A 72,089-nucleotide genomic window follows, 5' to 3' on the forward strand; every position below is an offset into this window, starting at 1 on the left:
TTGATATTTTTAACCATTTTAATGCAGGACGTTTTGCCATTTTAGCGTGATTTGTGTTGTTTACAGTAAACTGAAAAAATCCTCTCGGGCAAAAATTGGAATTGACTTGTGAATATTTTCGTGCGATTGCCGCGGGTGTCCTGGAGCTGATTCGTTATAAATCATAAATATAATTATGATTTATAACGAATCAGCCGTGGGTGTTCGCTCCAGGACGAATTCCGTGAAGGTCGTCCAAAATCGGTTTTTGTGCCAGCAAATAGCAATGCTGTGCATGAACTGATGAAGCAAGATTGTCATGTGACATACCGTGAGATGGAGGTATCTTTAGGCATTAGTATGACAAGGATCAATAAGATATTATATGAATATCTGGCCGTAAAAAAAAAAAAAAAAAAAAAAAAAAAAAGATTTGTTCGCGTTAGATCCTGCATAATCTGGCAAACTCTGAAAAGAAGGCTCGTGTCGATTGGCGCAAAGAAATGTTGGAAAAATACGTTCAAGGTGCATTGAAGGCGGCGAATAATCGTGGATCTATGCATACGAGACCAAAATAAAACAGCACTCGACTGTATGCAGAGCCAAATACAACAAAAGTTGTTCGGGGAAGAAGCACATCGAAGCAAATGGTTGCCTGTTTCTTCCGCATTACCGGCCACTTGACGACAGTGGCGTTAGAGAAACGCAGGACGGTCAATTCCAAATGGTACATGACCATTTGTTTGTTAGAAGGCATTGGAGAAATTCGAAAAAAAGCAGAAGAAGCGAATCATTCTTAATCATGACAATGCAAGCTCTCACATATCGGCTCAAATAACCGAATTTTTGACAGGCCAAAACATCGAACTGATGAGTCATCCGCCGTACAGCCCTGATTTTCACAGGACATTCTCTTCTATCTACAATGTATGAAATGTTCAGCGGTTTGTAAAGCCTTTTTACCGCATCCCAGGACATCCCAAAATATCCCCATTAACCCCCTAAGGACTTTCTTCCCAGTGCTTTATGTCATATCATAGTATATTTATATATCCTCGATATGTTTGTTTGCGGGGGTTCATAGTCACTTGATTGGGGATGATTTCTTCAATACGTAATATATTTCCTCTGACATTACCTCGTTATACGGCCGCTTTCAAATACGTCTATCTTGGCACACGCCATGTCTGATCACACGGAATATTTTTGTTATTGGATATTCGTTTGGAATGCGACTCAAGTTCGATGAGTCCCGACAGCGCGCGCGACAGCATATTACACTTGTTTACCAATTTCGAGACAACGCCGACTGTCCACGAGCTTCAATGCTCCTGTTGCTGCTATTTAGTAAGCAACCCATGCTATAACTATGAATTTTCAATTAGTTGTGTGTGTGTTTTTGAGTCACTGTTTTGTATGTAAATTTCATGGAGGTAGGAAGTGAAATGGAGTGGCCCTAAACCGGTTTCCCCATAGCCTGCTTTGAAGCACTTTCGATCCCTCCGTTGGTGACGAAAACATTGGGTCATTTACCATTAATTTTAATGGGTTTTGACACGATCGGGTGTAAATATTTTGTAATTACGTCGTAAATATGCATATAAATGTAGATATTTTCTTTTTCTACAATACTTCAGAGTCCTAAGTATATGAAAAGAATACATTTTTAAACAACATTTCATTCTGAACAGAATTAAATGCTATATTTTTCACAGTACAGTTTGCTCAGAATGGTTTAATTTGAATGAAATATTTTCACAAGTTTTCGTTAATTACATTAGAAAGAAATTTTAAGGTAATTCGATTTTATTCGGTTAAGGATTACAAAAATTAAGATCAAAGTTTATTGTATTACTAGCAGCTTTGCTGCCAGCCTTCGTCTGGCTTTTAAATGTACCGGAAAAATGGCTGAAGGGAACACCAAACGTTAAATTTAAAAATTGAGTAGAATTTTACTCTGCAGAAAAATTTCATAAAAAAAGTTATTACGTATAACAAAATTACAATGAAATAAGCAATATCCCTTAATACAAATATTAATTATCCTAATAAATAAATTAATTAACTTCCCTTTGCAAAATCTTAAGAACTCAAATGGTATAAAGGAGGTTAAGAACTTTGTTTCTTAAAAAAATCACTCAAAACTTTTCAATATCTTAAAACAGTGAAATGAGCAATAAATAACATAAAAGAATACAAAAAACAAAAAATTCTGAAAAGCAAAGTATAATTAATGATATTTTATCTTATATTTTGAAGAGAAAAAAAATTACAATGAAATAAGCTATATCCCTTAATACAGATATTAATTATCCTAATAAAAAAATTAACCAACTTCCCGTTGAAGAAAAAAAAACATGCAAAACTTTTCAATATCTTACAAACAGTGAAATAAGCAAAAAATTACATGAAAGCAACTCAAAAAACATAAAATTCCGCGCAGAATTTTACTCTACAGAACAACTTTATCAAAAAAAAATCAGTAAAAATATATTTATTATATATATATATAAATGACAATGAAATATGCCAATCTCTTAAAAACAGTGACATAAAAAGTACGATGAAAAATTGTTGGCAAACCCATATTTCTAAAAGAATGAAAATATTCAAAATGATGCGATTTCATCAAAAATCTATCAACAACATTAAGACAGGAAAATTGTTGCCAAAATCACATTTTTAAAGATGTGAGAAGTGTACTCGGAAGCTTCATTTAAAACATTTTTTTAAAATACAAAATATCATCATTTTTCCAAAATTCTTTTTGTAAAAGCAGTCTCAAGGATGAAAGTTTAACGTGTCCAAAAATCAAAGAAAAATAAACTGTGCATTTTTAAAAATGAAATTTTTAGAAAAAATCCCATTGAAAAGGTGTTAAGCTCACTTTGTTAAATAAATTCGTATTTAATCGATTTATTGAACACGAAATTTATTTTAACTTTTGTAAAATAGCTAAGTGCCTACGTTTCCTGACGATGTGAAAATGGAGTGTGTAGAGTAAAATCTCGCTTTCCCATAGCCCATTATGTCTCAAAATGATGCGATTTCGTCACAAAACATAAAATAAAAAAATTCGAATTCGAATTTCGAAAAAATCGCTTCGAGGTACACTGGCTCTTGTCTGGATGCACCTATGTACCAAATTTTGTAGCCGTGGGTCTATTTCGTAGCCGTGGGTCTTACGCGCAGCGCGAACGAAAGACTCTCTCTCTCACACACACACAGAGACAGACTCTTTCTTTTATTATATGTAGAGATTAATATTAAAATTATGCATTATTTCTTTTCTATTTTTAGAGCTTCTTCCTAAGATATTTTCTTAAATATGACATGATTTTTTAGCTTCTGAGGCATCTTTTAAATCGAAAAATATAAGGCAATTTATAATTAATGCTGTGTTCGGTCCATTTCAAATTAGAGCACCTTTTATTTTAATAGCGAAATAGTTTACTGAATAGTACTTAACTTTCTCTGAATATTTCTGAAAGGGAATAAAATAGGAATTATTTTTTAAATATTTTTTAAAACTTGTAACTGAGTTATTATAAAATGTAAGGAGAATAATTCTTTTAATTATACTTATCAGATTCTTTTACCCTTAATTTCAACAATACATATTCCAAAACTCCTCTTTATTACTTTCTGAAGTACGCATCTCATACCAATTGCTTTACATTAGCCATTAACAGATTGCTTTCCAGTACGAACAATTCCTACTTAAATAATTTTATAACGTATTTGTCAACAGGATGACAATTTATGTTTACAATTCAATGTTAAGGTTATTATATATTAGATAATATTTCTAATTATTATAAATTTAGATACATTAAATAATTATATTTTTTCACAGTAACTTTCACAGTTGTTTATGAATGAATAATTCCTTTATTTCAAATACATTTGTAAATAATTTAATAAATATTTACGTATTTTGTTAAAGGCAGATACATGTTTTTTGCAAGCACATGCATAAATACCCATACATACAGAGGCTGCTCGCACATTTTTTAGACGATTTTGGTAAGCGGTAATAAAAAATCGTTTGCTGCAAAAGAAGTAATTGCAGTTGTACTATGTTTTTAAAAGTCAAAATTATTGTCTGTGGTTTGAAAGTTTTGTTTTTATTCAAAATGGCGAATTTAACAAAGCGGTGGTTCGAAGGCTATATTTACGCTCTTTCCGAAGCGAAATATGCATACTCCATTATCCAAAAACGATGTGAGAGTCATGGTTTTGTAATATCTAAAGCGTCGATAGGTAATATCATCAACAAGAAAGGAAAAAACGTCAAATTGGAGCCTCAAGTGGTACAAAAATTCCAAACAAGTATCCAAGGAAAAAACGGACATCTTCGACTATTGCAAAGGTACGTTGTTTAATGTTAAAAGAAACTCCCTCTAGTCAAAGAACAGTTGCAAAATCATTAAAATGCTCGGTGTCCACTGTAAACAAAATGATAAACATTTATTTAAATCTTAAGAAAGCGAAAAAACGCAATGTGCATCGTTTTCCAAAGCATATCGCTCAACGCAGGACACGCTGCAGAATTCTATATGAGAAACACTTATCCAAAGAAAAATGGAAAACATTTGTCACAATAGATGAAGCATGGGTGTATTTAAATGATTGTAAAAAAAAAGAGCCATTTATTATCATAAAAGGGAAGAAAAAAATTTAAGTACATGGTTCAAAGAATTTAAAGAAAGTTTTTCTAAGGGATTCATGATTATTACTGGTTTTTCTTATAATGGCAAGTTAAAAATAAAGAGAGTGCAGAAAATGTCAAGATTAACTCCAAATACTATCAGGAACATATTTTATCGCCAATTTTTCTGAATGAAATACCATCGCTTTACCCACAGTGCCATCAATCTGTGAGACTCCATCAGGACAAAGCTAGCAGTCACAAATCAAAATCCACTGTAAATTTCCTAAAAGAAATGGAACAAAAAACTGGTATCAAAGCCATACCCTTCACTGATATCCCTACTAAATCTCCCAATGTGTCACCTATGGATTTTTGTGCTTTCGGACTTTTAAAAACTGCATTATCCACACGTTGTCCCCAAACCCTAACAGGACTCTGGAAAGCTGTTTGGGAGGAATGGTATAAAATGCTTCTTCTGCCATTTCAAAAGGCATTATTATCCTGTAAATTGCGGTGTCGGAAGATAGTTGAGAATAAGGGATGTCAAATAGAACATTTAAAACACAAGAATTTTATGTAATTTAGTTTTGTGAATACAATATACATCGTCTAAAAAATGTGTGAACAGCCTCTGTATTTCATATTTTTCATTTCCGGCATGTGGAAAACTTTAATTTCTGTGCATTCACTATATTTCTGAGTAAAGTAATTTACACTAATTTTAAAAAATATATCAGGATCAATGTTCCTTCTAACCTTCTTCGGGAACATGCAAGGACCTGACTCGGAACAGAGAGCTTAATAAAGCTATGTTCAAAACTGTGGGAAGTAAACAGGATACACACGAATGGTATACAAAACCCTTTATTTTTCTCTATTTACAATGACTTCCGTACTTCGGAATACACCGACCCGCTACTTGGGGTCAAAACGTAAAAGTATAAAAATAAAACTAAACTCTAATTTAACTTTAGAATAATAAACGTGGAAGATTGGCCTTATATTAACAGGAAGCGTATGTAGTACAGAGAACTGTGAACACTACAATACGTTTAAAATTTATCAAGAGGATTAAAGCCTCTGGCCTGGAAGGCAACAAGCAACTGCGTAACTTCTAAGGTAAGCGGCCTGCTTCGACTCACTGCTTCCTCTCTCTCGCTTGGCAAAAAGCCACAACTTAAATACTTGGCGTTCGCCAGACAAACTTTGCATAAAAACCTTAACGCTTATAATTCTGGCCGGAAGTAGAAAATAAGAAGTGATAGTAAAGATTTAAAATAAAATAAACGTTAGTAAAACTTAAGATCCTTACGTACTTCCCGCCAGAGTTAATTAGTTTGAAACTGAGGTCTAAAACGACCTTGTTGAAAACTTTTAGCTCTAGAATCTAACGCGAGGCCAATCTTTTACAAATATTTTTCGCTAGAAACTAGAAATTTAAAAGAAAGAAATTTGTTTTTACAATAGCAGCTCCCAGGATACACAATTTTTTTTCATCTGTACTGCATCCAAACAGGAGCTCTTATTCAAATCTGGTTCCTTCCAGAGATCTGGAAGGAAAACTAGTTTAATGAAATGTAACACAATGAAATGGTAAGTAACATGTATAATTATACTTCTCTTAACATTCTTATTTCATTCATGACTATTTTAATTATCTCTCCCCGTGCTCTCTGACATGTGTTGTAAAAGAACACCAAACACGAATGTGTTTCTGTCTACGTGTTCCACACTTCCTCCTACAATCAAAACACTAACGTGTTAAAATTCAACATGACAAGACCTCGTAACGCACCCTAATTTCAACTCTAAACCCTGAGGTACTATTCTAAAAGTAGCTAACTCTAAAGTGTAGCGTCAGAGAGCCTAACTACATCATTCAACCTTTAACACATATTCACCATGATCTAGTCTTTTTACAGTCACACGAATAAAAGTAAATTTTAACATTCACTTTTACCATATCACGGTATTTCTTAACATTTAAAATAACAGTTCACATTGTATATAAGAACATATCAACATGCCGTTAATTTTACACATTTGAAAACATACATTAGTAGTAAATTGTTAACTTCTATTCTTTTCAAAGCAAGTGCCAATTCTTTCTACATTGAAATAGGCCCACCAGCGGCCGAGCGGTAAAGTCGCTGAACACTGGTAGTTCGGTCCGAGGTTCGAATCCCGCGAACGGGCTGGCTGCATGGGTGTTTTCGTGGTTTTCCCCATGTGTAACGTGTATACGAGCCAGTTTCCCTTAGAAAGTCCTCCACGAAAGGCATCCCTCCTCTTAGGCAGATAGCCCTAGTGTGCTTTGCCATAATTAAATACACCACACCACCTACATTGAAATACTACATTTCAAAAAGTCTTTCAGACTAAAACTTCTTTCTTGCTAGAATGTTTAAAATAAAATTTATACAATAACGTTTTACAATATTTAAGTCTTTACACAACGCTATTATACATCAACTTTAGTTTCACGCGCGAGTAATTGATAAAACATAATACCAAAATCGGTAACAACTCATTTCTCGCCCTTTTGGCGATAAAGGTAGACCTCGCATGAGGTAAAACTTCTTGAAATCTGCCACTTGCAGTAAGAATGAAAGATTAACTTAAGTTTGTAAAGTAACATAAAATTTTACTTATCTTTCTGATATTCGGACATCCTTTTCTGGGCCCAGTCCTTAAAGGTATTGCAGATAGTTGTTTGATTTATCCTCCTTCTTGTACGGGCTCGCCCTTCAGTGCCTTCCTCTGGAAGCTTCTTTTTTTCACCAGTTCGGTCACCCTTGAATACCTTCTTTTTCTCCTCTGCTTGTGGTCTTGGCCGTTTGATGGCAGCTGGTCTTGGCGGAACCGGGAAACTTCTTTCGTGTTCCTGCTTGGACCTCGTTGCTGGCCGTTCAAATTTTCTTTGTAACTTTTCCTCCGCCGCTGATGGCCCTTCCGCAGTTCGGCGACATTTGCTGCGGTGAGTCCTGTCGGATGAGTAGATCTTCCGTTTTAGAGCCGGGTTATAGTTGCCGTCATTTCTCCTGGTTCTCTTAACATCCGTCGTCCTTCTCCCTTCTTCATTCTGTGGGTGTTCGTGAACTCTCTTTTCTGGACGGTGGAACGGCTTCTTTTTTTTGCTACCTTCAATTTTTCCGCGGGAAAATTTTCTTTTCACTTGCTCCTGCCTCTTAATGGGTTGCCCTTGTACTTGTCGTTTTTCCACCTCTGGAGCTTGTGCCTGCTGTGTCTGCCGTGCCGGATCCTGCAAAAGATCTGAAAATATTTGCATTTTATTACGATCAAAGTAGGGTTTGATTTGATCAATGTTTGCGGAGCAGGTTTCACCATTTCTGGTTTTTAACACTAATACAGCGTGAGTTATTTTTTCTATAACATATGGTCCTTCAAATCGTGGAAAAAATTTGGCGGTTTTATCTTCTGGTACTGAAGAAAGTGAATGCTTAATTTTTAAAACTTCATCCCCTACTTTATAAGTTACTCCCCGTCGTTTCAAATCATAATAGAGCTTCTGTTTTCTTTGTGCTACTTCCGTATTCTTTTTTGCTTCTTTTATTAGTTTTTCTATATCACCCATTTTAAATTCTAGGCCTCTTTGTAGCACATAAAATAATTTATCTAACGGCGTTATAATCTTTCTGCCTAAAAATAACTCAGCAGGAGTTTTGCCCGTTGTATCATGTTTTGCGGTCCTAAGGGCGAAAGCAAATTCATTGACATAGTTATCCCAGCTTTTATGAAAATTTTTAACATAACTACGGATAATTTTCACTATATTTCTATTGACCCGTTCCGCTATATTTGATTGCGGCCGATACGGGACCATTTTTAAATGACGTATGCCCAGTTTTTGGCACATGTCTTCAAATATATTACTTACAAATTGAGGACCATTATCCGATATAACTTTTAGGGGCGCCCCGTATTTTAAAATATATTTATTTAAAATAGAATCAGTAACTAATTTCGCGGAGGCTCGTTTTAAGGGAACAATTTCGGTCCATTTACTAAAATGATCAACCATAACAAGGAGATAGCGACTTTTATTTAACTGACTTTTTGGGAAAGGGCCCAATAAATCGATGCCAATTATTTCATTTGGAAATTCGGATTTAATACTATTTAGAAACCCGGCCGGGCGGAAATTAATATAATTAACTGCTTGACATGTTGGGCAGGACTGGACATACGCCCTTGTTAACTTTTGCAGTTCAGGAAAGTAGACTGCCTCGCGTACGCGTTGGATAGTTTTTCGAATACCAGCATGAGAAGCTAAAGGGCTGTCATGGAGCTCCTGCAGGATATTTAATCTAAGACTAGCTGGGATAACAGGTCGAAATTCGTTGTTGGAATTCGTAGTTTTTGTATAGAATAATAGACCATCTATTAGTTCGTAATGGGCCGCCCTATTTCTTCTCGCCACAATATCTTGGTGGCTAAAATTTTCAGGATCCTTTAAATACTCATAAATGCTTCCAAACTCAGGATCCTTACCCAGTTCGGCTATTACAGTTTCTCGGGAATTTATTGTACATACTGTGAGCATTGCCACCTTTACGGTATTACCTTGTTCATCTATTTTAATTCTTGATAGGGCATCTGCTACGATATTTTCCTTTCCGGGGGTATGCTTGATTACCAGATTATATTCTTGCAGCTTGAGTGCCCATCTTATTAACCTTGGGGATAAATGTGTCCCTGAGTACAATCTAGTTACCGCCGCATGATCAGAGTACACTGTTATCGGCGCCTTTCCAAAATAGACTCGGAACTTTTGCACTGCTAACAGAACTGCAAGTGCCTCTCTCTCGGTCGCGGAATAGTTTCTTTGTGTTTGATTTAAAGTTCGGCTAAAAAATGCCACGGGCTGCTGATTTTGCGAAAGTACCGCTCCTACCGCATAATCCGAAGCATCCGCTGAAATTTCTAAATTCTCATCCTTTTCAGGAAATTTCAACACAGGGGCTTGCGTTAATGCTTGTTTTAATTTTTCGAAAGCACTATTGGCTTCGGCCGTCCACGAGAATCTTGCCTTTTTCCTTTTTAATTTTAACAATGGCTCAGCGATAGCTGCAAAATCTTTTATAAAGGACCTATAATATGAACAAATTAGGAGAGCTTCTTTGCCGTGTTTGGAGTCGGATACTTTTGTACAGCGATTATTTTTGATTCGTCTGTCTCTATTCCTTTCTGAGATATCTTGTAACCTAAATATTTTAATTCAGGGGCTGCAAATTTGCACTTTTCGACATTAACTTTTAGACCGGCCTCATTTAATAAAGAAAACACCTGTCTTAAATCCTGTACATGTTGGTCGAGATTATCACTAGTAATAATGATATCGTCTAAATAGATAAATGTGGACTTTCCAAGAACAGGTCTTAACACAATGTCCATGCATCGCTGAAATGTTGCCGGGGCCCCTGAAAGGCCAAACGGCATACGCAAAAATGCATAAGTGCCAGACTTGGTTATAAAAGCAGTCTTAGGCACGTCCTCAGGCCTAACCCCTATTTGAAAATAACCAGTCGTTAAGTCTAAAGTCGTCATAAATTTGGTTGATTTTATGTTCCTTAGAATTTCTTCAATGATCGGTAACGGATATACCGGATATTTAGTTATGGAGTTTAATTTACGGTAATCAATAGCGAATCTCCACCTTTTTGGATGCGTCAAAGGATAGTCATTATTTTTCTTACATAAAACCACCGGGCTAGCATAACTACTTGAGATGGGCGTTATGATCTTTTTACGTAGCATATCGGTAATATGCCATTCTATAATTTTTTCCTTATTCTTATCATACCGGTATGGTTTTTGACGAACTGGCATTGAATCTCCGGTGTCAATACTATGGTTAGTAACCTGAGTAAATCCTGGAATATCACTAAATAACGAAGCAAATTCACTTACCACTTGTCGGATTCTTCCTTGCTCGTCATTAGGCAGGTGGTCAAATTTTAACATTGGCGGTTCAGCCTTTTCTGCACGAACTGGTTTCATTGTCAGCTTAAGGGACGCTTCATTAAAATCCAGTGTTGCTTGTGCGTCTGAAAGAAAATCTATTCCTAAGATTATATGTGCTTGCAGATTCTTTACTATAAAAAGCATCACCTTTACTTGTTCGTCCTTGATACGGATATACAACGGTACTTTACCTATGCACTTACATTTTTCTCCTTGCGCCGCTAACACTGTCGTATTATCCGAATTATATATGCGGTATTTGCGAAAATACTTCCTAAAAAAATCTTCTGCCACACAGGAACACTGCGCGCCTGTATCCAGGAGTGCGGTGGCTGGGATATTATTCACCAACACTTCAATCTTCGGAAAAGTCAAATTTTTCACCATTACTGTATTTAACTTGTAGGAAGAGGGGTTTTCGTGGCCTTCGGATTTCCGCACCCTCCCGTCAGCAGAAATCCTTTTTAGTTTAAATTATTTTTCATTTCCGTGCTTTCCTTCTTTTTCCCCTGGCCTTGAGACTTTTTTCCTGGATTGCTATAGAACTGTCGACGTTCGCCGGCTGTTTTTGAATGCTCGGGTTTCCTTGCCCACTGATTCGCTATGCCTCCGTAGCCGTGTGCTTGAGTTTGCTGTAGTCTTGGCGCACCAAATTGGTTTCGCTGTTGATATTGGCGTCTTCTTTCGACGTCCGCCGTTCTTCTACTTTCAAACTGGATTGCTAGCTCAAATAACTTTTCCAGTGTAGTCGGATTTCGTAATTCAATAAAGTCCTGCACTTGGGGCAGTAACCTCGGCAAAATCACTTGAATTATTTCAGGATCCGGACGGTTTCCATACAAGAGTTTGAAGACGTGAATTTTTCTTAAAATAAAGCTTGAGAGATTTTCGATTCTTTGCTGATATATGCTGAAAAGTTCCATTTCTAATTTCGCACGATCCCTTACAACAGGGAAGGCTTTTAGTAGGGCAGTCTTGAAATTTTCGTAAGTATAGGTGGGACTTCCTGCTTGACCCAAGAGACTTCTGCCTATACATTTGAACCAGTTAAGCGCTTGGCCCCTCAAAGCGCTGGTAGCTAAGGTAACTTTTTGAAACTCTTGCACGGGGTAGAGCATGAAGTGGTCATCCAATTTTTCCAAAAAACTGGTTACCGGTGAGTTTCCATTAAATGTTGCTTCTGGTTTCATCGAAGCGCGCATGGTCTGGACGATGTAACCAAATCCTTCCAGGGCGGCAGCTGGCATTTCTGGATTCTGAGCCGTTTCTGCAGGCAGCACAGGTTCTTCTTGAAACTCGGCCATGTTTATTCTTCTTCGTTGGGCGCCACTATCAGGATCAATGTTCCTTCTAACTTTCTTCGGGAACGTGCAAGGACCTGACTCGGAACAGAGAGCTTACTAAAGCTATGTTCAAAACTGTGGGAAGTAAACAGGATACACAAGAAGGGTATACAAAACCCTTTATTTTTCTCTATTTACAATGACTTCCGTACTCCGGAATACACCGACCCGCTACTTGGGGTCAAAACGTAAAAGTATAAAAATAAAACTAAACTCTAATTTAACTTTAGAATAATAAACGTGGAAGATTGGCCTTATATTAACAGGAAGCGTATGTAGTACAGAGAACTGTGAACACTACAATACGTTTAAAATTTATCAAGAGGATTAAAACCTCTGGCCTGGAAGGCAACAAGCAACTGCGTAACTTCTAAGGTAAGCGGCCTGCTTCGACTCACTGCTTCCTCTCTCTCGCTTGGCAAAAAGCCACAACTTAAATACTTGGCGTTCGCCAGACAAACTTTGCATAAAAACCTTAACGCTTATAATTCTGGCCGGAAGTAGAAAATAAGAAGTGATAGTAAAGATTTAAAATAAAATAAACGTTAGTAAAACTTAAGATCCTTACAAGTACATGTTGCAATAATATGTCGTTGTGAAAAAATTTATTTTATTTAAAACATTTTGGTGTTTGGAACATAAAATAAAAATAGCGAATACTCTATCACGGGTATCGAAAACTGTATACAGTTTTAAAGGTACGATGAGGTACTTTTCATTCTTTAAGCATAACCTTTTTGCTAAAATCTATATTTTTGTAGTTCAACAGCTTAGAATTTTATAAAAGAAATTCATAAACATAATCGCTGTTGTTAGTTGTCGAATAATAACTAAGATGTTATTTTTGCGTAAATATCACTAAACTATACAAACTGCTATTATCCATCACACAATGAATGTTTCTTTTATGCGGAAATGTCCCTTTTTTCGATTTGTATGGAACTGTTGTGTGTCGAAATACTATCAGAGCGCTGTCAAGCGAGCTTCTGAATGTAAACAAAAAACACCCCGTCTGGTGACCGAAGCTTCGGTGTAGTGTTTCACTTCTAATGCCGGTTTGGCCACTCCTTCCTTTCTCACTTCCATGGCAAATTTATTAACAATGAGTTTTACGAAAGTTAATGAGAAGAGTCAAGCAACGAAGAAAATGGTTAGGATCCCCACGGAGGTGAATAAAAAGATTGGTGAAAGTAAGAAGATGGCGCACGTATCTAGAACTTGGCTGTTGCATAACGTATGCTGATGACGTCTACGATTCTGAAAAAGAATATGAAATCGGCTAAAACAACGGAGGGGGTGAAATCAATTACCAAACTCAAAGAAGTTAGATCATGTTAAAAAATTGATTTTGAACTGTATAGCGGAAAAGCATTTATGTATAATATTATGTCCAGGTTATGTTCAGTACAATTTATCAATTCATGTTCAGTACAATTATTCTTGCAGAAACCAACGGTATCCACGAATCTTCAAATTCCATTACCAATAGCTATTTTATCACAGTAAAATGTACTACTGCTGGAACAAAAACCTGTGTAGCCATTCAATATTTTACTCGCAAGAAATGAAATAAAGTACCAAATGACAGCAACTATTTTTTTTATGCGGAGTATGTTGAGATTAACGTGAAAGTGTTTTTACCTTGAACTCGAAGAAGAGTCATTAACTTCACCGTGATTAATCTTTTCACCTCAAATTACATCATTTTTTAAGAGAGTGAAGGGTATTGCCCCAGATCCTGCTCTTAGAATCGTGGTTTAAAGCCACCTTGTCGACTAGAGAAAACTCGTCGTATGCTATTGTGTAGAGACGCACGGAGCTGATGTAACTGGCATAGGCAACTTGAGAAAAAGGCGTTGGCAGCTTTTCTGAAGTTAAATATCATTCACCAAGGTTCAAGTGATCCATGGCACGAAGGTACTGGCACCATTATGGAGTTTCAGTATCATGAGGAAAATAACCCTTATCAAGGCTCTTGGAAGCGTAACGTAAGGGTTATCTTGGTGTAAAGGCATGCACTTGCACAAAATTGCAGGAGCATTTTTCAAGTTAATAATCTCTTGCCAAGATACAAGGGTGCTTTAACATAAAGGTGCCAGTATGCCGGCATCCTTATGAAGTTCGGTATCTTAAAGAAAGCAGCCTTCATGAAGGTTATCGAATGATGTTCAACTATCAAATGGTGTTCAACCTACAGTATTTGGGGATCACTACTGAGTCTAGGATTTCTTTATTGCCGCACATAACGTAGCTTAAGGGGAAAAAAATTACTTCTTTCAAATTCAGTGCTACTTACGCCAGCACGGGAAGGGTCTCTTCGCAATTAATTACAACACGGTACACGGCTTGCACACATGCATTGCTTTATATGGTTCTGAAGAATCACGAATGTCATGGAAAATAATCTTCAGCCAGTTCAACGACCATTTTTACTGAGTATCTGCTGAGGACACCATACTTCGTCAAAGAGTGCCCTCAATATACTGATAAATGTGCCGCCTTTCTATCTTGTGACACAACAGGAACATATTTTAGAGCATACGTTCAGACTGCCTGGAGCAAAAACGTCAGACATAGAGATTATTGTCTGACGTTTGCTATATTATATGAAAAAATATAGCATCACAACCTTGCCAATCTGCGGAATGGGTAGTAGAGACATTAGGTATTTTTTGAAAGCCGGAGAGATGAAAAATGAGCAACGCCTTCACCGGGAATCGAACCACGGACCTCTGGAATACGCGCCCAACGTGCTGACCACTACACTATGAAGGCATACTAAGAAGGCGGGAGAAATACCTTATATACGCCCCTTTTATAGGGCGACTGGGTTTTAGGGGACCCAATCGCCAAATTCTGGGTGGGATGAATCATCATCCACCACCTTTTTATTTCGGGCGCCACTGTACATAACATTAGGTTATTTCGATGCTGCCGAAGGGAAAAATGACCAACGCTTTCACCGAGAATAGAATCACGGATCTCTGGAATACGCACCCAGCGTGGTGACCACTACACTACGAAAGCATGCTAAGAAGGCGGCAGATACAGTCACAATAGATGAAGTCAGAAGAAGAAGGCAAGTCACAATAGATGAATATGAGTTACTTTCGGCCACTACTGGATAGGACGGGGTGGATCTGTTTCTTGGCCACTACGGTTACTAAATTTGGCATGCATGGATTTCTTGTTCGGGGGGGAGTACTATAACAATACTTCTGGGAGATATGCGGTCAATCGAAAGGTATTGAACCCCCCCCCCCCACAAAAAAAATCCATCAGCGGTAAAACAAAATTGATGAGGCCTGTTTCTAGTTCAGACTGTGAAAAAATGTACATTGAATCTGAATTTGTTTAAAAAAATGAATTTTAAAAATTGCATGCAAAAGTTCTCTGAAAGATGAATGGGAACATTTTCAGTGGGAATATCCATCAAGATAATGCATTTTATGCGAGAAAATTTAACATTATTTAAACCGAAAAATACTTAGGCCATTGCGAAACAAACTTCTTGAGGTAGAAAAATTTTTAAACTGGTTTCCGCTATTTCATTGATTAAAGCCCGGAAAAGAAAAACTTAAATGTTATATTTTCCTCTTAATATTCAGTTTTGGCAATAAACCCTTTAATACTTTATAAATATGTATTTATATAAAATACATAAAAATACTCAATGCTTCTATAGCGTGTCTCAACAAACAGCCTAATTTAATATGCCACAAAGATACTTCATTTTAGAAAACGGAAGATATTTTAACATACTTTCAACAAGCAAATGTTCCAATTTAAGAATGCTGAGTTTGATTTGATTTGTCAAAACTGGCATTTTATCACTATCAGTTCATTTCTCAACTTCATCGCAGCTTTGCCGACTTGGAGCATTATACAAAGGAATACCAAGTTTTGATTGAGAAAACTCATTACAAGAACGGTGAGCTCTGTGCAATCTCTTGAAGTGAAAATGCACTTTATGGAACAACAAATGGAAAACTGATAAAGAAATTTATGGACACAGGTTCGTGAACAGCAGAATCGTGTAGAACAAGTCGTGAAGGGTATATAATAGACATTATTTTTCATTCTTAAATCAGAATATTTACCTGTTATAAGAATGTAATAATATTTTCCATTTTCTAAAAATTGTAATGTACCTTTGTACTTTGTCTATGATGAAATGACGAGGAACCTAGTGCACTAAGTAGGGAATTATCGCTGAGTTCAAGTAGTTACTACAGATACTCGAGAAGGGTTAAAATACCCTTATATTTCCTCAAAGAAATAATAATAGATGGTCCCTTCTCGGGCTTACAGGAAAGCCTCCACTCGGGCTTTTAAATCAAGATAAGAAAACAAGAAACTAATCTAATACTAAACTAAATAGGCTTTAGCCGAAGCCAGACACAAATATGTTACGCAGTTGTCCCAGTCTAGCCGGCGAATATCAGGAAGTTTAACTTCCTTAAATACTCCTTGTAATTCATTTGCATAAAACGCAATGCTAAAACCTCATTCTGGTAGGGAATAGTAGATGGGAAACGAGAATAGACAAAACATGGTTAAACTTAAAATAACTGTTAAAAACTGAAAGTAACCTCTACAAAATAAAATATTTTATCGAGCATATTGAACTAGGTACTTTTATTTAGACACCCTTTACAATGTTCAAGACCTGAAACAAAGAAAATTAAAATTTCTCAGGGGAAGGGAACTTTTCATTAGCTTTCTACATACTGCTGTATTTCTTCTATTGTCTGCACTTTTAGAGAGTTTTTGGATGCCTTCAGAATCGTTAGAAAACTGATCCAATCCATCATTGCATTTTATGCATGTTTCGGAATGATTTCTAAACGGTCCCCTTTAAATTAAGATTTCGCTTCAGTGCACTAAATGCAGTTGTTCTAGTGCCAGAGCTGGTCAAGAGAGATGAACAAGTAGCTACACGTTTCTTTGCAATAAACTGCTTAATCAGTTGCATTGAGTTAAGCATTATTATTTAACAATAAACCAGCTTGCCTGGATCGGAAAGTCTAACGTTTGCAATTCTTTATCGAAGAAGTCATTTTGTTAGTTCTTTCCAGAACATGGAATTTATTATCTGCGTTTGGGTAAAAAGTACTTGTAATTTACTTCCTGCCGATCAAAGCACTTTTGAAATGAAATTTCGGAGATCGAAGCCAGTTTTCGAGATTCTTATCGTTTTGTGCAAAACACTGGTTTAGAGAACACAGCAACAAATCTTAGCACGTTACCACATTGTTTCCAGAAAGTTTTGGACGAAAGTAGCAAGAGGAGAGTTGAAAAGTCCCCCAAAAATAACAAGTGATGTCAAAGATTACTTCATTTCTTTGTGACGTCATAGGTGCGCGAGTTCACATGACCTCTGACGTTATCACAAAGTCAGTCTCCATGTGCTACAAGTTACGGACTTTAATTTAATTCTCGCTCGTTTTGAATTTGACGTCACAGATATAGATTTTTGTGACATAATAGGTTTGTGAGGTCACATGAGTTCTGACGTATCACACAGTTTCGTCGGTTACTGATTATAATTTGATTTTTGGTAGCTATATAACGCATATTTGGTTTAACGAAAATATTAAGCCCATACTACTAATTTTCTATTGTTTAAATATCCGTTTATTCCTTGAATCAATTTTCGGTTAGTTTTAGGCTGTTATTACCCCAAAGGGTGTTAGCCCAGGTGCTATTAATTTCGTTTTGTTATTTTAAGTTGAATCACTATGAGCGGCATATCACTTTTCAAATTGCTGCCATGAAATATTAGCGCCCAGCATTATATTTAAAGAAATTAAATAATGAAGAATGTGCATATATGTATGTACGTTTTTCGCATTGTGATAAGGCAACGGTACTTAGAGCCATCCAATTTTGAATAACGTAGTCCTCCACTTGAATACGGGCATCTGGAAGCTCAAATTTGGAATTTGTCATATTATCTAGTTCATGCTTTGTAAAACTTTAACTAATTTTTGATTCACAAACTCCATGATTTCAAAGCAAGCAATGGCAGCACTGTACGAAAAAAAAATTTTTTTATCTCCAGCGCGCGAGACTGTGTATTGGAAATTATAAAGATATGCTCTTTTTAAATTATTTTGTGATTTTGTTGTTGAATTGAGTTTTATGGTTTAAGTGCGAAGAACATGATATTTAATAAATAAAGGTAACACACAAAACGTTATAAAAATGCCCCATTGGGCGTAGTGTAAAATCTGAAAACTTTCAGAATTTTTTTAAAATTAATTTCTTTGGTGTTTTCTTAAGTTTCCGTTTTTAGCACTATAATTGTTTGGAGCTGGTGGTTGACTTTTTACCTGCCCTCAGCTGACGTTTAAGCAATTTGTAATATGCTTTTGTCTTATTTATTTTCATTATTTGTAACCAGTTCTCAAACATGGCAGTTTTAAGTAATATATTTTGAAAGATGATATTGAATTTTTTCACATTACTCGTAATTTATATTTAATTAGCACAACAGCTATAAAGACTGTAAAATCCTATTCACAGATTGTCAAGATATTAAACAAAGCAATATCAATAAAATACGGGAAAACAGCTGCGTCTTGTGATGAAAACATGATCGCAGGAATGCCATTAGCCCACTTTTATTCAAGTATAAATAAATTACATATTATCTTTACGTATCATAAAAGAAAGAGTCTGTCTGTGTGTGTGTGTTTCGTTTGCGCTGCGCGTAAGCTAATAGATCCACGGCTACAAAATTTGGTACATTAGGTGCATCTAGACAAGAGCCAGTGCACCTCGAAGCGATTTTTTCGAAATTCGAATTCGAATTTTTTTTATTTTATGTTTTGTGACGAAATCGCATCATTTTGAGACATAATGGGCTATGGGAAAGCGAGATTTTACTCTACACACTCCATTTTCACATCGTCAGGAAACGTAGGCACTTAGCTATTTTACAAACTTAAAATAAATTTCGTGTTCAATAAATCGATTGAATACGAATTTATTTAACAAAGTGAGCTTAACACCTTTTCAATGGGATTTTTTCTAAAAATTTCATTTTTAAAAATGTACAGTTTATTTTTCTTTGGTTTTTGGACACGTTAAACTTTCATCCTTGAGACTACTTTTACAAAAAGAATTTTGGAAAAATGATGATATTTTGTATTTTAAAAAAATGTTTTAAATGAAGCTTCCGAGTACACTTCTCACATCTTTAAAAATGTGATTTTGGCAACAATTTTCCTGTCTTAATGTTGTTGATAGATTTTTGATGAAATCGCATCATTTTGAATATTTTCATTCTTTTAGAAATATGGGTTTGCCAACAATTTTTCATCGTACTTTTTATGTCACTGTTTTTAAGAGATTGGCATATTTCATTGTCATTTATATATATATATATAATAAATATATTTTTATTGATTTTTTTTTGATAAAGTTGTTCTGTAGAGTAAAATTCTGCGCGGAATTTTATGTTTTTTGAGTTGCTTTCATGTAATTTTTTGCTTATTTCACTGTTTGTAAGATATTGAAAAGCTTTGCATGATTTTTTTTTCTTCAACGGGAAGTTGGTTAATTTTTTTATTAGGATAATTAATATCTGTATTAAGGGATATAGCTTATTTCACTGTAATTTTTTTCTCTTCAAAATATAAGATAAAATATCATTAATTATACTTTGCTTTTCAGAATTTTTTTGTTTTTTGTATTCTTTTATGTTATTTATTGCTCATTTCACTGTTTTAAGATATTGAAAAGTTTTGAGTGATTTTTTTAAGAAACAAAGTTCTTAACCTCCTTTATACCATTTGAGTTCTTAAGATTTTGCAAAGGGAAGTTGGTTAATTTTATTTATTAGGATAATTAATATTTGTATTAAGGGATATTGCTTATTTCATTGTAATTTTGTTATACGTAATAGCTTTTTTTATGAGAGTTTTTTTAATGAGATTTTTTTCTGCAGAGTGAAATTCTACGCAGTTTTTAAATTTAACGTTTTGTGTTCCCTTTAGCCATTATCCCGATACATTTTAAAGCCAGACGAAGCCTGGCAGCGAAGCTGCTAGTTATTATATATTAATTTCAACAGGTAGATTATATTAATAAACACGTATTTGATAATGCACTAAAATTACACAGATTTGTCAAAAATAGCAAACTTGGCAAAAAAACACAAGATCTAGGAACACTGCTTCACTAGCTAAGATTTTCTTTAAAATGTGAGTGTGATAGTTTATTATTGTTCTTATTTTTGTGCTCGTGATAAATATACTGCTAAAAAGAAAGATTACTTTTTTTTTTCATCTTCATCAAAGGTCTTTTGCAACCATTTTTTCGGGTCAAGATTTTCCTTCGTTTGTTTGCTTATGATTGTGCTATCTTTGAAAACGCCAGGTGACGTATTTTCCACCAGCAGCTGCCGAATTTTTAAGACATTATTATCCTTTCGAAACTTTAACTGTTCATCATTCTTGGATTCAAGAACAACACCTGCGACATATCACGAAACTATTCATGCACTGAAAGACATTACATTGAATTAATACTTGATTGCCGCAGGCTGGACACTTATCACTTAGGAGGTCGCAGGACCAATTTTACGAGGTTAGCGCAAAATCTGATAGATTTCCTCTGCTCCGCTTTTGAACTCACTCCAGGTGGCAAAAATATTGTTGTGTTTGCAACGAGTTCGTAATAGATTGAATGCATTGATACAGAGCTGATGATAGCTTGATAGAATTTATTTTACCAAAAGAAACACTTCACAGTTCTTGAACTTTCCACAAAAACACTCGCACAGTTCCTCACATTATCACAGAGCACAATCATTAGTTATCACTTCAAACGTTAAACAAAACGCATCTAAAGAGCGAAGCTCACAGGGAGATATCTCAATACTCCGAACTAACGCTGAACCAAACAACAGCTACTCAGAAATTGATGCTTTTCGCTATCTTATATGGTTTCTCCCTGCCACCGAGAGATTTTTAGTACCTTCCGCTTCTGAAATTACCAGAAGGCATATGAGGGCTGTATACAGTTACAGCTACATTAAGCATCAATTACAGTTATTCAGTTAGAATACATTTACAGTTATACAGGTGACAGGTGACGGAGGACGGGGACGCCTGAAGCTTAACAGAGGTTAACAGGCATATGTCCCGCGTCCTCCCCTGGAGTTTATTTAATAGTTATAAGTGTGGATACATGGCCATACAGGGGCAACTGTTTAACATCTGGCATTTGAAGTACATTTGAAATAACATACAGGCACGGTAAAAAAAAAAAAAAATTAATAGGTTATAACAATGGTGTTCAATTTTCTTCTGCTCCCTATGCAGTCAGAGATTATATGGTAGAGCATTAGAGTGCATATGTCAGTGCAAGTAATGCATGTAAGCTCTATTACTCTGGTTGACAGATGTCCTGGCCATATGCTGCAATGGTGGTTATTATTTTGCAGATTTTATTTATGGCCGCTCTGTTTTTGGCTAGGAACTTGTGAAATGCTGAGATATTGGCTGGTATCGGGAAGTGGAACTGTTCCGTGAGTGGGCACTGAAAAATATAATGGTCCGGTGACCCCTCAGCCCCGCAAACACAGCGATCCGTGGTTGAGATGGTGCGGCGGTAGAAGTAATCCGGGAAGGGACCATGACCAGTAATGAAGTTGGTAAGGGGAGCAATTGCCATAAGGCGCTCCGTGGTTACTTTTGGCAAGAAGCTATGCGCTCTCCTTCCCGTGTCGCCCTGATCCCATTCTCTTTGCCACCACTGGATAGCGGCATTTCGCAGTTAACTTTTGAGGAAAGATGGTGGTGCTGATACTGATATCGGTCTGGCATTTTGGTTCGAAGCAGCCTCTTTAGCGAGTTCATCCGCTGTCTCATTACCCATGTTACCTGCATGGGCTTTAATCCATACTAGGTCAACATGTGCGTGCCGATTATCTTTTAGGATATGCTGCAGTCGTATGATCAGCGGGGAGGCGTGACTATGTTTGTCAAGAGCAAGCAGTGTCGACACACTGTCTCTTTACAGTTATACAGGGACATTACCAAATGTTGACAAATCGTTGCCAAGTTTGGCTACTTTCGTCTATTTCTCGCCATGTTTGGCGACAAAAATTAGTCGCCACTTGCTTGGTGATATCTCGCCAGTTTAGCAAGACAGCCATTTAATCAGTGTTAAATAGGCTTGCCCCTGTATCCTTAGTTTTCCGGTGAGGCTTCGCTTCTTTACAGTTACATTATACAGAAAAATACCACGGTTTTACATATAATTTCACTAAAATTATATGTAATGTATGTATGTAAGATAAAAAATATGAAAGCAAACTTCTAAATTTAATTTACTATAAACTCTTTTATTTTCTATTTCATCTGGGAATATCTATCTGTCCTAAAAATAGCGCTTACGTCTAAACCGCGTCATTCAAATTAATCATGCGGTCTTATGTAACCCTTAATGCAGATGCCTCTTGATCAATCACCAAATTGCAAACCAAAACTTTTCTCTTCGTGTGCTTCTATCTTGCATAACTACGCACTTCAGCTTTGCTCGCTAATTTGCTAAGATGTAATTTCGCTGGCTTGATTTCTAGCTCAACAATATCAAAAATGTAAATCTTCTGTGGAAAGACACAACTGGAGCGCCAAGTGATTGTGGCCACAAATATCAATTGTAAATAAAAATGGAATTAAAACTGCTTCGACTGCCAAGTTCTTTAGATATTATCAAATTAACATTATTAGCATATTACGCAATCAAAATTCTTCTTCAATATGGATCTAAGCACGCATCGACACTGCTCAGGCTTTTTCTTGTGCTTGTATTGTAGAGACATTAGGTTAATTGGAAAAGCCGGAGAGATGAAAAATTAGCAACCGCCTTCGCCGGGAATCGAACCATGGACCTCTGGAATACTGGCCCAGCGTGCAGAGCCTCTACACCACGAAGGCACGCTAGGAAAGCGGAAGAAATACCTTACATACTCCCCTTTCTAAAGGGCGACTGGGGTATTCAGGGGACCCAATCGCTAAATCCTGGGTGTGGAGAATCCTCATCCAACACCCTTTTAGTTCGTTAGAGACATTAGGTATTTTGGAAGCAGGAAACAGCGGCACTTTAGAGACATTAGGTATTTTGGAAGCAAGAAACATGAAAAATAGCAAACGGCTTCGCCGGGAATCGAACCACGGACTTCTGGAATACCGGCCCAGCGTGCAGAACCACTACACCGCGAAGGCACGCTAGCAAAATGGGAGAAATACCTTACAGTATTATTTCATGTATATATGTGTACAAATTATACGTAATATATATACAAATGTTTCACTAAAATATGTGACTACATATGTTCATATGTTTCACGAAAATATGTGATTACATATGTTCATATGTTTCGCTAAAATTATATGTAATATATGTACATATGTAGGTACGTATGTATACATGTACGAAATTCGTAACAATATCAAACAAAAATACCACATTTAATCTTCTTTATAGACTACTAGACTATATTATAAAAAAGCAAGTTGATATCTGTTAGCAATCATTGCCGCTAGTTGTTGCTGAGCAGGTTTTCAAGAATTTGTTGAAGAATCTTGTAAGTTATTTTATGTAAATTAACCAATTATTACGATTTAAACTTTTACTACAAAGTCTTCCTATCATAGTATTCACCAGAAAGCGAATTAGTTGGTTATGTGTTTAAGCTGAGAGTTTGAATGTTTAGATTTAAGCTTCTGGGAGCTTCGCCTTACTGTTACATATTATATTCCCAGCTCTGCCGAGTTTTAATCCGGCTTTAGCATGTTACTAGCTGACGTTTAAAATACGCGCCGTTAACTATCTGAGCAGATAGAGTAATTAACTTTATATGCAGCCTTAGACTACGTTACCTGCATTTGAAATTTATCTTTGTGTTATGTTAATTTAAATACCCGCAAGCATCCGAAGTTCGCCCGTCACACAAGCTGTGTCTTTCTGTTTAGTTAAAACTTAAATTAAAAAAGATATTTTAACCATCTTTTGATTTTGTGTAATTCTACACCAGGTGATAACTCACTTCTAATCTAGTAGGGTCCGCAGAATATTAACACAAGCTTTTAAGTATAGCAGTACCTTACTAACTCGTCCCAAGTAATTTATATGCTCACTGCCTTTACCGCATAGATACAAAACTAGATAATAACTATAGGGATGTTGTCTCTTCCCTAACACTTGAATGAGCATCGCTTCTCTTCTGACATCGGGGAGGGCTGCTATTACAACTAATTGCACAAGAATGGTGAATAGTTAACTATATGACATTCAAGATGGTTCAATCTTCACCTTTATTTAGGGTGTCAAATAAAATCATCAGTAAAATAACAAATTCAATAACATTTTAAATCGGTAACTGGCAGAAGGGGGCATGATGTGGGTGAGGTCACTTTCCTGTCCATCAACCAGAATAGGGAGGGGATGAAGATATTATAAGAAAAGGATATAAATAAATGGCGTGAAGTTTTCATCTTTTTTTAAGGCGTTACTTTTTCTGAAATGGGTCAGGTCGAATGAGAAGAAACGCGTCAACTAAAACAGGCTTTTGTTCAGCAGGATCAATCGCTTGGCCGATCGTCCCAAACGCCTGAAGGAAAGGAGGAGATGCTTCCACTTTTGTGTTGACTCCTCTGAAGTTTTTGCCTGAGGAAATCGTCTGTAACCGGTGTAATGAAGCAAGATACATTGATGGCAGAATGCCGCAAAAGTGAAATGATTCTTCACAGACGAATAGAAAATTCAAGCAAGCCATTAAACAAATTACGGAAAACGAAACACAGCACTCGAAAATCAATTATATTTATAAAATTAATTATCTTTCCTTTTTAATATTGCGACACTAGTGTTAGATAACTCTTAAGCGCAGTCTTTCAGAATTTTGAGCATTATGTTAATTTATGCTACCAAGTGCTTTTCGCACGTGTTACCATTGCAATAAAACTGCACTTCTCTACACTAGCGACCTATAGATACCCAGAAAGGTTATTATACTCAGAGGGGGCTACGCATTTTGCCACTCGGTACAATCTCTGCTTTGTGTCTCCTTCTCCTCTGAATCAACTGACATAACTGAATGGAAAATGATGCGACTTTCAACTCGAGGGCGCGGAAAAGTCTCTGAACCTTGGGATTTCAGTGATCAATGGCTTTGATGTTCAATGGTGACCACACGTTTAATGGTCAGCCTATCATTCTGCTCTTCGGTTTCATTTAATTTTAATAATTTATCTAAATTTACTGCTCTACTCCACACCAGTGATCTTGTCATTAAATGCCAGTCGTCATTACCCACCAGTGACCAGCATGTAGGTCACTAGTGAGCTGGAGATTTTGTGACATCACAACCATACGATTTAATATTATTTAAAAATATTGTTACGAATTGTGTATATATCTATATAAATAATTTTAGTAAAATTACATGTGAAAGTATGGTACCTTTTGTATAATGTAGCCATGAAGTCTGACGAAGGCGAAGCTCTGCCAGAAAAATAAGATTACGGGGACATTCAGGTAAATGGCTATCTCTCTAAAATTCGCAAGATACTACAACACACTGCCGCTACAACACACTGCAACACGAAGGCATGCTAAGAAGGCGGGAGAAGTACCTTATAACCTAATAAGAAAAAGTACACAAATTTTATCGTGGCGAGGAGCGCAAGATTGCATTTGTCGTCGGCGTTGTACTAGTATGACAGTACGATTTTATTAGCTCCGCCTCAATTTTGAAGGCAATAGCCTCTTCATTGCCAACAGCCTCATTTATTCTTCAATTTAATTCGGATACTTCCCCTTTCTGTTCTAAAAATTTAAATGCTTATCCAAACTTTCCGCGTAACGGCTCGCTTCTCTATATCATCCATTCTTATGTGCTAAGATGTATTAAAGTTCCAAAAATATAATGAAGATTAGATGCAGATTGTTCCCATGATGATCAGAATAGGGTTCTCAAAAATTAATTTATTCAGAAATAAAATATGATAAATCAACAGAGATGTTTGTCTGCAAGTTTCAACATTCTGATACATATTCCGCCGGCACCATCGTCAACCATCTCGGCCACGATTAAAATTATTTGTGTGTTCTCTCACCCATTTCTAAATCATTACATGTATATAGAAATGATATTGCTGTGTACAAACACACGGAGAAAAAAGCCACACACACACGCCTCACACACACGGCCTCACACACACGGAGCCTCACACACACGGAGAAAAAAGCCGAGGGGGGAGCACAGTTCTGTATCTCCCGTTCTACTGAGCCGATTGACTAAATTTAACTTGCGGTTTTCATGTTTCGAAAGCGAAACTTAGGTTGTATATTAGATTAATAAACAGCATTGTTCTAGTATAAGTATTATGACACCAAATCGGACTTTTTCTGAAATAGCATACCTATTTTTTTCCATACTTCGATTCTACGACTCAAATTATGCCAAAGTGCCAAGTTTTGTAAAAACCGCGCGACTGGTTTTTTTACAAAATTAGCTGTCAAAATTTTAGCTCCTCAGTCCTTTATTTATTAATATTTATTTTTTATTAATATTTCCTTTTTTGTTAAACTTACTTGATTTCTTCTTTCACAGTTAGTTTAGGTTCATTTCAAATAAAATTCGTAGATATTTTCTGATTGCTTTACACACTCCTTTAAAGTTATTTAAAGAATGAACAAGGCCCATTTTTTTCCGCTCGTGCACAATGAAAAAAGGGAAAGGAAAATAGGTTTCTATAAATGAAGAACTGTAATAATGAATTTTCGCCAAGTGAATTTGTCTTGACGCAAACTAAAAAAGTCCGCCAAGATAAATTTTTAAATCTCTCGGTAAGTTTCTCACCACATTTCACTAAAATTCATATTTAGCTATACTTTGAGTCGCAGAACCGAAATATGGAAAAAAAATCGATATGTCATTACAGAAAAGCCCGTGCCTACGTTAAAACAATGCTACATATACTAAATTTGATATATATCACGCTTTCGAGACATGAAAAACGGAAGTTAAATTTCGTCAATCTTCCTAGCAGAACGGCAACTATAGAACTGCTCTTTTTTTTTTTTTTTTTTTTTTTTTTGTGTGTGTGTGTGTGTGTGTGTGTGTGTGTGCAGAGTGTGCGTATTCAATTGCTCGCAAGCATGTTGTTACGAAATGTCCAGCTTTTCCGCAAAGCAGTTTTAGGCTTGCCATAAAATGGCAAGGGGCGGTAGGGTTGCCACATTTGGCTAGAAATTGCCCATTTTGAGACATTTGGCGACAAAATCGGTGATATACCATGGACGGATAGAGTACCTTCTGGAACGAATTCTTACCGGTTTAGCCCAGAATGTTCTCGAACACAAGCCGAAAGCTATATAAACCCTGCTGGTACGTCGAGTCAGTTAGAATTTCGTCTAGTCAGTCCGTGCGTAGTCGATCGAGTTAACAGTCGGTCAGCGAGTGCCGAGTGGGTCGTCGAGTGCATCGAAAGAGTCTCTTAGTGTATCGCGGTTAGTGCATCGTCGAGAAAGTGTGTTGAGCTCCGGGAGCGACTGAACCGAAGAGTCGCGAGCTGTGCTCTGTGCATCGCGAGTTGTAGCGTGGAGAGTCTCGAGATTACGTAGAGTTCCGAAAACGACCGAGGAGAGTCGGGAGCTGTACTTTGGTGCTTTGCTGTAAAGCTGTCTTCACCGTTATAGCCTGAAAGCTGTGTCGCTGATTGTTCCAGCGTGTTTATAGTAGATCTTCGTCGACTGTAGAAAGTGACTCTGGAGCTGTCCTGATTAATATTGGCTAAATAAAGTGTGTTTCGATACTTCATCAAGTGTCGTCGTTATTCACTCCAAATCTTCGAACCCCGTACGAACGTGAAGGAAGAAAATAACGTAACAATATTATATTAGAAGTGTGGTAGTACTATACAATACCATAATGACGTATTTTCGGGAAGAGTGTATCTCCGGAATGCTATACCTTTGAATCATTGGAAATACATATCTACATATATATATGTGGAAAATTTATTGCTAAGTGTATTTAATTGCTTCCAAGCTCGTCATGCTTGCTTAATAATAGTGTAATCACAATGTCGTATTTCCTGGTACAGTGTACCTTTATGCCAGAAATTTGTATAGTAATTGAAGTATGGTGCTCCCTTGAATTTAACTACATATCAGCATATTCTTTATGTTTGTAATAGTCCGCGGTGGTAGGAAAGACGTTACTTCCATTTATGTGTATGTTTGCATATATATATGAAATGTGATTAATATAGTATGTATTAATAGGTATGTTTGCATTGTAAATATATGATGTATTATATGAGTATGTTCTGATTATTTGGCTATGAAACGTGTTTTCTATTACTTTTCTAGAGATATTAGAGTTTCAATTAATTAGCTTAATAGTATGAAAATGGAAATTCCTTCTTTTATTATATAATTTAATTTTGCTGTGTTTAATAATTAGCAGGTCTAGGTATTCAATAGCATCTTGATTCGTATTCGTTTTATTAAGTGTTAAACTATTTGGTTAAATTTTGAATTGCTCAAAAGCAGAATTATTATTGAAAGTTATAATATCATCTATGTATCTAAATGTATGCGCAAATAGCTTTAATTCATTCTTATTTAAACTTAGTTGGAATTTATATTCATAAGTAAAAAGAAATAGGTTACATATTTGTGGAGAACTGTTTGCTCCCATAGGAATTCCTCTCACTTGCTGAAAGATTTTATTATTAAATTTAATGTAGTTATTAAATAATGCACAATTCAGATAAGTATTACATCTTTCAATACAAAGGATGTCAAGTATGTCAGGAAAAAGTTGTGGGAGTTGCATTAAACTCGTAAAAATTTCTTCTAATGGTAGAGAAGTATAAAGGTTTTCAAAGTCATAGCAGTTAATGCTCTTGATTTCTAAACTTTTAAATCTGCTGAGAACTGGAGCATTATTATAAATAATCCAACTATAGTTGCGTTGTTTCTTAACGAGTTGTTGGATTAAATTACAGATTTTTTTAAGTTTAATTGCAAATATGTAATCAATATTCTTTTTATAATTATTTGTACCATTAGCAATAAATCTAAATTTGAGTGGTGATTTATGAAATTTTGGGAGAGCATATAGATTTGCTAATCTATTGTAGTTAGATGGTTGTGAAATTTGAAGTTTCTTATAAAATGTTTTTAGCTTTTTTTTGCAATAATATTTTCTTGTATATTGGTGAGTTTGTAAGTAATGGCATTATTCAGTACAGTATTAATTAATGAGACATAAAAAAAATTCATATTATGCTAAAATTATTATTGGCTTTGTCAGTTTTGGTTATTAAGGACTTTTGCTTTAAAATCTTGCAAAAGAGGAATGAGAATAATCCACGGTAAATCGCTATTAAATTCAATCCTTCGAATTCTTTGCTTGAATTCTTCTAATACTTCATGTTTCCAAGCCCTAAAGGTAGAATTTGGAATATTTAATTTGTAACTAGTTTTAACTATACACTAATGTAAACATACTCATATAATATGTATTATACTCATATAATACATCATATATTTACAATGCAAACATACCTATTAATACATACTATATTAATCACATTTCATATATATATGCAAACATACACATAAATGGAAGTAACGTCTTTCCTACCACCGCGGACTATTACAAAGATAAAGAATATGCTGATATGTAGTTAAATTCAAGGGAGCACCATACTTCAATTACTATACAAATTTCTGGCATAAATGTACACTGTACCAGGAAATACGACATTGTGATTACATTATTATTAAGCAAGCATGACGAGCTTGGAAGCAATTAAATACACTTAGCAATAAATTTTCCACATATATATATGTAGATATGTATTTCCAATGATTCAAAGGTATAGCATTCCGGAGATACACTCTTCCCGAAAATACGCCATTATGGTATTGTATAGTACTACCACACTTCTAATATAATATTGTTACGTTATTTTTTTCCTTCACGTTCGTACAGTGTTCGGAGATTTGGAGTGAATAACGACGACAAGATTTAAAGGAAGAAATAATAAAGCTAATTAATGTTCAAGTTGATAACCAAGTACCCCCAAAATTTATTAATTTATATATTAAAAAGGCAGGCATTAACTTTACTTTATAATTTTTTGGCTCTTTTTGATATGATAACATTACCTTAAACCTTAGCTGGAGGGTAATGAAGAATAAAGAAGAGTAAAGAAATTATTTGTCAATTTTTATTGTAAATAAATTTGTAAATATGTATATTTAATCAATACTGGATTCTTTCCTTTTACTAATAAAAGGCCAACTCTTTTCAAAAGTCCCAATTATAGCCCGAATTGAGTGAAGATTTTAATCTTCTTCTAATTTTCCATATTGTAGCCAGTATTTAGTAAAGTTTTGATATACCAGTTGGAATCAAGTTTATTAAAACTTTCAATATTTGCTTTCTTTAAATTTAGCTTTTTATAAACATTTTTTAAGGAATTTTTTGGAAATTTCTAGGAAATTTCTGGGAATTTTCTTTTTTAACTTACGTTTTCTTTCTTTAAATTAAAAAAATAAAAAAATTAAGGAATTAATTTGAAAATTTAAATTTTACTTGAAAAAATTTGAGGAATTTAAAATTTAATTTTAAATTTTGCTTTAAAACATTTTTAAAATTTTAAAACATTTCAGTTTTACTTAATTACTTTTTAATTATTACTTTTTAATTTGCAATTTTCACAAAAAAATAATTTTTTCACTTAACGTTAGTATTTGCATTATTTACACAATTTTGCAGCAGAACACACATTTAACATTACAAACAAGTTTACATTTATTAATTCACAGTAACAACTTAACTCTACTTTACTTCAATTGAGTACTCTTTTTATGATTTTTAGAGCAAACTTACATCTCTTGATTGGCTCAGCTACTAAACTCCCTACCTTAAATAGTTGGTCAGTTAAAATTAAAACTTGAATTACATACTTTTAGGATATTCTTTGATTTTTTCTAGATTTATATTATTTAAATATTTTAATATTAAAAATTACAAAATTTTTAATAAAACAAAGATAGCAGCTTGGCACTCAACTTTACTTACATAAGCGCCATCTATATAATTTGCAGAACACACTTACATCACTTAGGAAATACTTTTGTAGACCCCAACGCTAATATGGTAGGTAAGTTAGAATTAAAACTTACTATTTACTTGCTTTTAAGTATTTTTAAAGTAGTTTTTATGTAGTATTTAAGTATTTTCTAGATATGTAATTATATTTTTAAGTATATATTTGTTTTTTATAAATTATGAATTAGTTCTTTTTAGTTGGTTTATATAAATTATGTCTACTTCCTTTTTAGTTTCTTTTTGATTGATATGCATATTCGTGTCGGGGAGGTTTCTGTAGACAAGATTTTCTAAAATGCAGTGGTTTCTAAATTAATTTTCAGGACAATTTAATTTTTTAAAAAGAATTAATTTAATACTAGACTTTACATTGCTTATTTCTCAAAATACTTCATTATTGGTATTTTCCTTTTAGACCTTTAATTTTTAATTGCTAATTTCTCAAGGTACCACTTTATTGGTATTTCTTTTTGGACATTCTTCACTATGTATTTACTTTTGGTTTTGACTTTTACCCTTGCCTGCATGAATGACGAAACACGAATTGAATGATTGAAGAGTTAGGTTTGGAGGCAACTTCCCCTTGATAAGTCTGTCTCCTGCCTGCTCAACAGTCATTCACTTATGCATTTCAAAAAAAAAAAAAAAAAAAAAAATTATATTAATTTTCATTTGCTAAATTGGTTAATTTATTTTCATGGTTTGGTTTTGCACTTGATTTACTTATGCTATCTGAATTTAAATGATATTGTAGATTAGTTCGAAAATTAAATCTTTTATATGTTTGCACATTTTTTAATTATTTTAATTTTAAATTTGCTTTTTTACGTATATACATGTTTGTTAAATTTCATTCCTTGCAGCAATGGCGCAAAGAATTAATTAAATTTGTATTTAAATTCAATTTATTCTTTTGAAACAATTTACATTAGTATATTTGCATTGTGAATAGTTTTTTGCTATAAATTGGTTTAATATTGTTCATACGTATTCTACTTCTAATAATATGTATTCTATTGTATGAATTTTATTGTTTGTATTTTATTGTCTATGCATGTTATGGCATGCTACCATATTACGCAAGCACAGGAGTACCACCATTCATACTTACCCTTTTTCTCATTAATCTGGACACATCTTGCGATTTTTTACTCATTGTTAATTTGTGGAGTAATTAATACTGAACTGCAGAAGTACATCCAGAGATCCTAAGCATGTTCTATTTATATTTGTTAGATTTCGTTCAGAAGACGGCTTTGTCGTCATAAAGCTTTAAGGCATAAAAGTCAAGAAGTCTCCATTCACACCTATTTAACAGGATTTAAGCCGTAGGCCAAACAGGAACGGAAATTTTGTGCGTGCGTAAGTGTTCAGCAGCTAGTTATTAAAGAGAGCTAGTTATTAAAGAATATTAAAAAAATATATGTCAACCCCTAACATTCTACCTTGAAATCTAAAGATAAGTTGCTTTTAAATAGCTTGTGATTTTTTTTCTTGAATTTCTTGTGGCGTAAGGGCGATGCTTAAAAACAAAGCTCAAAAGAGAAAAAAATAAATAAATATTGTTTTCGCAGGAATGAGTCCAATAGCAGACTGCTAACCTACGACACTCGGTCAGAGCGTAACACACCTGAAGAATTCTAGATTGCGAAGTTAAAATCTGAATCTTTTCAGATTTCCGTTCTTTTTCTTCTTTTTACTTCTTTGTACGAAGTAAAAAGGAAGTAGTGTAATCGCGAAAAGTTTCAGGTAGCACATTTCAACGAAAATATCCATTTTGACCGCTATCGAATGCAATTTAACGATGTTTTTGCGTGATATCTGTACGTAAGGACAGAATAAAAGACTCTTTTCCTCCAAAAAAGTTATAAAACTGCTTTAAAATGAATTCTGAAGAGAATTTTTCGTGACGTCTGTACGAACGTATGTACGTACGAACGTACGTACTGTAAGGATCTTAAGTTTTACTAACGTTTATTTTATTTTAAATCTTTACTATCACTTCTTATTTTCTACTTCCGGCCAGAATTATAAGCGTTAAGGTTTTTATGCAAAGTTTGTCTGGCGAACGCCAAGTATTTAAGTTGTGGCTTTTTTGCCAAGCGAGAGAGAGGAAGCAGTGAGTCGAAGCAGGCCGCTTACCTTAGAAGTTACGCAGTTGCTTGTTGCCTTCCAGGCCAGAGGTTTTAATCCTCTTGATAAATTTTAAACGTATTGTAGTGTTCACAGTTCTCTGTACCACATACGCTTCCTGTTAATATAAGGCCAATCTTCCACGTTTATTATTCTAAAGTTAAATTAGAGTTTAGTTTTATTTTTATACTTTTACGTTTTGACCCCAAGTAGCGGGTCGGTGTATTCCGAAGTACGGAAGTCATTGCAAATAGAGAAAAATAAAGGGTATTTTGTATACCCTACTTGTGTATCCTGTTTACTTCCCACAGTTTTGAACATAGCTTTACTAAGCTCTCTGTTCCGAGTCAGGTCCTTGCATGTTCCCGAAGAAGGTTAGAAGGAACATTGACCCTGATAATGGCGCCCAACGAAGAAGAATAACCATGGCCGAGTTTCAAGAAGAACCTGTGCTGCCTGCAGAAACGGCTCAAAATCCAGAAATGCCAGCTGCCGCCCTGGAAGGATTTGGTTAATCGTCAAGACCATGCGCGCTTCGATGAAACCAGAAGCAACATTTAATGGAAACTCACCGGAAACCAGTTTTTTGGAAAAATTGGACGACCACTTCATGCTCTACCCCGTGCACGAGTTTCAAAAAATTACCTTAGCTACCAGCGCTTTGAGGGTCCAAGCGCTTAACTGGTTCAAATGTATAGGCAGAAGTCTCTTGGGTCAAGCAGGAAGTCCCACCTATACTTACGAGAATTTCAAGACTGCCCTACTAAAAGCCTTCCCTGTTGTAAGGGATCGTGCGAAATTAGAAACGGAACATTTCAGTATATATCAGCAAAGAATCGAAAATCTCTCAAGCTTTATTTTAAGAAAAATTCACGTCTTCAAACTCTTGTATGGAAACCGTCCGGATCCTGAAATAATTCAAGTGATTTTGCCGAGGTTACTGCCCCAAGTGCAAGACTTTATTGAATTAAGAAATCCGACTACACTGGAAAAGTTATTTGAGCTAGCAATCCAGTTTGAAAGTAGAAGAATGGCGGACGTCGAAAGAAGACGCCAATATCAACAGCGAAACCAATTTGGTACGCCAAGACTACAGCAAACTCAAGCACACGGCTACGGAGACAAAGCGAATCAGTGGGCAAGGAAACCCGAGCATTCAAAAACAGCCGGTGAACGTCGACAGTTCAATAGCAATCCAGGAAAAAAGTCTCAAGGCCAGTGGAAAAAGAAGGAAAGCATGGAAACAAAAAAGGATTTAAACTAAAACGGATTTCTGCTGACGGGAGGGTGCGGAAATCCGAAGGCCACGAAAACCCCTCTTCCTTCAAGTTAAATACAGTAATGGTGAAAAATTTGACTCTTCCGAAGATTGAAGTGTTGGTGAATAATATCCCAGCCACCGCACTCCTGGATACAGGCGCGCAGTGTTCCTGTGTGGCAGAAGATTTTTTTAGCAAGTATTTTCGTAAATACCGCATATATAATTCGGATAATACGACAGTGTTAGCGGCGCAAGGAGAAAAATGTAAGTGCATAGGTAAAGTACCGTTGTATATCCGTATCAAGGACGAACAAGTAAAGGTGATGTTTTTTATAGTAAAGAATCTGCAAGCACATATAATCTTAGGAATAGATTTTCTTTCAGACTCACAAGCAACACTGGATTTTAATGAAGCGTCCCTTAAGCTGACAATGAAACCTGTTCGTGCAGAAAAGGCTGAACCGCCAATGTTAAAACTTGACCACCTGCCTAATGACGAGCAAGGAAGAATCCGACAAGTGGTAAGTGAATTTGCTTCGTTATTTAGTGATATTCCAGGATTTACTCAGGTTACTAACCATAGTATTGACACCGGAGATTCAATGCCAGTTCGTCAAAAACCATACCGGTATGATAAGAATAAGGAAAAAATTATAGAATGGCATATTACCGATATGCTACGTAAAAAGATCATAACGCCCATCTCAAGTAGTTATGCTAGCCCGGTGGTTTTATGTAAGAAAAATAATGACTATCCTTTGACGCATCCAAAAAGGTGGAGATTCGCTATTGATTACCGTAAATTAAACTCCATAACTAAATATCCGGTATATCCGTTACCGATCATTGAAGAAATTCTAAGGAACATAAAATCAACCAAATTTATGACGACTTTAGACTTAACGACTGGTTATTTTCAAATAGGGGTTAGGCCTGAGGACGTGCCTAAGACTGCTTTTATAACCAAGTCTGGCACTTATGCATTTTTGCGTATGCCGTTTGGCCTTTCAGGGGCCCCGGCAACATTTCAGCGATGCATGGACATTGTGTTAAGACCTGTTCTTGGAAAGTCCACATTTATCTATTTAGACGATATCATTATTACTAGTGATAATCTCGACCAACATGTACAGGATTTAAGACAGGTGTTTTCTTTATTAAATGAGGCCGGTCTAAAAGTTAATGTCGAAAAGTGCAAATTTGCAGCCCCTGAATTAAAATATTTAGGTTACAAGATATCTCAGAAAGGAATAGAGACAGACGAATCAAAAATAATCGCTGTACAAAAGTATCCGACTCCAAACACGGCAAAGAAGCTCTCCTAATTTGTTCATATTATAGGTCCTTTATAAAAGATTTTGCAGCTATCGCTGAGCCATTGTTAAAAAAAATATTATTGTAGTGTATTGTAAATTAGAGTTTAGTTTTATTTTTATACTTTTACGTTTTGACCCCAAGTAGCGGGTCGGTGTATTCCGAAGTACGGAAGTCATTGCAAATAGAGAAAAATAAAGGGTTTTGTATACCCTACTTGTGTATCCTGTTTACTTCCCATAGTTTTGAACATAGCTTTACTAAGCTCTCTGTTCCGAGTCAGGTCCTTGCATGTTCCCGAAGAAGGTTAGAAGGAACATTGACCCTGATAATGGCGCCCAACGAAGAAGAATAACCAGAAGGAACATTGACCCTGATAGTACGTATCTCGCATAACTCAAAAACGAGTAGCCTCAGAACGTTGAAATTTTGTATATAGGACTGCTATAACATGTAGATGTGCACCTCGTATTTTGGTTGCAATCGGCAGCACCAAACGTATAGAAATATATTTATATATATATCCACTCTGTTACCCGGCTCAGTGATCTCAGTTTCTTTACTCTTATATGTTTGTAAATTGTACATTTTTTTGCTTTAAAAATGATTGAATTATGTTTTTCTTATCTTCCGGTTAAGGTTTCTATGCCTTTAGTAAATCTGTATGCAATATTTTTAGAATTATCAACAATTTTAAAGTTGTTTAAGTGCCGCTAAGCTTAATAATTTTTTTTATGGCGGCCATTGCTTGTTTACATTTGAAACAGCAGGCTACTGGATTTGTTGCCAATCTAGAGAAACTTATCTTCGCAACAACAAAGATAACGCCTTCATTTATTATTGCGAATTAAATCATGCTTAATCCTTTCTGGAATTTTTTCGAGGAAATAAGTGTTTAAGATTTACTTCGTAATTTTTAATACATATATTTTTAGTTTTTATCTATTTTTGCCATGTCGCGAAGTTAGAATTGATTTAATTAAATGAGAAAGACTCAATCGTCTGTGAAAAACTATTTCTTTTTTGTTTTGTTTGCTTAATTGCTTTTATACATCGTTTTAGCTTTATTACAGTATTTGAATAGAACATGTGGCAACGATTAGATAATTCTTTAAATGATATAAATTTTGTGCATTCTGAGTTATAATATGAACGAAATATAATATTGTTCAGTGAATTTAGCGCCAGAATTACGCTATGGTAAACAAATAGAGTGAATTTTAAAGAATGCTTTTATTCTATTGTGGTTTCTGCGCTGTCGACAAAGTAGATTTAATTCAGTCCAATAAGTTTACTTGAAATGCAAGAAAAATGCGTATAATTTAATATTCCGTACAAGGAAGACATGTGGTGTACACATCGGATTTTTTTTAGCTATTTTTCCAATGAAACATTATTCTGAGTTTATAAATTGCGAGGTGATGGCATTTTAAACTTTCATTATTATGACAAAGGCAACAAATTTTAACGGCTGAAGAATACGTAAGTTTAAATATCTCCCTGCTTGAAGATTAAAACAAACAAACAAAGAAAAAAAATCTGAAAGCTTTCAAAATTAATATTGCGCTCAGAGAAGCTTTTTTTTTTTTTAAACGTTTTGTTCGTTATTTTTATTTATTAAATATAATGTTCTTCGCAATTAAGCCATAAAATTAAATTAACCAATATCACGAAATATTTTAAAAAGAGCCGATCTTTAGAATTTCGGATAGACATTTATATTTTTTATCTCGCGCGCTGGAGATAAACATATTTTATGCGTACAGTACTGCCATTGCTCACTTTGAAATCGATGAGTTTGTTAATCAAAAATTCGCTCATGTTTTACAAAACAAATTCCAAATTTGGCCTCCAGATGCCCCTATTCGAGTGGAGGACTACTTTACTCAAAATTTGATGTCTCTAGGTATCGTTGCTTTTTCACAGTGCGAGAAACATACATACATTCATGCAGATTCTTCATTATTTAATTTATTTAAATATAATGCAGGGCGATAATGATTGGTGGCAACAATTTGAAAAGTGAAACGCCGTTTACAGTGAAGCAACACAAAATGCCAAAATGAAATTAATAGCCCTTCTGGGGGGAAAAAATCTGAAAGGTTTCATATTTTAAATTACGTCCAAAGGAGCGTTTTTTTTAACGTTTTGTGTGTTACCTTTATTTATTAAATATCATGTTCTTCGCACTTAAACCATAAATTTCAGTTCAATAGCAATGTCGCAAAATAATTTTAAAATGAGCCTATTTTTAGAATTTCCGATACACAGTTCCGCGCGCTGGAAATAAAAAGTTTTTTTTTTTTTTTTTTTTTTTTTTTTTTTTTTTTCCAGTAGATTGTTGCCATTGCTCGCTTTCAAATCGTTGAGTTTATTACTCAAAAATAGTTAAAGTTTTACAAAATATGGGCTTCCAAATGCCCATATTCGCAGTAGGATTACGTCATTCAAAGTTCGATGGCTGTATGTACCCTTGTTTTATCACAATGCAAGAAATATACATACATTTATGCAGATTTTTCATTATTTAATTTCTTCAAATAGAATGCAGGACTCTAACATTGGGTGGCAACAATTTGAAAAGTGAAACGGACATTTACAGTGATTCAACGCAAAATCACAAAACGAAAACAATAGTCCTTCAGGAACAAAGCCCCTTTGGACTAAAAACACCAAAACCTTGTGCACAATTATAAAGCAAATATATATATTTTATATGTAATATTCGTGTAAATAATGCTAATAAACGAAATAGCTAAAAATCGCAAATGTCAGATAAATTCGTTGATGCGAATCATGAAGGAACGAGATATCTGGAATTTGGCTATTAAAATACCATTCTATGCAGCCTCAAGGCAGGCACCTGAACCACTATCTAACTGCGCACTTTCTACTTCGGGATCAAGATCCGCTTGAAATCTCATTGAACTCGAATTTGACCATGAATCTGACAAGGTGTGCCTACATATCATCATCTCTATGATACTCAACTGGAAAGTTAAGTCACTCCTACATGTCAATTAAAATTTATGTACATTTGCGTTTTAAGAATTGCTATGGGATTTTTCACTTTCAGAGACTCACCATCTTTCTGCAGTTTGGGAGATTTTTCTGTTATTCTCTTTTTGCTTATTGCGTTAAGAAGACTGACTGTATAAACAAAAGTTATTCACATGATATTAGTCTAAAATTATTTTCACTATGTTATCTCATGCTTTTGTTTACTGCATGGTATTTTGTCTCAAATTCAACTGTATAATTTCTGTATGTTCTGCATTAGCTGATTTTGATAATTAGAATAAATAACTGCACAAGTTGTGTGCGGTGTTTCCTTCATTTCAGGTCCTGTATATTTTTTTCCTCGCTTTGTTTGTATAAGACCTAGCCTAAAATTTTATTTTTATTCTTTTTACTTCAGTTAATTTTTTTTTTTTTTTTTTTTTTTTGTGTGTGTGTGTGTGTGTATGTAGCATGTAGGATTTTATGTTAATTAACCAATTACTATGATTTGAAACTTTACTGTAACCTTTTCTTTCCGTAGTCTTCACCAAAATGCAAATTAGTTGGTTGAGTATTTTAGCCGAAAGTTTGGATGTTTTAGAATCAGAGCTTTTGGCAACCTTTCTCTCAGTTTACTTCCTATCGCCAACTCTGAAAATGCTTATTCCGGCTTTAGCCATTTTGCTAGCCAACACTAAAAGCGCACCGTTAATTGCATGAACCAGCTTAAGTAGATTATTTTATGTGCAGCCTCTGACTACATTACTTGAATTTAAACTTTCATTTATGCTGCTTTAAATATTCGCAAGTGGCAGAGTTTCGTTCTGTGGCACAAGTAGTTCCTTCTGTTAAATTTCAAGAATTGATAACAACATTGTTTCAACCTTCTTAAGACTTTGTTATCATAGAAGAATAAGCCGTTTGTCAGCAGGGTTTGAAGGACATTGATTTAAGCTTTTATACAAGTAGAACCCTACAAGTATGTACAAAATGTATATGTTTTTTATATCTACTTTTTATAAAGATACACACAATATATATTTTTTATATATTTAATCTACACACAATATATATTTTTTATATATTTAATCTACACACAATATACATTTTTATATTTAGTATATACAAAATATATATGTACAAAAATATGTATTCTAAACATATACAAAAATACATATTATTTTTTTGGATGTATTTAGAATATTAGGGGGATATTGTTGGTTATCTTGATGATTTGATAAAGAGGTCTAAGTCCTCATAACATCCCATACAATGTCTAATGAAATTAAAGAGGATGCCTTTAGGATATACAGGGATATTACATTAAGCTCTTGGGAGGATGTATTTAGGGGAGGATAATATTCTGAGATAAGCTGAGAATGTGGTAACTAAGAGTTTAATTTATCACTATATTTCATATTCTGTCAAAAGGATGCAGCTGGAGTGTCTTAGGAATATAGTGCGATGTGATTTTGTGCTCTTAGAAGGGCGTGTTTGGGAAGTTAGGGGAATATTCTGTAATGCTCTGTGAATGTGCGTGGAGCACCAAAAAATGTTTTCAGGATATCGTCAAAACAAATTTTATGCTAAACTGATAGTTCGTTCAGGATTCAGTTACCGTCAAATGGACCGACTGCATGAGAGATTTGTGGTTTTTGTTAAATAAAAGTCAAAGTTTCCCGCCACCGCAAATATGTCTACGAAACAGTTCGCGTTAACGCGTTTATTATATTTTGTTAAACGATTTTTGGCATTTGAAAAAAAGAGACTTGCTTTAGAACACTGTCTTGTGAAATTTGAAAAAAAAAAAAAAAAAAAAATATCGTTATCATTAAGTACAAGGTATCTGAAATGGAACTATCACGCTAACAGATTAGAACCCTCATTTACTTCCAGTTCTCTTGCAAAAACTCAGCTACAGAATGTCACCAAATCATATGTACGGCTTTAGGTACTAATGCTGTATCATATGACACTGTGAAGTTTTTTGGTACCGCAAGTTCAAAAGCAAGGACTATGACATTCAAGAAGCAGAGAGCTCTGGCCGGCCTACTGATGTTGATGAGGCGAGAACTTGGGGAAGAAGATCAGTATGCAACCACTCCAGAGCTTGCTAAGGAGTTAGAAGTTAGTGCCATGTCCATTAGTCGTCTATGCCTGGCATAAACTTGACGTGTATGTTCAATCGCTGGGTGCTACATATGTTGACTCAAGCAGATAAGCGTAGACGTATTCGGGCCTGCACTTAATCTGTTCGAATATCAATGCAAGGATAAAATTCTGGACCGGAACATCACTTGCGATGAAAAGTGGATCCAGTTCAAAAACACAGGCTGAAAAGGAAGTTAGTCTGCACTTGAAGAGGCCGTCGACTGAGCCACAAAGAGCAATTTGACTAACAAAAGGATCATGCTTTGTATCTGGTGGGATTGCAGTGGTATTATCTGTAAAGAGTATCTGGAAAAAAGGTAAAACCGTCGACAGTGAGGTGTACAGGCGAGATGCTAGTAGGTCAAGGAAAAACGTCGAACTGAGTTCCGGCGCAAAAATGTAATTTCTATCAAGATAATGCAAGATCACATGTGTCTGCATTCACCGGGCTGGACTATGTGCGAACTAGAATGGCATCTTTTGCTACACTCACCCTATAGCCCCGAGCTCGCTTCTTCGGACATCTACATTTTTTCACACCTGCTGGTGCTATCTTCCATTCTGCACAGGGCGTCCGAAATGAGTTTGATCTGTTTTTGGACTCTCGACCACCACTTTCTAGGCCGAAGGCTTTGAAAAACTACCAAAACTTTGGAAGATAACCATGGATTTGGGTGGTGATGACTACCCGAACTAAAGCTACTGCTTTCCTTTTTTTAAACTTTATTAAGAATGTTTTTTGGCGCAAAACTTTCGTTACAAACAGATTATAAAAGAATGCTACATGAAAAAAGAAGGCTTCAGTTTCAGATTTATTTTTCAGTAATGATAGTGATAGATACAAATAGCAATTGCTTTTAATCGGGATATTTGTCTTGTGTGTTCCAGAACACCATTCCCAGTCCTATGGATCTTCTATGGGTCTCTATATATCTTCTAACGATCTTCTTAATGTACCATGTGTGACTATAAATATAAAAAGAGGGATATATTAAAAAAGGCTTCGATGTCATCAAAAGTCTCTATAGATGAGTGAAAAGATTTTTGAATTGTAGTGCCATTCAGAGTTTGAAATCAAATCTTTCAAAAAGCCATACTGATGGTCGAAAATAGTACTTATGCTATCTCCAATTTTGCTATCTCCATCCAGTCACTATGTTTTTGCAGCAAAAATGTGTAATGTCCTCGCTGGTATTCGAACTCCGGACCTTTCGACTGCTAGCCGGACGTGCTTCCAATTACATCACAAGGCACTTGGTGAGAAGGAAGAAAATACCTTTCAAGATATTGCTCCCGTGCAAAATAAAAGCATTTATTCTGCTGCTAATATAACCAACCCCCCAACGTATTTCTATCCGAATTGAAATGCAAGACAGAAGGCTGTTAGCTAAACAAGTCTTACAATGACATTCCTCTTATAGGGTCACTTTTGCGAAATCGCTGAAGATAACCTTATAAGGTATTTCTCCCACTTTCCTGGTGTGCCTTCGTGGTGTAGTGGTTCTGCACGCTGGGCCGGTATTCTATAGGTCCGCGGTTCGATTCCCGGCGAAGGCTTTTGCTCATTTTTCATCTCTCACGCCTCCAAAACACCTAATGTCTCTACAATCTCATAACGAGGTTTATTGCGCTTTTTTTCATTGCAGGCTTCCTCACTTTAAGGACAATGTGGGTGGCCTTATAATAGGGGTCTAATTCTGTCTTATCCCGTCTTAAAATGTGAGAATACTATATATTTGTCCTTCACGCAGTAGATTTTCCCTGCTCAAAAACTCATAATCAGCTTTTGGGCCTCCCTAACCAATATCCCTTTCATGCAGCTGTTCATGAGTTTCATCTGTATAAACTGTCAGCCGCGAAGCATCTTAAAGGCTTTATGAGAAAAGGAAGTGTAAGAGATTCTGAGCGGAACCGCTTTCTAACGAAAATGTCCAATTTTGTGCTAACATCATGTAAGCCAAAGTCACTTATTTTTCTCTTTGTAAAGACACGCTTGTGAATAACTAGTATCCGTGTTTTGAGATATTTATTTTGTTATTAATGAAATGAAGTCACATTTCCAAGGCTATTAGGGGATACGAAAAAAGTACGACATCTTATGTCTGTCATGAGAAAACAATAGCTGCAAAAAAGTGCTAACGATCCATTTGGCTCTTGACGTTGTTAAAGGAAGTCAGCAATTTTTGACTCAAAATTACAACGCACTTCGCTTTTCAGAAGTCATTTCACTCAAACCCTTGAGTGTGGGAAATATATATATATATATATATATAAAAGAAACTAGATTGTTGGAAGACAAAATGAACTGAACGTAATATTTTGAGCCTATTGTCTACAGAAAAAAACGATCAGAACTTAAATGATTGAACAAAATAAAGAGAATATTATTTTTTTGTTCTATTTTTCCAAGGTAAAAAATATCACAGCTGTCGATGCATCTTGTCTTTGCTGCAGAGAGAATTACAAGTTACTATAAAAAATACGTTTGTCAGATTTTAAAAAATACCAATTTATACCGATAAGTACATTAGGCATGCCAAACTGGTGGCCTTTGATTCATTTTTCTGCGGCCCTTAGCTTCACCACGAATAAATATTAGCAAAAATATATAGTTACTGTATTTCCTCGATGCCTCCTCCTCAATCCATCTTTTTTACCGGTATGTTCTGAAAATCATTTTTAATAATTAATAATAATTCATAATTTTTTTCTTCATGTATTGCGCATGGTTTTCTTCTTCCAAGAACTCGTTTATTAGTAAATTGTATTCCCTTGATTTTTTAACAATTTTATTTAGTGTAGTTAATTTCTGTTTGCATTTTTGTATTAGAATTTCATCTATTTTATTTTAGCTTGCATTTGTTATTTGAAACGCATTTTTTGCAAATTCTTCGTTGACATTGAGGTGTCAGGTGCTCTCACACTTAAGAAACTTTCCAAGCACGGGATTGCTCCTTACTCCTTTTATTTACGTTCCAGTTCATTATAAACTTACCTGCTGATGATGAATTCTTTCCTTCGAAATCCGGATCTTTTGTTCTCTCCCCTTTCCCTTCGTTCCTTCAATGTCCCTCTTGTAAACAGAGGTCAAGGCTCATTCATGTGAGGTGCCCCTGGGGCTTTACAATGTAACTTAGCCGGACATTTCGCGCAGGGCTCATTTACTATCAGATATCGGCTCAATATCCAACAGATATTGTAGCGTTAAAGTTACTGTGTGTTCTTACTGGAATGTAGACTTCTGTCAAAAAAATAATATTCATACTTAGCAGTAGTTTATCCATGACTACTTTTCATTTTCTGTGTTATTACTGCAATTGCGTTCTTCGGAAAATAAATTATTCGCATGATTTTCCTCTCTTCATTTTCGGACGGAAAAATTAGTTAAAAAAAGGGAAAAGTACACGAAGAATTACGATATAATAACAAATTAATAAAAATTGGAATTCTTTTGAAAAAAGGAAGACCTTGATGCACTTCCCAACTTACACTAAGTAGAGAAAAAGCCAAGGAAATGTTTTTTCAAAACTTGTGCAGAGAAACTTCAGATGACTGAATTCGAAAATGGTTTCCCTTAATATGAGGTCTACCGAAGCTAAGCTCTTCCAGTTTTGTGCCCCCTCCCCGTGATATTCCTCGTTACTTTGTCTAGGTTAAGATGAAAGGAACCTAATGACTAATTAGCGACTTACCGCTAAGTTTCAGACAACGTAGACTCGAAAAGGGTCAAAATACACTTTTATTATTCACTCAAAGAAATAATAACAGTCGGCCCCTTCTCCTGCTTACAGGAAAGCCTCTACTCGGGCTTTAACTCAGAATAAGAAAATAGGAAACTAATCTAAAACTAAACTAGACTTAACCGAAGCTAAACACAATAATTATCTAACGTAGTCGGCCCTCAAATTAAGCTAGCCGGCGAATATCAATAGGCATGTATCAGCTTCAAGAAGCGATAGGCCGAGCGTAACAGTTTCAAGAATGAATTAGTCAGAAGGCAAACACGCGCCACTAAGGACTCCTAGCTCTCTTTATCGAAGTTAGTTGAACTTCCAATAAATACTATTCCTAACTCATTTGCATTCAACGCGATTCTAAAAACTCATTCTGGTAGGGAGTTGTAAATGGGAAACAAGAATTGAAAGGAAGGGATTTTAAAATTAAAATAACTTTTATAAAATTAAAGTACACTTTACACCCTTTTTAAACCTATGTTGCGAAAGTGACTGTTTATTTACAGATGAAGAGGCACCGATCTTTATAGGTCTGCCTTGACACTAAAAGTGCCGACAGCATTTTGCAATTCGGTGGTGGTTCGCTAAGACAGAAGCCACCGTGAACCGGCAGTTCATCGAAGGGTACTTTCTCTACCTCAGAATGGTGCCGGTACCTTTACGAAAGGATTATGTCAAGACTCATAATAAAAAGTGCTCTGAAATGAAAATAGCAGCATCTCGTTGGAAGTCGCTTCTAGTGTCAAGTTTATAAAGGTGAGGGGACTTTTTTCTAGAACAATCTTGGCAAACAGTAGCCCACTTGAATAAAATTGCCGGCACATTTATGATTAAGATAAATCAAGGCTGAAATCAAGGCAAGGCAGAAACCATCATGAATGTACGGCACTTTGATGGCAGTTGCTTTCTCCTAGTTCTAAACTGAACTTCATAAAAATGCAGGCGTCTTTATGCACCTCTGTGACTATGCACGAAAATAAAGACTTGGACATGGGCGTCCTGGCGTCTTGATGAATGTTGCCTTTTTCGTGGCGTAAGCTGAATTTCATAAAAAGAATAAAGAATAAAAATAAAGACTTGGGCGTGGGATCATCAAGACATAGGTACCGGACACTCCTTTTGTCTTGATGAGCAATGGTTAACTTGTAAACGTGAATGCACCTTTACTGAAGTCGACGATTGATCACTCATATCGTCTGAGGAACTTCCTGAGATCTTGCTGAAGGCTACCTTCTTCATCGTTATATCCTAAACTTCATAAAGGAGCGGGCAGTTTTTGCGTCTTATGCTGAGGCAGCCTTTGGTGAACAACTGTCAACTTGCATAAAGAGGCTGGCACACTTATTCAAATGGGTCGTGTCGGTCAGATTATCCCTACGTGTCTTTGATCTCAGCTCAAAGGAAAATTTCAGTGAACATGGGTAATCCCCATTTTTACGAAATTTTGCATGCACAGTTCACAGAAAAATAACATTTTTTATATATGTGATTTCCATGTTCAGTAATATTTATCAGTCTGCCCAACCTCTCTCATTTATATAAAAATAAACAAGGTTCAGCGAGGTTTATCTTAACAAGTGTTCATCTGATTCTGTTCTGGAAGTCGCTAGAGCGAACAGTTAAACATCCCAAATCTGGTTGTTATGTATTTATCAAACATGTGAAACCAGATTATGATGCAGAAATTGTATATGAGTGCTTCTTCAATACATCCAGTACATCATTTGATATACTTAAGAATAAAAATTAAAATAACTGCTGAAATTAAACAGTATACCACTCTCAAGCCTATTATTATTAAGCTTAGTTTTCTTCGTACTTGCGTCATTGTATGTGGTGCAAGTACGAGTGAGTGAGTGAGTGACGGGGCACATGGACATCATTCCTCTACCATTGTGGTTAATCGGTTTGGAGCCACGTCCACCATTCTCTAGAGATACCGACTTGTAAAACCGGGAGGAATCATATAAGTGCCTCGCCCTGAGCGCCGAGACCCTAATGCATGGACACCGCCGCCTGTTAAACCGTAGTGCTGGGAAATGTTATATTATTGATATTTACATGGCATGGATGTATTTATTTAGACAACGCAGAGGAGGAAACTACATCTGAAGCACTGCATAAAAGAAAAGTTATGCAGTGGATTTCTCATTCGGAAAGCACTTTGTAAGGTCGGCGTTTGTTCAGAATATCTCGAATAATAATAAGAAATACTAGCAAGTGTCAGAATGAGATAGAGGCAGGATTGTTGCCTATCTAGATTGTGGATTATCCGTTCCGTCATATCGCCCATTGCACTGGTCGACATGCAACCACTGTCATGTGAATATGGAATCAATGGGTTACTGAGGGTCATATTGAACGGCATGAAAGATCTCAGCACACTCCTCTGAATAACGCCCGACAGGACAGACATATTGTGATGTCAGCTCTGCAAAACCGTACCATTTCATCACGGACCATTAGTCAGGAAATGGGCATGTCTGCAGCACGCCTAGTATCTGCTCATACGGTGCGTCGACTTTTGCAGCCTCGTGGACTATGAAGACGACGACCATTACTTCGGCTTCCCTTGACAATGCAGCATAGAGAGAGATAGTGACTCTGGTGTGCCGAAACGAGAAAGCTGGATACAGGAGTGGCACAAAGTCACCTTTACAGATGAGTTCCGGTTCTTCGTGCAGTATTCTGATGGCCGTATAAATGTCTGGAGTTCGGATCGATGGTAATTTGAACTCTGATCGGTACATTTCTGACATCTTACGTCCAGTGATTGTGCCTATATTCGAGGCCTGCCAAACGCCATGTTCCAACAAGATAATGCAAGAACACATGTTGCACTTCGTGTTCTGGCCTTCCTCGATGCACAGATGAGAGCAAGGTACGGACATCCAGGCGGCTTTCACTGACTATTCGGGTATCGCTCGGATCCCGCAACTGTCCAGAAAAACAACATTACCAAACAGGAGCTGATGTTAGAAGACAGCCGTATTGCGGATTCTTACAATACCAATGCTTATTATACAATATATGACAATATAGAGATACTTTATATCAAAAAGTGGTGTTACTATGTTGAATTACCGCAGTAGTAATATAAGGTATTTCTCCCACTTTCCTAGCGAGCCTTCGTGGTTCTGCACACTGAGCCGGTATTTCAGAGGTCCGTGGTTCGATTCCCGGCGAAGGCGTTTGCTAATTTTTCATCTCGCTGGCCTCAAAAAAAAAAAAAAAATCCTAATGACTCTACAGTAATACATCGTTATATATTACACATTAATAGTGCACTCGCTGTATTAATACATACAATAATAAAATTTCCTAAACTCTACAGACATATTGCATAGCAGTACCAGTCCACATTATACATATTATATTATGCATTAATAATACATGCATACATGCATTACATTAATACATATATATCGTAAATGGTGCATTCGACATATTAATACTGTTACGAATTTGGTATTTAAAACGCTAATGTTAGTTCAATTATAAATTAAATGGTTTTACTTCTCGCGCAGTGCAGCGCGTGACGAATATTAAAAGAAAGCTAAGCCGGAAAATTGAAAATACAAGAGCGCGTGCATTAAATAAATAAATATCTCTTTTTGATTTCGAGAAAGTACGAGAAAATTCTAGCGCGTGATTTTAAAATCTTATAAAAGGAGGAAAACATCTCAGTTCGTAGTTAGTTGCTTAGTTTGTTGTTGTTTAGAAAACTACTCTTGTTGATTGTGGCGAATTCGCGGATTAGCTTTCTTTAGCTGTTTTGAATTACGTTCTATTGGACATTTGAGTAGTTAAAAGATAACTACTGTGAGATATTGTAATACTGCATGATAATTTGAGAAAATTTAAGCATTTTTGTTGTGATAATAATAAATTTTTGTTCATTTTTCATCGGACTTGTGCATTTATTTCGTAACGAACCAGTACGCACGCAACAATTTTTGGTGTCAGGAGTGGGGTTTTGAATGCCAATTACAAGAGCGATGGAAGAACAGTTCAGGCAAATAATGACCGCAGTTGCTGCTTTCCAAGAAAAGATGGAAGGGGCCGTCAACTCTGTTAAGGAAGAAATGAAATTCTGCCAGGAATCCGTTAAGGAAGAAATGAAATTCTGCCAGGAATCCGTTAAGGAAGAAATGAAATTCTGCCAGGAATCCGTTAAGGAAGAAATGAAATTGGGCCAGGAATCCGTTAAGAACGAAATGAAAGTCGTTCAAGCTGGTCAAGAAAAGATTGAAGCACGTCAAGAAGAAATGAAAAGAGAAATTACCTGAATAATAGAAAATAAATTTGAAGCTATAGAAGGCAGAATTTTCACAGTTGAAAATAAAGTTGGACAAATTGAAGAAAAAGTTTCTTCCGTAAAAGATCAAATTGAAGAAACAGTTTCTTCGGTGAAAGAAGAAATAGAAGAAAAAGTTTCTTCTGTAAAAGAACATATACAAGGGAGAGTTTCTGCTGTGGAGGAACGAATTGAAGGAAGAGTTTGTGCCGTCTAATACCAAATCGAACAACAAATTGATGATAGGGTTTCTGCAGTATCCAAAGAAGTGGATATTTTAAAGAAATTCGTAGCGACGGCAGGGAACATTAGTGATGGTTTTAAATTCTTACCGATGCCTGCTCGTTCATCTCTGAAGCTATCCACATATGATGGGAAGACATCCTGGCAAGTGTATAAGACCCAGTTTTCTATCGTTGCGGATGCGAATGGATGGGATTCCCAAACTAAGGCCTGTCATCAGCTTCTCTGAGAGCAGACGCAGCGGATATCCTGCAGACGCTTCCCGAAAATCAAAGGCTAGATTTCGAAGCTCTATCCGGGGCTTTGAAGCTGCGCTTTGGCGAGAAATGTTTAAAAGACTACAGCAGGCTTCAACTAAAATCCCGTCAACAGAAGCTCACCGAAACACTTCAGGAGCTCGCCACGGATGTTGAAAGGCTGTCACATCACGCCTTTTCGTAGTGCCCGACAGAAACAAGAGAAATCCTGTCGCTGCAATATTTCATCAATGGCATCCGGGATCCTGAAATACAGAAAGCTCTTCGAATGGCAGATGTAAAGGACATAAAAAGCGCTCTGTTGTACGCCATGAAGTTCGAGGCAGCCCAGCAAGCAACTCGTAGAGATCGCTACCCAGTTAGATCTGTGCGAGTCCATGAGCCAGTGGATCAACTGATGGCTCGTTTAGATGATTTAGCCAGACAAGTCGACGCTTTGATACGGAGTAGGAGCGAGAAGAAAGTAGCTCTAAGGTTTTGGAGATGTGGTAGTGAAGGTCACCTAAGACGGAATTGCAGAACACCCCAGGGTACGGAATATAAAGCAGATGATTTTAACAGACAAGTCAGTGGCTTGAGACAGAACAGAAGTGAAAAGAAACTAGTTCCAAAGTGCTGGAACTGCGGAGTTGAAGGCCACATACGAAGAAACTGCAGAACACCCCGAGGTACGGAAAACCCCCATAGCACAAGATATCCTCAGGATGTCCTATTTAAGTCGCAATATCCCGGGACATAGTTAGGATCTCCTAAGGATGTTGATTCTCAGATGTCCTGAGGAGATCGTAATTTAACATCCTGAGGATGTCTTATTTAAGTCGCTATGTCCCGGGATATGACAGGATGTCCTGAAGATGTTGATTCTCAGATGTCCTGAGGAGTTCATCAATTTCACATCCTGAGGACATTCATTCTGCATTGTCCGGAGGACTTTCGTTGTCAAACATTTTGAGGATATTTGTTCTCAAATTTACCAGTTTTAATTTTTTGACATTGCACATCTGAAACTTGCACATTATTTTATTTTTCATATGTATTTTACTAAGTTGTTTCTAAATGCTGTACATTAAAAATATTGATATGATTGATGATTTATTCTTGTTATTTTGTTATTAATTTTAACTGCTATTTTTTCTGACTTTTTTAAAAATTTATTTAGTCATGGAAAAGATTTTTTTCAATGGATTAGCATTTTCTAGAATATTTGCAAAATTCTAGATAACATATATTTTTTTTATAAAAAATGTATAAATTACATGTATAATTACTTACAGATTACAAACCCTACTACAAATATAGGTAAAATTAGATATAGATATATTTAATTACGGAAACGAATTTTTTTTTAAATTTGGGTATAGAGACATTAGGTATTTTTTTGGAAGCAGGAAACATGAAAAATTAGCAACTCCCTTCGCCGGGAATCGAAGGACGGACCTCTGGAATACCGGCCCAGTGTGCAGAACCACTACACCACGAAGACACGCTAGGTGTGGTGGTGGTGTATTTAATTATGCCAAAGCACACTAGGGCTATCTGCCTATGGGGAGGGATGTCTTCGTGGAGGACTTTCTAAGGGAAACTGGCTCGTATACACGTTACACGTGGGGAAAACCACGAAAACACCCATGCAGCCAGCCCGTTCGCGGGATTCGAACCTCGGATCGCACTACCAGGGTTCAGCGACTTTACCGCTCGGCCGCTGGTGGGCCGAAGACACGCTAGGAAAGCGGGAGAAATACCTTATATTACTTCTCTTTTTAAAGGCCGACATTTTTTTTAAGGGTATCCAATCACTAAATCCTGGGTGTGGATATACCTCATCCCACACCTTTTTAGTTCGGGCGCCACTGTAGAGACATTAGGATTTTTTGGGAAGCCGTAGAGATGAAAAATTAGCAACCGCCTTCGCCGTGAATCGAACCACGGACCTCTGAAATACCGGCCCAGCGTGCAGAACTATTACACCACGAAGGCACGCTAGGAGAGCGGGAGAAATACCTCATAAGGAAAATTTTTTTCCTCTAATTACAGGACAGAAAATGTTTTTCAATCGCGCGATCTGTTATTGATATTGGATTACAGTCGTGCGATAATTTCGCAGTAAAGATACATCTCTGATGACTATCCAAGATTCTAGAAACTTTGGTCTTATATAGAGATGGTCGTCTTATAGAAATAATGCTTAATATCAATATTTATTTATAATCTCAGAACTATTGGTCACTTTCAGAAGTGGTCGTTTGAGAGGCGATATTCTATATATTCGATATTCTCTCAGATTCCAAAATTTGTTTATATTCTCAGAAATATTGGATGGAAGGTGGTCGTCCCATACATGCAAAATTTTACATTTCATTAAAAATGAATTCGGCATTATTTAACTATTTCCCTATTAATTAATTAATTAGATAAAGAAAAAATTAGGAAATAGTACTGTTTATTACGGAATAATGTAGGAAGTTCTACAGAACTATATTCTTTCGCGTCATTGCACATTGTATCCGGCAAACTACTAGTTCCTCGTATTCTTCCGCAAATCCGTAAACAGCTGTCTGATTTGAAACGAAATCCAAAATGGCTGCGCCATGAGGTTAACTTGTATGGATATTTTTTGTTGCATGAAAGGTAAGTTCAGTTGCAATACTTGTATGTTTACTTTTTTTGCTTTTCGAATTTATGTCATTTTGACAGTTAAATGTTTCACAGCTTTATGAATTCAATTGTTACCATTCTGTCGTGAATTACGTGTATCTCAATGGCTGGCTGTCTTTTCAAATATCTAATTTGCCCTGCTATCCAAATGTTTATGATTGAATTTTTTTTAGTCTAGTATATGCATTCAGTTTCAAAATAATATGTGTGATCAGATTGCTTATTATTTTATTGCAGCAATAAATTTATGTTAAATAGTTTGAACAATTGTATAAAAATAAGAGTTTGCATTGTTTTGTCCAAATATGTATGGTTGAAACATTATCTTAATCTAGTTTGTAATTCAAGTTTTTTTTTTGGGGTACTGTTCTGTTATTGGGACCAGAATCGGAAATGTATGAACCTGTGTTCGTAAGTATGTGCATAGATGTGTATATGTAGACACACAAACATACAAATATACAAGCATACATAAATACATTTCTGAACCCGGTCCTGATAACAGAACGTTACCTTTTTTTAATCTTTTTTGAATATTTTATAAAAGGATTAAGCACTTTTCAAACTGCATATCATTTTAAGATTCGACTTGCAGGAAGACAAAATATGGTCATTCAATCAAATGCTTATGATTGCTTTTAACATTTTCTCATAAATATTGTTTGCATTTTTATTGTATTTTAGATACTTTAGTTATGTAAAGTGAACATGAGAATATTAGGAAAGCTGAAGAATATGAATAGCTACCATAATACATGTATTTTTTCATCGAGCCCATTGTTTTAGAAACCAATGCACCATTATTATATGCTGGCTTATTTTATAGTTATATGCAGTTTAATTTTATGTTCACGTTACTGTAGTATTGTCATTATAATAAAAGTATTGATAATTTTTGTTGAATCTTGCAAGTTGCCTAACATTCAGAATTATTACTACCGAATTTTACTGATAGGTTTTTTCGAGTTGACATAATCTGTCTGATAAATAAAATAAACTGGTGTTTAAATTATATGCATTTCTCTTGATGTTTCATTGAAAGTGAGATGGAAATATAAATGCTATCCAGAAAAGTGAATTCTTTTTGCCTGAAATAACAAACTGTACTAAATGATTAATGTTTATATCATTTTAGAAATGTCACTCGCCGACCTATCCAGAACGGTTATCCCGGTGAGAGTCGCCAATGTAACTGAGAAGGGGAAAATTATTAAGAAAGGTGAAGTGGTTGCAGCATGTACTCCAGTAACCACCGTTGAAGGAAAGAGTAACATCCAAGAATCCGTGTTCTCAGAGAGAATTACATCGGAGTTATTGCAGAATGCGCAATTAAACGATAAAGAGAGGAATGCTGCCGATCGCGTCATTAAAGATCTTCAAGTTGTTTTCTCCCGCTCGTCTTCTGACGTGGGTCGAACTAGTTTGACACAACATAGAATAGATACCGGCGATCATCCCCCGATCAAGCAACATCCAAGACGTCTACCGTTTGCTAAACAGGAAGAGGTGCGAACACTGTTAAAAGATATGAAAGAAAGCGATGTCATCGAGCCTTCAGTAAGTCCATGGGCATCTCCCATCGTCCTAGTCAGAAAGAAAGACGGCTCAACAAGATTTTGCGTCGACTATCGCCGGTTGAATGAGGTTACGAAGAAAGACAGTTACCCTCCTCCTAGAATTGACGACATTCTAGACACTCTTTCTGGCAGCAAGTGGTTCTCAACACTTGATTTAAAGAGTGGGTATTGGCAGGTAGAAATACAGCCTGAAGACCGAGAAAAGACGGCATTTACTACGGGACAAGGGCTTTGGCAATTCAAGGTGATGCCGTTTGGACTGTGTAATGCGCCGGCAACATTCGAACGTCTTATGGAAACTGTTTTGAAAGGCCTTTCCTACGAAGCCTGCCTCATATACCTGGACGACATCATCATCGTCGGAAAGAGTTTTGAAGAACATTTAGAAAATCTTAGGAAGGTGCTTCAGAAACTGAAAGAAGCCAATCTGAAGCTGAGTCCCGCTAAATGCAAATTGTTCCGAAAGGAAGTGACTTACCTGGGACATGTCATCTCTGCAGAAGGTGTGCGCACGGATCCTGAAAAGGTATCAGCCGTTAAATCCTGGAAACGTCCCGAAAATGTCCATCAGCTGAGAAGCTTCTTAGGGCTTTGCACCTACTATAGGAAATTCGTGAAGGACTTTTCTTCCATCGCAAGACCCCTACACAAGCTGACAGAGAGCAACCAAAAGTTCTTGGGGACAAAAGAATGCGAGGATGCATTTAACAACTTAAAGGAGGCTTTAACATCTGCTCCAATCCTGACGTATCCTCAGCTTGACCGACCATTTATTCTCGACACCGACGCGAGTAATGAAAGTGTTGGTGCTGTTTTGTCCCAAGAAATAGACGGCCAAGAACGTGTAGTGGCATACTGGAGCAAGTGCCTGTCTAAACCGGAGAGGAATTATTGTGTCACCAGGAAAGAGTTGCTCGCCATAGTCAAAGCTGTAGAACAGTTCCATCACTATCTATACGGCAGAAAATTCCTGCTCCGCACCGATCATGCATCATTGACCTGGCTTTTAAATTTCAAGAATCCTGAGGGTCAAATAGCCAGGTGGATACAGAGACTCCAAGAATATGACATCACTATCCGTCATCGTAAGGGATCATCACACGGAAACGCCGACGCCCTGTCTAGAAGACCTTGCCAAGAAAGCTGCCGATATTGTTCCAGGGTGGAAGCGAAATACGAGCTGCTGACTCCGGTCGCAAGACAAATTACAACATCAACATCGGCTGATCGAGAACGGTGGAGTGATGATGAAGTCAGGAAAGACCAGCTGGAAGACCGCGACATTAAACCCATAATTGATTTAATGGAGTCATCAAACAGAAAACCTACCTGGCAGGACATTTCTATCTGTAGTCCTACAACCAAACAATATTGGGCACTCTGGGATTCACTTCACATTCGAAACGGCGTCTTATACCCCATGTTTATTTTACTATAATCGAAAAATCAAATAATTGCTACTCTGTTTATAGGTACTAAATGTTAAAATATTTTAAATGCTTCCTTTAAATTGCATTCTAATAGTCATTTGTTTAAATTTAATTATGAATTATATTCACATATAGTAATTATGAGTGTTTTTTTATTTTAGGTGCTGTGAAAGGCAATGACAGAGATCCAATTTATCAAGAGTTCTTATATACTACATAAGAATACATGGATATAAGATTGTTTTTCATGAATTCAAATAAAATGTGATAAATTTGATTAATAAAAACTATTTTGAATTTTGAAAAGTGTTTTTCCTCTGTTAATCATAATATAGTGCCATAAATTTCTGAATGTGTTTATTTTTCATCCAAATAAATAGCTTTACAAAAATTTGTCATATTAATAGATATTGCATAATTTAGCATTATTATAAACATTTATTATAGCAGATTTAGCTGAACTACGTTTTTAGTCTCTCTGCAGATGAAGTCACAAAGGTAAGTGGTTAGATATTTTTCTGTATTCCCCATTAAGTAATTTTATCTAATAAATTACCATTACTTATATACTAAAGGTGAAAGAATAAGCTTTCCTTGAAGATACAAAAATCTGCAGATATTTCAAAAAATTGGTATACGTAAAAAAGTTCTTAAATTGCCACATATGTGAAACTGAAAATGTTAGATATGAAATAGTTCAGAAATATAAATATTTTCACTATTTTTTAACTATAATTCACTGCATTTGTTATATATAATCACAGTTTAAGGTAGTGCTTTTCTCACTGTGATTTCTCATGTATTTTGATTCATAAATACACGTACATAAATCCACGTATTTTGATTTCTCTTTTGAGACCGAATAAAAAATGAACTAAACATTCTCGTTGACATTGAGAGTTGAATAAAAGCTCACCTCAAAATAAAATGAATTAATAAATTTATGGAAAATTTTACATAGCATATATTGAGCAGAAAGAGTAAACTGAATATACTTAATGGAATTAATAATTGGTAGAGTTTATTGCAGAATAAAATGCCTTAATTGCATGGTAAACAGTAGATCTTTTGAAGTTTTTCTATGTTGCGTAAAATGCAGATTTAAATTTTTGATATTGATTGTCATATAAATGGCAATTACTGTTTTATTTTGCTCTGAAATGAATGGTTAGTAATAAAATTCTGGATGAGACAACCTTTAACATGCGCTAGAATTTACAAAGTTTAATTTGGTGCTGATTTCAATGGGTAAATTTCATTTTACTGAATTTTGCGTAAAATAATACCAATGAACCATTGCAAATTATATTCAGAACTTTTTTTTTTAATCTAAAAGGGCTATTAGTTTTGAAATGTGACTTCATATCGTCAGTCGTAAACTTGTTTCGCTTTTCATTCAAGTCTTGCCATTTGGCAAAATTTAACATATTTACCTTTAAAATCTAATATATTATTGACTAACAAGCCAAGCTATTTAAAAGCATTACACACAGTTCTTAACAATGCTTTTTTTAATTTTTAATCTGATTGATTTAAAATGCATTTAATTCATGATATATCTAATTGAAAACATTTTAATATTTCTACATAATTACATGATATATTTCTTCATTTTCAAATATATAGAAGATATATAACTTTCTGGTGTCAGTATCTTATAAAATGTTTTGCTATTTCCACTGCCCCATCTGTATTGATAATCTATGCATTCATAAACTTTTAGCCTCTTTGAGTGACTGCTAAAATCTGAGGCCTTTCAGATTTTTTTTTTTTAATTGTGTGAGCAGAAAGATAGAATTTTAGAAGAGCTTCTTGAGTTACCTTTTGAATGATATAAAGAATTGTTAACATAATGTCAAATTTTTACAACTAAATATTAAATATATAAAAAAGCCTGCAGCATTCTCATGTTACGAAAACATATTTATTTATTCTGAGGCTAGAAATTGATTTAGTTTTAAAAATACAATTTATTCCTTTTAACAATTTCCCAACAATGTCATCAAAACACCATAAATTCCTTACATGTTTTAAAGAAAGATGATTCATTTATATAAAGATTATTAAATGGCTAATTTTATTATTCAATTTTTAATACAAATTAACTGAAATTAGAAACTGATTTTGTAAAATAATTTAATTATGAATAATTCAATTTGCGGGCTATTGGATGTTTAAAAATGATCAAAAGATTTTTAATATCTTAGCAAAATTTTCAGTTTTAATATTTTGTATTAATAATTCACTTTAATTTCCTTGCTCAGTTTTAATATATTCACAAATTCAGATTTAAAAACAAAATAAGTTGTATAAATATTTTCAACACTTCTGATTTTTCCATAGTAACCATAGGAGAAGGATTTGAGAGTATCTTTGTAAAAAAAGTAGGTTTTAGATCATCACACCTTCACATACTTTCACTGGAATTTTCCTCTGTATATATACTGGGATGTGACACTAAGTAGTTGAGAGTATGTATTTAAGAGGTTAAAGGGATATTGTAACTAGTGTTTCAAATCCTGATAACATCCCATACGCTGTCGGTGGGACGTAGATAGGATGTCCTAAGGATATACTGGGATGTGACATTAAGCGCTCAGGAGGATGAGTTTAGGAGGAAATTGGGATATTACGGGATGTCCTGAGGATGTAGTAAGTAGGACTTTAAATCCTAATAACATCCCATACGCTGTCGATGGGACATAGATAGGATGTTTTTAGGATATAATGGGATGTGCTTAGGAGGTTTGTGGGATATCCCGGGATGTCCTGAGGATGTAGTAAGTAGGAGTTCATATCCTAATAACATCCCGCACGCTGTCGATGGGACTTGGTTAGGATGTCCTGAGGATATCCCGGGATGTGACATTAAGCACTCGGGAGGAGGTTCGCGGGATATTCCGGGATGTCCTGAGGATGTGCGCATATCCCGCGAGCAACATCCTTGGGATATCCCAAGGATGTTTCTGTGCTATGTGGGAATAAGACCATTTCCCAGCAACGACGCAGTAAACAAATTAGTGACCATATCGAGAAACGGAGGTCGCCAGATAATGGAAAACCTTGTTTTAAAGCGCTCAAGATTTCTGTAGTGAGTAGCAACAGTAACGGACTGTCCATCAATGGGCACATCGATGGAGTTCCTTGCAATATGATCATTGACACAGGAGCTAATGTTACCATCATTCGGAGAGATTTAGCTCAACAGTTTAAAGATAAACTTATTTGGACGCCATCCTGTGTTACCCTTCAGACTGCGTCTGGTAACAAGATCGAGATAGCTGGGAAGTTAAACGTGAAAATCACATTTGGAAGTGCCGCCTACCATCACACGGCATATGTGGCGGATATTACAGATCCATGCATACTCGGATTGGACTTTTTAAGGAAATACAATTTTTCCTTAGACTTGAAAAACAACAAACTGCTTTCAGGATCTGAAGACATGACTATCCATTCTAAGAAGGGATCTTCACCTGGAAATGCCGATGCTTTGTCCGAAAGAACCAGCTCGAGAAACAGCCGAAATCATGCTATGGTCGAAAAGAAACACCAGACTACCAGCTATTCTCCATCTCAGATGCTCTTCGGCCGAGACCTTCGTCTGTCTTGTGACCGCCTGTTTCATCGCCGTACGGATGCGCCATCATCGACTGAGGATCACATCCAAGATGTCAAGGCCTGTTTTGAAGTGATGCACCGTTCCGCACGAAAGCGAATGAACTTGGCGACGGAGAAAGTGAAGTACAGATACAACACGAGAGCTACTGGACATAGATACAACAAAGGAGACAAGGTGTGGTTGTGGAACCCGATTCAACGAAAAGGAGTCAGTCCTAAATTACAGTCACCTTGGGATGGTCACCACACAGTCTTAAACAGGCTGAATGACGTCGTGGTTCAGTTCCGTCGGAACTCTAAACCTAAAATCGTTCACTACGACAGGTTAGCTCATTACTATGGCCATAGTACGTAATGTAAATAATTGTAAATAATGTAATACCATGGTCCTTTTTGTTTTTAAATGTGTATTAGTATTTGATTTGTTTAAGTTATCTATTACATTTATTGTTCATGTTGTTTGATATTGTAATGTAATGTTTATGCCTATGCCTCAGTTGTAAGTTTAACTCAGGGATTGTACTGCCCGAGACGTGCAGTCCTTGGGAAGGGGGCAGTGTTACGAATTTGGTATTTAAAAAGCTAATGTTAGTTCAATTATAAATTAAATGGTTTTATTTCTCGCGCAGTGCAGCGCGTGACGAATATTAAAAGAAAGCTAAGCCGGAAAATTGAAAATACAAGAGCGCGTGCATTAAATAAATAAATATCTCTTTTTGATTTCGAGAAAGTACGAGAAAATTCTAGCGCGTGATTTTAAAATCTTATAAAAGGAGGAAAACATCTCAGTTCGTAGTTAGTTGCTTAGTTTGTTGTTGTTTAGAAAACTGCTCTTGTTGATTGTGGCGAATTCGCGGATTAGCTTTCTTTAGCTGTTTTGAATTACGTTCTATTGGACATTTGAGTAGTTAAAAGATAACTACTGTGAGATATTGTAATACTGCATGATAATTTGAGAAAATGTAAGCATTTTTGTTGTGATAATAATAAATTTTTGTTCATTTTTCATCGGACTTGTGCATTCATTTCGTAACGAACCAGTACGCACGCAACAATGCATAATATATTATGCATTATACATAATACATTATACATTATATATAATACATTATACATTAGTAGTACACATGAAAAAATTAATACAGTCAATAATAAAAGTTCCTAAGCTCTACAGACATATTACAGAGCAGTACCAGTGCGCATTATGCAACTTATAACTATATACATTATACATTAATAATACATGCATACATACATTACATTAATACATACATAACATAAAAGGTGCATTCGATGCATTAACACATTGATAATGCATTCAGTATATTAATACATACAATAGTAAAAGTTCCTAAACTCTACAAACATATTGCAGAGCAGTACCAGTGCAGATTATGCAACTTATAACTTATAGTTCGTTATACATTATCTATTAATAATACATGCATGGATACATTACATTAATACATGAACATAACATAAAATGTGCATTCCCCTATTCGATTAGATTGAGCGTTAAACTTATGTATTAACCTTACATTAACTGGTATAAAGATGTTAATACGTATGCAAGAGTAATGTAAAATCTGAAAGCTTTCAGTTTTTTTTTTTTTTTTCAGTTTTTTTTTCGTGTGTTTTGTGTGTGTGTTTGTGTGTTATTTATGATATTGTATCTCCAATTAAGTCATCAAATCAAAGTTAAGTCTGAGTCTTAGGTTAGCCAAAGGCTACACAAAAATAATTAACACTCAAGTTGGCTCAACCTAAACCGGCGTTACAAGCACTATTGGCAGGAATAAAGCAACGCCGAAGACAGAATGTTATCATAGAATTTCAACTAGTTACGTGGCCTTCAGCAGGAGGAACATGCTCTGTCTAAGCAATCTAAAATCTCCACTTAAGTACTATCTCTTTCTGCCTCATTTAAATACGCGAGAGCTAAAATTAGCTTTCTGGTAGGAAAGAGGAAAGGCAGAAGTGACAGTAAATATGCATAATATAAAACAACTGACTAGATAAGATAAATAAATACACTATGTCACCCTGGTAAAGCAGAAGCAAGTTACAACATTAGCTTTTTTAATGACAGTGCCATGCCTCACTTCAACAAATCATAAATTAACATATTTGAGGGACACATGCCCAGGAGAGAAAGAAAAATAAAAAATGTCCGTCCCATGAAGAGAGTTAACTGATGTTTTTATGGAAGAAAATTTCGTATTCCTACAGTAAAATCTCCTCATCATTTTCGACTTATGAGGTTTCATCATACATTCACCTTTCTACACGTACAACAAAATAAAATAAAATTTTCGCCTATTTTGTCTGTTTAAATTGTTAAATGTGTTAATGTCCTTTTTTATAATTTAGAGTCATTAGGCTATTTTTGAAGCAGGAGATGTTAAAAACGAGCAATGCACACCACTGCATTCAACTCATCAATTTTATGTTATAAAATTTCTAACAATCTTATACATTTGAAAGTAATGTAATATAAATTTAGTAAAGCACTAGCAGATTCACTGTGAAGATGAGATTGACATAAATTGCTTAATGAGGGCAAAAACTATTCTCTATGATTTGAAAATCTTTCCTCGAACCTGGACCTCTCGAATACACGCCGAGTGTGCTACCTTTACACCACGAAGGCATACTGGAAGAAGTGAGAAATGATTTCCATCGGTTTGTATTATGAAACTTGTGCAGAATCGTAGATGCTTTTATTTAAGCGTATTTATTGTAATTGGCTTTTATTTAAGTGTAGATGGCTTTTATTTAAGTGTTGTTTCTTAGTTTCTAAAGTATAAATAAGCCATCATCTGAGGTCCAGGTATGAATTAATGCATTGTACATTAATTCTTATGGGGAAAATTGTTTCTGTTTAGAAAAATTTCGGCTTACTAACCGCTTTCAGTTTAGAACTTAATTCATTTCGTGAACCGAGGTTTTATCTGTACAAATATATTCGGGTAAAAAGAAGTTGAGTATGCACATGTTATTATCAAAGGACCTGCATGAACTTTTTTTTTTTTTTTTTTCTGTATTTGTAACTTTCTTGGTCAAGGTTAAATAAAAACTCCGAACCGGATTATAAGTGTAAACAAACGTAGGATCCTCAAAGCTGAAACGCAATCACAAATGACCTTCAAACGCTGACATAACTTTTCGGACATTGGCGCATATGTTATGTAACGTATTACGCGAGCAAAGGCATCATGGGAAAACGAGGTCACGTCCGACGTCTTTACTTTCTACGCCTTTCATCCATGACCTATTTTTCTTGTTGTTCATCGCCAAAACGGGTGCCAAGTTTGCCAGGTATAGGCGATAAATTTTGCCAGCTGTTCTCGTAAGCATGACTTGCAGCTAACTTTTTCTTTTGTATATTATTCACGCTTTCTTTTCGCGATTTTTATCTAATTTAGTATGGGAAGGTTAATGGACGGTTTTGCAAGCTTAAGGACAAATGCCTAGAAGGCTTTTATTTAAGTGTTGTTTCTTAGCTATTTAATTTAAATTTTATCATTTAGCTGGTGTTTGTTCAAACGCCATTATATTTTTTTAGTACAGCAATTCATTTAAACGTAAATGTATGTGCATCTATTAAAATATAAGTCACGTTTATGGTTGCTTAGCTATTGTCAACCTTACCGAAATTTACGGCAAATGCAATTAAACATACAGATTCAGGAGATTATTTAGAAACTGGAACAGGCACCACTCGAATCACTTGTTAATTACCTAACTTAGATGATTATTATCAAAAGGTTTTAAAGAAATCCTTTGTGGGAAATGCTTCTTTATTCTTTAAAATGCCAGTAGCAGTTTGACGAATTTTCAAAAAAGAATATGAATAAGTATTCTTCAGGCAATTGAGAAAAAAGTATTTATTACATATTATTATATATTATTACTGCATATATTATCATTTGCATATATATATCATTTATTCTATATATTATCATCTGCATATATTATATATATATATATATATATATATATATATATATATATATATATTATCATCTACATATATTATCATCAATAAGCAATTAGAAAATGATTAATATTTATTAACCAAAATACAACTTTTTTTTGTGTGGAATGCAACAACTGTTGAAAAACTTGGAATACAAAGAAAAGAACACATACAAAAATGGCGAAATTGCTTATTAAAAATAAAGAATTACACTGGTATGCAAATCTTAAGGAAAAAATTCATTTTTCAACATATAACAATGAAATTGTTGAAGAGGGTTTTTGAGATCAGTACAATGAAAACTTATATCAGTTGAAAGCTGACTCATGTGCAGATCATTACCATTACATAAGACTGTACGCCAAACTGGCTCAAAACGTGAGGAGTCAGCGCGCGCAACAAAGAAGAAAGGAAGCACATTTCTAGGCATTATTTTGTGGCTTCCTTTCTTTTCCTTTTGCAAGTGAAATTGAGACTGTACGTGCAGTACGGCTAAGAGAAAACATCAGAGCGCCTTTACTCGTGGTGGGCGCCCTGATTGCGAGACTTTAATTTATGGAAGAGAAAGGAGCCTATAGTTGTCAAATCTGGCGAGTAAACAGAGTGGTTTATAACTGTAGCGTTTTACTTTTACGAGCAACTGCTTGACGAGAATGGATTGGTGTGATGTAGCAGGACTGGTGTGAAGTTTTTTCAGGGTTTTCCATGACAATTTTATGAGCTGCGGTAACTTTTCAACAACAATTGTCGAGCTTTTTTAATGTTTTCATTCACTAGAGAGAGAAAAAGGCTACCGCTCCTGAGTTACTCCTTACTATCCTTGCGTCAACCACGAAATCATCCGTACTAGTGAAAAGCATTAGATCTTGTTAATGCTTGATCTCCGCATGCTTTGCGAGATAAATTCCTCCGTTGTTGTTTTTCCCGCAAGCTTGAGACATAGTTTGACGTCTGTCGCCCAAGAGTTTCGAACTGATAAAAGTGCTGTTTCATGAGCTTGGAATGCCTTCCAAAAGACAGATATGATAGTAAGAAAAGTTGGTAGCGGTCGATCAAAGAAAAGAACGGTGATTTATGCCCGCAATTAAAGACATTTGCTTCAAATGCAAGTGAGTTCTTTTGTGAAATATGGATCGAAGAAATCACCTGGATGACTTCACAGGTGAAAGAATGATCGGAAAGCTGTTGAGGGGCGTAGTGTGACCAGGGTGCTTGAAGAGGTCAGGATCAAGAAAAGCGTCATTTTGCGCGCTTGGAAAGCCTTCCAAACCATAGGTTACAGCTGTTAGAAAGGTTGGTGGTGGTCTCCCAGGAAAACAACTGCTCTGAATGACCGATATACTGCTCTGCAGGCGAAAATAGATAAGCAGCAGGCAGCGAGCAACACTGCTCAGCAGCTGTGCACGACAACTGGATGACAAGTGTCCAGATTTTCTGTGGTCAGACAAATTCATAAAGGTGGCCTGTTTGCTCTCCATCCTGAATGCTGCATACCACTGACAGCAGGACATTATGAGCCTCCCAGACGTTACAGTGGTTAGCGACTCTGATTGTCATGCCAAAGTGTCCAGGTCCGAACCCCGGAGAACCGGACATAGATGCTTGTTTTTTTTTTTTTTTTTTTTTTTTTTTGTTCATTTAATTATGGCAAAGCACACTAAAGCTATCTGCCTGAGGGAAGGGATGCTTTCGTGGATAAATTTCTAATAGAAACTGGCTCGTATACATGCTGCACATGGGAAAAACCACCGAAACGCCCATGCAGCCAGCTCGTTTGCTTGGAATCGATGAAATTACCAGTTTTCAGCGACTTTACCGCTCGACAGTTGGTGGACTGAATGGATGTTTGTAAATGTATAGTGTCTTTGCGACATGCGGGTGCTCTATATCTATGGCGAACCGTAAGTCCTCTCGTGTGGTTTGGTAGTTGGGGAGAGAGGTGGGAAACCTTTGGATCCACCCCCGCGGTGCTGTTCGTCAAAACGGGGTGGAACTGCGTAAAATCGCATCGTCACTTACATGGTGCCGAAGGCTCTTGGTAACGACAGGCCTAATCTTGTACTCCTTGCCGAGATGAATTTCGTGGGCCTTTTTCTGACAAGCGGGATTATTCAACAACAGCAACTTTTACAATCGGCTCCAACGCCTTCTTGGAGCATGTGAGACGTTTATGTACCAGGACCTGATTCATCTTTGTTGTAATCTCTACCTTCCTTAAACATCTCTTATACCACCTATAAACTCATATATTTGGTTATATATTAGTTATATATTAGTGTTGTCCTCAGAGACTTTTTGCAACACGTAAAATGTGTTTGTAGCAGAAATTCAACATTTGAAATTTAATGCATGATGAATTAAATACATTAGCAAACTAGCAAAACATTTTTAGTTATTGGAATTGAATTTATTGATGGAAGGGGATTCCCGGACCCCGGGTCCCCCTCTCTGGGGTGCTTTTCCTCAAAATTGGATGGAAGTAGACGTCCAAGCTGTTTGAACCTCTGTACTCCATTCTTCTATATGACTCGTCAACAAGCAAACAAATAAACGGTTTGAAATTATAGTTTAATAGTATTTTTCTGTTAAATATAATATTGTTTATTCCTCTGCCTCGTGTTTTATTTTTACTGCACTTGCATTAATTGTGAATTTGAGTTAACCGTAGCCAAGCGAAACATCCCTCCGATGATTTTAATGTATGCGATGGCGGCGTTGGATGTATTGCTGCAATTTTTTTAATATTTGGAATAAAATTGCTTTTTAATTTTTAAATCACCAATCAAAACAATTCAACCTGTTTCTTGTTTTCCAATCTCGTCTAGGTTTTTAAATTGTGTTTTACTTTTTTATTTTGCCCTTTTTCCATAAAAATTGTATGTATTAAGAATTATTCATTTTTAAATTATGATAAATAGTTTTCATTATACTTATTTTATATGATTTTCTCCTTACTACATGATACAGCTTTATATCAATAAACAATTAATTATCAGTTTTATTATTTTTTTATAATATTGGAATCTTGATTATGCTGATCAGTTGGTGTATATTCGGCTATCGATCTCCAGATGACCCTTTTCAAAATTTCATTGCATCACCGTTGAGAAATCCTGCTGTACAGAGTCGTCTTTATGCAAGGTTCCACTGGGCACTTGCTCGGGGCTACACTAGCATAGGGGCCGTATGCTTATGCGCTTACACTTCATTTCTATGAGTATTTGCACACTGATTTGTCCAGGAACCCATCTGCTGTTAAGACTGCACGTTTGCTGTATAAAAAATTGTAATCCCTGGATTTACCTATTTCAGATACCAGCCTATAAAAGAATCAAATAAAAAATTTGGTATTGAAAATAAGTTTTATTTAAAAATTTGCTTATTGTTTTCCGATATTATACGCATGTGTACTCTAAAAAAAGTAACTCAATTACTTATGACATTTTTTTAAAAAGGGCAAGTAACGACATCTGGTGGAAGAAAGAAGTAACTGTTACAACTCAATTGACATTTGTCAGAATTTGTTTCTTTCATTATTTTCTATTTTTCCGCTGCATGTTATACATTGCAAGAGATGTAAGGTAAAAGAAGATTAAAAAAAAAAAAAAAAAAAAAAAAAAAATTAACTTCACGTGAAAATTAAGTTCTGTAAGTATTACGTATAATTTATTTTGAATCGTAACTTTTATATTAATCCCTGCCCTGATTGGTATACTGATTACTGCTGTTGGTTGCCGAAGCATTGGGTCCGGATTCGAATTCCGGAGCTGGTTTGCATGTTTATAAGTGTGTAGTGTCTGTGCGACATGAAGGCACTCTGAGACAATGACGACCCAAAAGTCCTGTGGACAGGCTTGGTGGTAAGAGACGAAGGATGGGTACTCTTGCATTTGTTCCTCGGAGGCGAAACGTCTCTTCTCGTGGATATAAAATTGGTCGCTCCTTCTGATACTCCGTGAGAAACTTTCTCGATTATGAGACAACTAAATGATCGATAACTCATTCCCATTGAATACATTAAATAGCAAGGATCCGCCCATTTGAAACAAAAACATTAACCCCTTCCAGAAAGATTCATTGAGTTAAAAAAGTTTACAAATTTTATTTACAACTTTTAATTATCTTTCTTGCAGAAATTTTAGCGTACTTCAACGTTTCTATTTTTAAACTGTTAAATGGCGAATCATCTTTTTTTTAACTTTCAAATGTCCTTCTTCCTTTCTTCTTTAATTTTCAAATGACCTTCTTCCTTTCTTCTTTAACTTTCAAATGTCCTTCTTCCTTCCTTCTTTAACTTTCAAATGTCCTTCTTCCTTTCTTCTTTAACTTTTAAATGTCCTTCTTCCTTTCTCTTTAACTTTCAAATGACCTTCTTCTTTTATCCTTTAACTGTTAAACGTCCTCTATTTGAACTGAAAATATATGCCCATTTTTAGATAAAAATTGATTTTATTAGTGGCACATTTAAGTTCATTAATACACGAAAATGTAAAGTGTAAAACCTAATTAAGATAACCAGTTACAGTTCCAAATGATCTGGTCTTCTACGGATGTGACTGCTTTAGAGAACATTTTTATTGGTGACGTTCAGTACATGCAATGTCCGATTAACCGAAGTGATACCCGGGACGCCGCCGAAATCATGATTAGTCCCAGGAGAAATTAAAACTAAAGGAAAAAGGAATGAATAATGTTATTTTTAATTAACAGAAAATTATTAGTAGTACTTTTTTACACTTTGAATTAGTTTAATATGGGTAATAAACTTATTTGCTTGGGTATCAGTACTCAAAGCAAAAAGAATAAGTTGTAAATAATGGAAGAATAAACATTATTTATTAAAAATTCAGAGAGTTATAAACAGAATTAAAAGATTAATATTTGCAAGAGAAATTGAATGCGATCATTGATTTTGAACTTGAAAAACATAATTTCATCTTGCTGTTATTACTAATATCCCACGTAATTTTTCTTTAGAATTCTTCGTATACATTTTTGTTTTACACTGATGGTTTGTGCTAGAATTTTTTTCATCGTTATGCAATAAACATACTTAGCTTCTGCTTTGGAAATGGCCTGGTTAGTGTGCAGCGCGGTTAAACAGGATAGTTAATCGAGAGTTGACTGCATCTTTAATTATTTGTATTCTCAGAAATCCTGGTCAGTTTGAGAGAAAGTCTTGTTGGAGAGATCATCTCCGGGATAATTCGTTGACGATCGTATTTATAAGGTAATCTGCCTTTATATACGCCTGTATGATATATATATATATATATATATATATATATATATATATATATTTCCATTTTTATATTTAATAATTTTTTTGCGAAGATTGCATTCTGTTTATTTTGTTTATAAAGATTACTTTGAATTAACATAAATGAAAGCGACGCTGTCGGGGAATACTTTATTTCAAGTGTGAAAATATAACTACTACTCACCCTAAAAGTAATATCTCACGATTTAAAAATATATAAACTAATCGGAACTGCCACATTCATAATAAATTCTATATAGTGCATTAACTTAAATTCATCTAACTTAAAATCTACCAAGTTGGCTAAAACTCACCTTACCAATTTGGCATCATAATGCTTACTTGAGTAAAAGACGAAACACCTTCGCATTTATTAATTATTGTTAATTGATCGGGGTTGGTTTGTTCCCCTTGAAAAGTTTATCAATTTCCGATCAACAATGATAATTACTTGGTTTGTTGATTACTTTTTCATTTTTTAAAAGTTCCATTTTCAACTTTTTCCTGATTCATATTTGATGTTTCTTTTTGAAAAGTTTCAAGATTCATTATTAAATGCTTATAAGTTACTTCATTCAACTAAAATTCTACTAACTTTCTCAAAGGAGATAATATACTCAATAATCCATTAGTAAATAAATTATTATTTTATTACTTTGCAGCGCCAGTATTAGGCAATTTATTAAGATTTATTAATATATTTACTTTAATTCAATCTTATATATATATATATATATTAACAAACAATAAAAACGTAAGGAAGGACTATTAACAATCCTGCGCCTAGGCTGCAATGACTTAATTAAACATAATTATAATTAAAGGGTAATACTCCTATTAAAAGTCTTATATTTCAAATTAAATTAAGAAAGCTAATAAAGTAAAAGAATTACAATTTGAAGTCTAAATAAGATCCAATGTACAAATCTGTAGTTTTTAAATAATATTAAAAGTTTGTTTTAAACTTAAAAAAGTTTAAATAAAACTTTACAAGTATTAAAAGTTAAATCGGTATGAAAAATTGCTTTACTTGAAATGGCCAATAGTTGTGAATATACATAAAATTGGGACAAAAATTGTTATTGATAGTTATGACAAAAATTTTCAATCATACTTAAAGCCATATAAAGAAAATTTACTGAAACGATAATGAAACAATACTGACTGTTCAGGGGGAATTAGCTTATTTCATACTCCTTCCAACTTTTCAGACATCGTGTTTCGTCCTTGCTATGCATATGCAAATCGAAAGTAGAAATGAATTTGAAAGTAAATACTTAATTCCCCAAATTTAGGATACCCATACGCATATCAAGAATATCCTACACGATGTAAATTAATTTAAAATTATTAGTAATGAAAAACTTTATTTAAATGCAAAAATACTTTTAGAGCAAAACGTAAGTATCGAATCAATGAAATGCGCAAAACATGTAAAAATATGAAAATAAAACATTATAATGAAAATGTAAATAAAAAGAGTATACGTTAATATATAAAAAATGTTCAATTAAATGAAATATCAAAATGAAAAATGAATTAGGGCAGACTAATTTTAAAATCTAAAAGCTTACTCTGTACATCGTTCTAGTAACTACAATGAAAGTTGCATTATTCTTTATCCCTAGGGCAGGAGTTTTGAATGTTGTTGCCAGGTTTATGAGAATAGTTTTATATATATATCTGTATTTATCTAACAACAGACAATCTGTATTTATAAGTTTATGTGTGCATGTTAAAATGTACTTTGACCTTCAATGTTTAGTCTGCTATTAAAAAAAGATTGCGAGAAATAATTATTTTTTTGAATACAATAATTTTACACGGTAAGTTGCGAAAATAATTTAGTAATAAATCTTTTTGAATTGTAAGTAATATTACACCATTTGTTGACGTTTCTCATGAAATTGGTACACATTGCGAAAGTCTCTTTTAGCCATCTCTATGCAGCTCATCATATATGTTTTATGAATAATTCATTTCAGTATGGTAAGACACATAAACATGAAAAATATTTTATATAGACCTTATGACTTCACTTTGCATGTGAGAAGCGGCATAAAACTAATTGCTGAATCCAGATGCATACAAGTCTTGTTGCAAGTAATATTTTGTATAAGTATTTTTATCGTAAAATGGATCAGAAATGCAAGTGTAGTAATAACGCAACTTTTTCAAAGCTGAGTTGTTAGGCATAGTTTTTTTTGATTTATTCATTGAGTATATAACATGTTTTAAAGACTTTTATCTTATATTTTATATACGCTGATTTAAACCAACAAAAGTAGCTGGAACTATCATGGATGTTTCATATGCAGATGTCCTTCAGTCTGATGCGTGAGCAGATAGTAAATACAGCTGAGCATATTTGCGGAAACCAGTGCGCGACGATTACAGGAATGGTCTAAGAAGAACGTTGGTTATAATATTAGTACAGTGAACTTCTGATTAATTTTGATAATACTGGGAACGACATTCACGGTTAACTCAGAATCACTATTAATCTGAAAGCAGTTTAAAAAAAAACAGGAAAGAGGAGTAACCCATATTAATGTTAACAGAAAAATACTCATAATAATTTACCTATGTTTTGAAGAAATTTACTCTCAGAACAAGTTCATTAGAAATGAAAAGTGGCATCAAGAGCGGATGCGGCTATCGGGAATTCGGGAAATTTCCCAAAGCGTCTTGTCATTTAAGATGCCTGAACCATTATGCAATTTGGTGACTGTTGACTAAGACAAAAGTTACCATAAAGGTGCCAACACCTCTATAAAAGATGCTTTCTGTATGTTATAATTTAAACCTCTTAACCCTTTCCGGAACTCTACCTTTTAAAGTCGAGTTTTGATTTAAAAAAATAGGCAGTCTAATTAGGCCTAGAGGAGTACACAAGTAAAATTTTGTGAAGATAGCACTTATCATTTTAATTATGTGGGTGGGCCCAAAGTGACACACTGATTGAATAGAGCTTCGAAAAGAGTGCTGAAGCGAGCATTGTTGTCAATGAACTGACCGAAAAGATGCGGAGAAACAAAGAATACAGACTCTCTTGTCCTAGATTATCGGTGAGCCCGGTTCTGGGCACATCTAAGGTTCGCCGTTTGATTTTAGGCAAGATTTCAAGGTAAATATTTGAAACTAATATAGAATAAGGATATTAGCATACAACCAAAAAAATAACATAGAAATTTATTTTCAAACAATTCCTTTCATACCCTAAAAAAAATCTGGAAGATTTCTTTGAAAAATGAGGGTCTTCAAAAACTAAACATGGCTAAAATATATGGACTGGTTTGTGTTGAGTTGCCATCTACTATAAATAAAGAATGTTCAGAGTAACCTATAAATCCTTTTTCATTCAATTTTTCTGTGCGTACAGAAGGAAATTTTTAGGTGTCCAGACCGGACAGATTGTACCGCAAAGGGTTAATGGTACCAGTATCTTTATAAAAGTATTTTACCAAGGCTTCTAATGAACTCTGTTATAAAGCTACCAGACCGATGAAAGTTGCTTTCCTCAAGTCATAAACTGAAATTAATATTGATACTGGCACCTTTATGCCGGGGTTCCTGGGCAAGCAATTTTATGATGAAAATTATGATGGAAAACAGAAACCATCATAAAGGTCATGACTTTAATGAAAGTTGCTTTCTCAATGTTCTAAACTGAACTTTATTAAAGTGCCGGCACCTTTTTTTCACGTTAGTGCTTATTCACTATAATAAAGACCCAACCATGGACGTCCCGGCATTTTGATGAAGGTAACACTCTTCGTGGTGCAAACTTAATTACATAAAAAATTTATTATTAAGGGTGCCGGGCTTCCCTTATATGTATTATGAACAATGGCCGACTCACAGAAGGTGCCGGAACCTTACTGAAGCTGGTGACTGGCCACTCATATCTTTGCAGGAAGATGCCGAAATCTTGATAAACTCTGCAGTTTTTATGGTATATGATTAACTTTTTAAGGATAAAAGCCCCTTTGTAAGGAACCCGTGTACCTTGGCGAACAAATATCAACTTGCCTAAAGATGCCGGCACACTTGCGCAAATAGG

The sequence above is a fragment of the Stegodyphus dumicola genome, chromosome 3 (assembly GCF_044657685.1).
Source record: "Stegodyphus dumicola isolate Sdum_Otavi_A_Nest chromosome 3, ASM4465768v1".
NCBI lineage: Eukaryota > Metazoa > Arthropoda > Arachnida > Araneae > Eresidae > Stegodyphus > Stegodyphus dumicola.